Below are 72,089 nucleotides of genomic sequence, written 5' to 3'. Positions count from 1 at the left end.
TGCAGTAAAAAGGTGCTTAACACTGAGCTTCCGCGGGGCGGGAGCTTTCGCGAAATCTATTGATTTCCATTTAATGGCAATAAATTTCACTTAATGAGCCCATTTTCGCTGGAGAGAAACAATTAACCCGAAAGCGTCAGAGCTTAAAACTCTCCCTCCTCCTCGAAAAACGTGTATGCTTCACGCCTGGACCACCTCTCCCCTATACGTGAAATTTATATCTATCTATACACAAGTTTTATTTGCATGTTAAGCCGTGAGATTACCCAGAGGCCATCGTTAGCAATTTTCAATCATGCATCTGTGACATATTCATTATTTTTTAATGGCCCATTTCCCATTGGCAATATACAAATATAATGATCGGGCTTTTTTTCCACTGATAATTGCGCATATATGTAAATGTTTTGTATGTTTTGTTTGTGTTGAAAAATATTTTTTTTTATTTTAAATAGCTCTCGCTGAATTATGCAATGCTATACCAATGCATTGAGTTTGCTGAAATCCTCTGAATTATGTGTATCATCCCCTTCCAACCACAATAGCTCGCAATATTAATCTCACTGAAGCATAAAACATCTTTATATATATTTTTAATAATTGTTTTTATAAGCTTTGAGTGGAGATTTAATTTTAAATTATTTCTATTCATCATTTCTCGATAGTTTGATTTAAAAAAAACCTTATTTAGCTTTTCAAATATGTATTAAACCTACCCCTATTATTTCCCTTAAATCATAAATTTCTTGAATTATATCAACACATAAAATCTCAACTAATCACAAAATTTAATGTTTGTCAAATAAACGGAAATATCTGTTTAAATTTTAATTGAAATATCCTAAAATTAGCTTTAAATATAGGTCAACTATGTCAATTAATTCATAAAATTTAATTCCACCCCCTTACTAACCTCTGGCTACCCACTAAAGCTACGTATAATCATGAAAAAGTTAATATTTTTCCCACTAAATAATTTTTTTTTCATAAACATTTTGTAATTTTAGTAAAAAATTCAACTTTATGCGACACATTGAAAGCTTTCGCATGTGCATTTGAGCTTTAATTTAATCAGATTACATTCAAAGAGATTCCACACTAAGAAGCTCGAAGCTTCTCTGTCTCCGCACATTGAAAATTCATCCATGATTCTGGTGTGAATTTCACTTAAGCAATAGGAGCTTAGTTTAAGATTACACCAGCCACACTGAAAGATAAGATCCACTGTAATGCAATTTGAAGATGATTGAGTGAAAGCAAACCTTCTATTGTATAAACCAAACACCACTTAATCGTGCATGAGAGAGAAAAGAAATTAATTTATGCGATTTATACAAGAGAGCTTTTCTGAGCTTTCACAGAAGAAACATTTGATGCCAAGTTTTGAGGGAACCTCAAGACACAGGGATGTGAATAAGATAATGAAGATTTAGACAAACATTGAGATACTTTTAATTTATTTTTCAAACATTTGGGAATTTTATTTGGTCAGAAATTTGAGATCAAAAGTCATTTCAATTTTTAATGTGAAGTTGAAATGAAATCTCTTCAATGGGATTGTTTTGGTTTATATTTCTCAATTTATGCTACCTCTGTTGGCTACAAGAGAGCCAAGAGAGAGAGAAGAAGTTTCTAAAGGTGTAATTGGTGGTCCTTAACAGTTTCCTCTAGATGACGTATAAATGAGTGAAACTTCCTCTTTTGCACGTTGAAAGAACATACACCCACCCACACAGGGCTCAGACAGTGTAGATCATTTTAATGTAATTCAACCTTCAACACTCCTTCATACGGCATGAATATGGCTCCTTTACTTCAAATTTTCCATAAGTTCCACAAACAGCAAATACAAACTAATAAAATACATTGTATGTGTGGAATGAAGCTGTAACCATGGGAGATACCTTGTATAAGATAGATATGTAATACTCTCGTGAGGAAGTTACCAAATTAAATTATCAAGTTATTCGTCCCTCTTTGCCTATAGTTTATAACGAGGGTGTCTCGTATATGTGAGTATGCATTTATATAGCTGAAGCAAATAATATTAAATTTCTCCTCGACTGTCCTGAGGTGCTGACACCTCCCGCTCCTATCTGCCCTAAAGCTCAATACATGAGTGGGTGGGTTGTAGGAGTTGAGAGAGAGAGGAAAAAAAGCTCGAGACGTCTCACAAAGTCAATTATCGGGGTGCGAATAAAAAATTGTAGGAATTTTGTGGTAATTTGCAGACTTTGCAGCTCGGTCGGCTTCTAGCCAGCTTGGTTGGGGGGGTGTCCGGAAGATGAGGTAGGGTGTGGGTGGGTGGTTGGAGTTGGAAAGCTCTATTTATAGCACAAAGCTTTGCTGGTAATCCCTCCAGGAGCATTAGTAACCTCAATTTGCGGCATTTTACAGCCACGAATGCTTGATCAAAGGCTTCACACAAGGTAAGAGGAGTTAGCCCTCAATGGCGCGATTGTTTCTCCCTCAATCCTTTGTTCAATGCACGTCGAACACCTTCGGCACTCACCTAGCTCTACCATCCCCCCTTCACCCATAAAAGCACCACTGCCTCCCATTACCACCCCCCACAATGTTTCCGCATTATTATTCATGAGGGTATTTCATCGCCATTCGGCTCCAGATATCTAGTGGGTTGGGGCGGCAGAATAATTCCCCAATATACAAACCATCCTCTTTATGTTAGCATGGGAGGCAATACTAAGGATTTTGGGGAATTAATTTGTTTAAAATTTCAATACCCCATTAACCCTTTCGTCGGTGCTCTCGGAAGCGTAACGTACATTATTTTGTGTGTGGAAAGCAACGAAAAATCGATCATGATTTTTGCCACAAAAAATTTAATATAAGATGGTAAAGAATTCCATAAAAGCAGCATTTTGAGAATATTAAATTTTTTTAAAGACTTCCAATAATGTTGATGATGGGAACTGGGAATAATTCAAGGAAGAATTTTATTTTGTAGTTGATACTCTGTTCAATTTAATCTTGAAGCAAAACTGGACAAGGTTGTGACGTATAGAGGAGTTCCAGGTAGACAATAATCGAAAGCTCACTCAAATTATTCAACCAATCTGAGAGAGCTTTTCACAACATTAATTATTCTTGCTTTTAATTTATTTATTCTTTATTTACCTTTAATTATTCTTTATTCTTTATTTACTATACCGATCCGACGAAAAACCCAGATTAGTCTTTGAATTCACTTCGGTAGAAACAATAAACCATTTAAAAATTATTTTCTAGAAAAAATTGGGGTAAAGTTCTATCTAAAATACAAAGCTTAACAAAAAGAGAATTACAAAATGTGGCGCCCTGTATAGGGGGGGGGCGCCACAAGGGGGCTCTGGTCAACTCCCCCAGTAACCTCCACCCTCGCCTCACGTTAATCTAACAAAGCACTTTGATCTAACAGCCACCCGCGACCAAGGCTGAGCTCCGACTAACTCTACTCTTATCATCACTCTCTATTACTCTCCTATAATTACTCAATCAGTTCTCTCCTACATTCTCTTATGGATTCTCGTATTCTCTCTCGCCTAATTGAAGGTTTGTAACCTGGGGGCAGAAGACCGTCGCCAAGTGGTGGCCAGCCGTTACTGTTACCGCAAATCTAAGAGTACTCACTCTATGAGCAGGTTAATATTCGCTGGATAGTGAGTCGGGTGCTACAAAAAGGATAAAAAGAGAACAATTCTCAAGAAAAACCCAAAAGAAATTTCCATATTACATTGAGAAAACCGATCACAAAAGAAAGCTTTTCAAATTATGATTTTTTCAGAATTTTTCCAAATTAATTTAAATTTAATTAATTCAAATTTAAAATTAATTTCATAGAAAATTCACCGAAAAAACTTGTTGACTTCCGTTTTATTTCTCTCTCTCTCTCTTTCTATTTAGAAGCAATAATTCTTTTCTTAAACTATTTGCTTCCTCCGTGATCACCCCAGGTGTCGGTTTGGATGTGTTAAAATAGCCACATAGAAAGCTCTCAATGTATCCCACATGAATGATTAAATAATCATATGACCATTCGGAGTCTATACCCTTTTGGGGAGAACATCTGTAGGCCGTGTTCTCAAAGCTGCAACCTCCGGGGTTGGACATAGTGCCAATTCTGCTGGCTCGTTTCCCACCAACAGATGCTCCTGTGAAATCCACACACGACAAAGCTCTCAAAACAGGAAGAGACTGCCCATACATTTCGGCTTTTCGAAATGTATCCCAAGCAATGGCAGAGAGTGGAGTGGAATTGAGTGTATCGATGCCAGCCCTAATGTGATTATGTATTTTTGATAAAATCAATCATGGGATTGAAAGTGTAGTCCATACTAAAGGCATTCTACCCCTAATTACCACCCCCCCACCTCCCAAAATACAGCATCATGAAACAATTTGTAGCAGCAGCAACATCGAGATTGCCAGATGATTCTATGCTCTATGTATGATTTGGTGGGGAGTGAGGAGCTAGCAATTATTACCATTGTTGGATGCTCCATGCAGCAACTAATGGTGCTGGAATTGTGTTTATTTGGGGGATGTTTAAACTTCGGGGAGTCACTCTCTGGGTGATGCTTTCGCTCTTATCATTGTCTGACCTCATGCGCTTTCAAGAGCTTTTCCCGTATACATGTTGATGCGATTGAATGGGGATATGTGTGTGGGTGGGTTTTTCCAATGTTGAAACTACATATATGGTTGTTAGTTATTTTGATGGAGTACTTGGCTGGAGCGAACTTACCCACATCTGCCTCTCATGGAAACGCGGGGAGGAATTGTATGTGATTAGGGTCACGAATTCACGAAAGCAACGAGAAGACCTCAAGGGCTGTATGCGGGGGAGTTGGTGCATGTTTGAAGAGGCAAAGCATTCACTTAAACATCCATTTAAATTGATTCCCCATACAAAAATTATATATTTCAGTGTAGTACAAGGGGCGAATCGCTCATAAGTTCAATATTTACAAGCGATTGCATGAAAACTTATGGGCTAACTTGCTGAGCCATATGATGGCAGAAAAGGGGTTGGGGGTGGTACACAGAAAAAAAAAAGTAAATTTATATTCCACTTGGCTCCTCCACACCGCACGTTGTGTATCCACGATGTGGCCAAAATTCGCTGTGTGTGAGCCAAACAAAGATTTTTTTTGCACGATTCTCGCGCATTTCCCACTGCAATATTTTTTCCCATGGGTTCTTCTTCGCGTGCTGATGACAACAGAATGATAATAAAAATGCTAATAAGGGTGCGAGAGTATTTTTGATACACCCCAAATCATACCTTTTTCACTTTTGTGCTATGTGGTGGAGCCTATCTCCTTTTTCACTCTTTTCAAGCGCACTGTTTGCAGTCCTTCTGTAAGCCCCCCAGCTCATCGTAGACAATCCTTATGCCAGGAGCACCCTTCTCCTGCAAAAGCAAACGCTCTGTGAGAAGTATCCCACCCACCGGGCATCCGCCTCTGAAATACACCCCGCAAACATTAACGGGGCGTTTTATGGGAAAACTTCCCCGAATGCGACCACTCAACGCCACTTTTATGTGATTTGTGTGCCAAATTTGTATTGCATATTCGGTGTGTATGCAACCCCCTTCAACCCTCGCACCCTCTATTATTCCTCCTGTGTGAGAACCCTACATATAGGCAAGGAGGTGAAAATATGATGCCTGAATTTCTGAATAAATATCAACCATCCCAAAAGCATTGAGAATCTTCACATTCCTCCGTTGCCATTATTCTCTCTTCGCCCCAAAGAACGCCGCATTGTTTTCCCCCACAATGGGCGATTCGTGAAAAATATTCTTCCGTTGCATTTTCACATTATTTTTATTATTTGTACTTCAAGGGCTGTTCTCCAAGCCAAAGATAGGACAAAAACGCACTGCAGTATTTTTTTCTATTAAAATTTCCTCCCATTTTTCGAGTTCATATTCTCTCTTTTTTGCCATCGTGTGTTTTTTTTTGCTCAAGTGAGGGTAGGGGGTGGAAAGAGGCATCCCCCAATGTCAACACATTGTTTGCAGAATTTAAATCTACCGCCCTCGCCGGAATTAATTAGCAGAAATGCGAAGAAATTTATGTACACGTCCACTAATTATGAAGAAGAGATGGTGGCAATAAAATTAACCATTTCCGTAGCATTTACATTTTTGCCGGTACATTGATTAAAAAAAACACACCAAAATCCACCTGGGGCATAGGGAGAAGGACATTTTTTTTGGGTTGGTTGGTGACGCCTTAACCAGGAATGTGAATTATATTTTGGAGATTTTTTTGCGTGTGGAAATTTGGTGAAAAAGTGATTTTTTTGCATGGAAAATATCTTTTATCATAAAGTGGAAACAATTCTGTGAAAAGGAGGAGAATTTTAAAAAACCTTTCAATTTTTTTAATAATTTTTTGTTAACTTTTGAGTATGAACGAGAAATAATTGAACATTCGAATTTAATTGGAACTGTTCCGAAGTATTAAAAATTTGACATTTTTTCTTCAATTATTTCATTTTATTTAATTTTAAAACAATTTTAAGTCATAAATCATTATTTTAAATCAAAATTCCTGCAAAAATGTGACACGAAAAATTCATCAAAATATCAACAAAAAGCTTTCTAAATTCGCATGAGAGGAAAAAAGTTAAGAAAATATGAGATAAAATGAAAAAAAATTTAAATCATATAATTTGTCGCACCGGATGGTATTAAATTGCTAAATTTATTCTCTGTGCAGAAATGAATAAATCTTTCAGATGAATTTATGCCAAAATGTTGAGAAAAATCTTCTTTTATTAAGTTTTTTTAAAGCTAAAACTTTAAAGCTAACTCAAAACCGGATAAGATAATCGTCTTATCAGCTTTAGGAATTTTCTGCTTTAATTTTTAGCTTTAATTTACTACTATTCGGTGTAAATTTAGTCCTTTTTTAAGATTTTAATTAACCTTGTTTTCTTAAAATTTTTGTCCCTTAATCAGTACTGCTTTATGACTAAAAACAAAATATTTTTCAGTTTGAATTCAGTCTTTTTTTAGGGTAGAATTTACTACACTTTGATTCGAATTAAGAACTCTTCGGCATAAATTTACTATTTTTCGGCTTGATTTAAGTCTTTTTATGCCTGAATTAAACATTATTTAGGCTTAGACTAACATTTTTTTTCCTTAGAAAATCATCCGAATCCTTGGCGAATAATCCGAAAATTTTTATTCAGATAAACACCCCTTGTTGTTCATTAAAGTCTTAACAATAAAATTCAGGGTAATACTTAATTTTTCTTTTTTTTTCTCTTAAGGAAAAAAAAGATTTTCCGATAAGAGGATTTTTGGCATAGAGTTCTTCTAATCCTTTAAAAAGATAACCTTCAGGCAGATTCAAGGTGTGCTCTAAGCTGATAGCCATACTACGCTCTCTGAGAAAGGGGAGTTTCTGCTCGTTCCTGGCTTCTTCTCCATGAGTCCATAAAACAGAGATTTGGTTCTTTTAATATGCAAGCTCTTGCTCTGCTCTATATGGTATCAATTTATGCAAAGTGATGGCAATTCCCCGACAAAAGTCTTTTCAGTATTCCCCGCACAATTTGTGGGGTCATTTGTGCTGTGGAAACATACTGTGAAATGCGGAACATCGCATCTTCCCCCCAAAAGTGGTCAGTTTCCGTATATAGCAAAGGGATGCGGGGAGCCGCAGCAAGAAAAAAGAATAAATGGTGCTGAAGGAGAAACCATTGTGGTGTTTGTATAGTGCTATAGTGAGCGCAGAGAGATATAAATGTGACCAGGAAATGTCGTATATTAATTATTTATCTTTGGGTTTACCCTCGGATGACTCTCGTGAGACCACGAGATGATGGAGCTTTTCTGTATATGTGTGTGCAAACGACTTTTTCCTTAAATTCCAGATCTCATCAAATATTGACAAAACGCTTGAGGACACGGTTGAATAGAACTGATTTTCTTTTTATTGTTATTATTGGATTTTGGACTCAACTGTGTATATGCGAGAAAAGAGCTTCGTTGTTGGTCTCCCAAAAATGCTTGTGGGCTCCTCTTATCCATCTAACCATCTTCCTTGCGAAAATCTCTCTCTCATTCTGCTTTCCCTGGGAAATATATATTATTTTTTCCTTCCTTGCGGCAATCTATTATTATATATTTGCTTAATCGGGTTCCACCTATCTTCATTCACCCATCACCATCTTCGCGTGCACATTGACCAATTTTTCCTGCAATTGGTCACAATAAACACGATTCGGGGGATGGGGGCTCTCTCTTGCCCAGAGCTTAGAGGAAATAGGGAATGTTTTATTGGGGGGAAAGTGTGGGAGGATATAATACAAGGTGGCGATTTGCCGTAAATAAATAAACAGTGTGCAATAATCGGAAATTGCCTCTTTCGGCCGTATAGTCACGATTTTGGTATTTCTTCCGTTTATAACCCACTCTTGCCAATTTATTGATTCTCATTGACAGCGCCAAACTCTCAGCTCTGAAGCAGACGGGGGGGTGTGCAAAAAAATCTCATTTCCCCATGCTTAAGTTTCATGATAAAATTCAACCCACACTGTGAGTGAATGTGTGGAGGAAAAAAACCATTTCCGCATTTTTCTCTTCACTTTTTTTCCACCCACACACAAAATGCTATATTCAAATTTGACACTAATCCACATTCTACCACGGAGCTCAAGACTTGTTGCTCAAATTCGCTATGCTGGATGTTTATGTGATATTTCAAATAAATCTCCCTCAATTTCCTCGACGTGCATTCGAAAGTTTGCAGCAGGAGGTGTTTTTTTCTTTTAATTCTACATCAAAAGAACTACATATGTTTTGGAATATGTATTGCAAAATAGAAAAAGCTCAGCATACTAAATGTTTGAACTATACTAGAGATTTTTTTTTTCATTTAAACTCGCACATCACTCAATTCTCAAAAATTGGTGCTTTGAAGTGAGATTTTCTGCTAAATCGGACGATTTTTTTCGGTAGACTTGCTGATTTTATGGGGGACACTCTACTCTGGACCATCGACACGAGGGCGATTAGAGAAAAAATTTAGTTGGAAATCTCACACGCTCTAAAAGCTTTTCTAAACTTGTGAATAATTTTGTTGAATAGAAATGCAATTAGGGGTGATTTTTAAATGATTTAACATTATATATTTATTGGTAAATTGCTAAATATTCAACAGACAATCAATTAATTAAATTAATCAATTTTCTCAAAGAGCTTTTACTATTAAAGAAAATTGAAAGCATTGAAAATTAAAGATGTGAATTTGAAAGAAAATTGATTTTCGAATGATTTTTTTAATAAAATAATATTAAGGACAGAAAATCAATTAAAGAGGGTAGATGATACCTACAGAATTTCAAGCTTTTTTTTAGGATTAAAAGCTTCTTTCTACATTATTTGACACCGAGAACTTATTGTCTATTTCTTTCAAAGCTAAAAGGTTTCATGAGGTGCCTGTGAGGACCATTAAGGGATGCTCAAATAATTTTGTAAATTCGAAAACTCTTAAAAGTGGTTTTCAAGATAATTTTGAAATTTAAAGAATAATGATTTTTTTTTGCATTCTCGTTAAATGAGGGAATATTGAATAAAATTTAATATTTTCAGTTTTCAAAACAATTTTTTTTCTCAAAAAATTTATTTAAGAATTCCTTATTTTATCCTTGTGGTAAAGACAAATTCAAGCTGACAAGAACTGCAGGAAACAAGAAGTTGCTAGGAGGAGTTATAAGTGGTTTCAAAAAAAATCTCTATAATCTACCCTTTTGCTCATAACTTTTATGACAACACCCTCGAAACGTCGCAAGTAAAAATAAACTGAGAAAAAATAAATAAGGTTAAATTTCCGTTGTCCCATCCCAACGGCCAACAACTGGAAGCTGGATAAAACAAACCATTAAAAAAGTAATCTTTATTAGGGAATAGGTGGATATAAAATCATTCCTTCATAAGTCTTTGATTTAGGGAAAAACTTCTCATGAATCTGATTAAAATCCCTCCCCTTCTAATGGATAAAATATTTACAGACTTTCATTGGATTTTTTCATGTATTTTGTGTTAAAATCTTCTGAAACATTTTCCCTTCTGCAGCTTTTTTTTGGGTACGTTTGTGTGCCCTCTGGGGTGTGGTGACACTTGGAGAAAAATTTAATAAAATACCACATTAATTATTTATGTCATTTCAACCGAATTGGGTGAGAGAGCACAGAGAGAGTCTCGTGAATCATTAAGAGTGGATTTTTTTTCGGAACGTAACAAATTCCACTGAGCTTTCACTTCATATTTTCATGGTGGTGATTTCAATTCCAACGACGAATTCAGCATGTATGAATAATTTCATATCTCACCCTGAGAGTGGTTGGATATGTGTGGCTTTTCTGGTGGTGGAGCCTGGAGTGGTGGTTTTCTCTGCATAGAAGCTTGTCGCTTTTGTGAGCTATGTATACATGTATTAAGGGGGTAGGATGGCGAGGGGGGAGGCTAAGAGCGGTTTGAGGGCTTTATTGGAGAGTTTGCATTGTCCGCATCACACTTATCTTAATTATAGTCTCATTGAGACTGACGAGTGAGACAACATCTCCAAATCAAACATCTGATGACAGTTAATTGTGGTAATTCAGTTAATTTATTGTCTCTTGCGATGCCCTGTGATTAAACACACTCCACACTGCGGCGTCTTGAATCCCGTGGCTGGTGGATCTGGGTGTGCGAGGGTGGTCTGTTTGCAGAATCCAACATTGCTAAAGGGACATGACAAACTCAAATACAAAGCACTAATGGCGGATTCAGAGAGTTTGCGCCCCACCATTTAATTTTACCCCATGAGCACAGGGAGAGTGGAGCTTTCGCAGAAGAGAGAGCTTTTCCCCAGCATCCCTCTCTCGCATTTTAGCTTTTACCCCCAAAAATTCCCCTTCTGTGTACCCATTTATTGGAGAAGTTTTTAGTACAAGAGAATAATCAGTGGTGGTGGTGGGGAAGAAAATAAAGGTTCTTCTAGGTGGTGGGAGAGAGGATCACTCAACCCCTTCCCCCCTTAAAATATTGCAACGATATGGCACTAAAATTCAAGCAAAGGTACACTGAACTTTCAGTTCCAAATGCATTGAAATTACATACATACATAACACATTATGCTCAATGTATATCACCATTCACAATGAGAGCAACAGGAATTCCCATTTAATGGACATTCTGTGAATTTTCTCAAGCCTACACCCTTCTACTTCCCATAATGCAATATAACTGGGCTCTATGAGAGTAAAATGGATGCATCTTTCAATTTGCATACATCCCATGGACATCTTATGCAATAGTGATGCACTACGTTGAGTAATTAGCCATCACACTATTCATCATGAACACGAGACTATCGTTGTTATTTCAACTCTCACTCATAATCAAATTATATCAATTAACTTCACCATTTTCTCCAGCAATAATTCCCTGGATTATTTGCACTGAAATGTTCCATTATGAGGCAAAAAAATCTAAAAGCAAAACCTTTTTTATTTAGAGGGTTGACTCACAAACACTCTGTGCAAAGGAGCTTTCCCTAAACACACCTGCTGAATGTGCAAGCACAGATAGACACAAAAAACCCATTCACAAATTGACTCGTACATGTCTGACGATGAGTGTATGTATGAAAGTGATTTTGTACATTAGATAATTGCATAGCAGAGGGAATGATGAAAAATGGTTTTACCTATTAATTAATTGAGAAACCACCCCCGGAGTGCCACAGCAAATTCAGCTTTTTATCAATTTTATAGAATCATCACAGCACGTTCATTCACATGACCACCCGATGATAATGGGGAAGATGTTCAATTTTACTGCACTTCCTTCGCAACAGCACTGGACACAGAGGGGGCTGACAATTTATCCGTATTTTGTGATCTTTTTTTAGCATATCTATAGTACTTTTAGATTTTTTTTTTGTTAATTTAAAAGACGTTGAAAATGATTTAAGAGATAACTCTTCATTTCTTTTCTAACGTTCCAAACGATTGATGTTGCTTTCTTATATTTGATGTATTTTTTTTAATATTAGATAATTGTTTTAGTTAGTTTTCGACATGAAAATAATTTTATTTTGATCTATAAAGAAAAGTCGGCAATTAAATGATTATTTAGGGGATGCTTAGACAACCAATCTTCCTCCCAATCTAGGCCCTTGATATCTATTATGGATCTTTGTATAATCTTTTGCATAATTCTTGTAAAAATAAAACAGAAATAAAAGCTTTTTCAGAGCTTTATTGGATTTATTTTTCAAGTTTTTTTTTATTTTTTAGGAAATTATTATTATTTTATTTATTATTATTAATTTATTTCAACTGAATTCTTTTTTTACATTGAGTATAATCTATATAATAAAGAAAGGTCTCTTTAAAATTTCGTTCCTGTTCATCTATGCATTTCTACACCGTTGGTCCGATCGCGATGAAATTTGGTACAGAGACTCCTGATACCAGGCGGTTTTTACCAACGACATTCATTTTCCCCCCAGAGCCCCCCTTCTCATACCCCCCATATAAAAATTACGCTTTTTTGACTACTTTTTGAATTCGGCGCCATAAATGTTGTGTGAAATTCACTTTTTTTTTCCCTTTGAAATATTTGTTGGAGATTTTTTGTGTGGCCCATCTATATAATAAAGAAAGGTCTCTCTATAATTTCGTTCCTGTTCATCTATGCATTTCTACACCGTTGGTCCGATCGTGATGAAATTTGGTACAGAGACTCCTGATACCAGGCGGTTTTTACCAACGAATAAATCTTCCATTAAATATATTTCAATCATTTCAATTCATCACAATTCCTTTCTCCCTCTAAAATTTGCGCGAAGCGCAAAAATTCCCCGCGAAGCGGGGCGAGGTAAATTGGAGCGAAGCGACAATTTACCTCGTTAACAAAAAATAAACAATTTCAAAGAAATTCAGGATAAGATGACAGAGCCTATAGCAGCTATTAAGCCATCTGAGTCCAGCAATTACTCCTTCAGATCTATTGGGTCATATGCTGACCCAAAAGCTCAATTTTGAAAATGTTTTATTTTGTATAGTTATTTTTTGAATATTGAGTCAAAATTAGTAAAAGACTATGTTTTTACAATCCCTGATCATTTTATGACCACAAAAGGACATCCCCAAGGAATCACAAGATCAGGAAGGACGAAAAACTGAAAATTTTTGACTTGAGATATTTTGCTAAAAATGCCTTATTTGAGCCCAAAGGAACCCATAAAAATTATTTTTAGTTCAATCAGCTCGCTAGATTGATCTCGGACCTGAAGGGGTTAAGTAGCTAAATATTTATTTAAACAGATAAAGCGAAAATATCACAATCCTGTTCTAATTCTTAACCAATCATTCTTTCAGGTTTCTTAACTTATTTTCAAATTATTAAGTCTTCATGAAAAATCTCACTAAATGCCTTATTTTTCAAGCGAAAGCTCCGAAAGCTCCTTTCCAAGTATTTCTATTAAATAAATAAACAACTTTACTCCCTTAAAACTTCTCTTGAATATTTCCTGCAAAACTTGATTAACTTTATTGGTTGAGAAATTAAGTTAAAATATCATATTTCAAATATTTTAATTTTCACCCAGTAATTTTAGGCGAAAACATTCAAGCAAAACAGAGACTTTTAATTTCTACCAAAAATCACAATTTCATCGGACAAACATGATGTTTTTCCCTTTTTATGTGACTCTTGTGTGTACATAGCAACGTAGTTTTAGATTGAGGGCTATTTTGTGGAATTCAAAATAGAAATTTCCATAAATCTCACTGGGGGTGCTTTCAGATCACACGGAAAAATAACCCACAAAATTTCTCCCTTGCAACCCCTCTGCAAAATACTGCAAAATGGTGAGTTAAACGCCCCCCACTCAGTGTGACCCAGAATAACATCTCGTTGCAATATGTTTCCATTAAAGTGACTCCCCTTCCTGGACACTCAACCGATGCACTAAGCGAGAAAGGTGTGTGTGTGTGTGTATTAAAATTTATATAAATATTCTAGCCATTTATTGCTGCTGGCGGGGTTTTTTTGTGATATTCACACGAGTTCTCTTCCTCGTTTTTTTTTGTTCATCTGTATTTCCACTTCCGCCAAAAAAAACCACATTTTCCACCCCCTCACACCCTCTCAGTGATCCAAATAGAATTGAGGATACAGCGAGAATTTCATATTGTGTGTGAAAAATTTTATTTAATATAGAAAGGAGCATCGAGCTTTTTTTTGTATGGAAAAACAATTAGAATTAAATCACATTTTTTATGATGAGAATCACGCGCAATTTTTTGCAAATAAATATACAACAACATGTGAATTGCATATGGGTGGAAAATGGAGAAAAAATGTATTTTTCCCTATTTGTTAGGCTTTACTATTATTATGAACATATTCACGAAAACTTACTGCATCGCAACAAGAGAAAAAAAAATTGTGTAAAACTATTTATATTTTTTGTGACTGTTTCACTGTGTGAAAGAAAATTAACGGAAATTGTTGAATTTATTTATTTTATAAAAATTTTTCCCACCCACTGGACACGATGGTATTATATTGTTTTCCATTTTCATTCATGTTGCGAGAGAACAAAAAAAACCCTTTTATATTGCTTTGCGAAAAAAAGGAAGAATGAACGATAATTCCTCCTCAAGTTCCCATTGATATCATCTCTCAAGTGGCTCAATGTTTTGAGCGTGTGCAGCACAATGTTCTCTCTGGCTGCTGGTGGATGAATCGATTCTTCTCGGGCAATAATCACAAGCAAAGTGTCTGTTAACAAGACGAGAAAAATAAAAACAAATGTTCCATTGCAAATAAGGGAAGCATAAAAGTGAATTTCCTGATAAATTCAACTCCTGTACAAACAATTGCTCCTCCTGTAACATTTCTGCAGCAGTACGTTCCATTCATACAGCCAATTTACATGATTTTTCATATTTAATCTTCATTGCAATAATTTTGAAGGGGATACCCGGGCGAATAAGGTGAGATAGAACGTTGGAAAAAGTTCAAAAGCTTCATTTTTCCCGTTTTTCCCCAACGAAATTGACCAGAAAGGGTTAAGAAAAGAATTTTCTGTCATTTAGAACCTTTTCTCATGCCTCTCTCCTCTATCAGCTCTATCTCGTTGAGAAATATGGAGCTTTTGAGCTTTTCCAAGCCCCTATTTGACTATAAGACTAATTTTTAGCACCTTTCTCTAACTTTTTTGAAACCCTTCTTGGCTGATCTCAAGCCTCAAGACTCTTTTAACTATTTTTTAAAGAAAATTTTCTTGAACAAAGATTCATTTTGATTATTTTCCAAAAGCCTAATGAAGAGATTAAAAAGCCCGGAAAATTCCTTGAAAGAATTCTTCTTGAAATCTTAGAACAAAAAGTATTTTTCCAATAAAAATTCCCCCTTTGATAAAAATATTCCCCCAAAAAAATCTTAATTGGTTTTCAAATGGAACACACTGTTATATTTTAATATGGCGAGACGATACATTGGACTATCTCGGTATGTTTTTATTGCATTCCTCCTCTGTTGAGTCTGTTCCCGAGATAAGGGCGCGATGCGGGTGGTGAGATGATGTTAAAAAAAAATCCCGCGCAGGATGGGGGGGGGGAGGAATAAATAAGGAAAATGAAGCGCGAAGAAAGAATTCCAGAAGAAATTTAAAAGAACAACAACTCATTCACTTCATATTTCCCCACACCCCCGTCGTGCTATGTGCAATAAAATATAGGACGAGAGAGAAAGTAGCGGTGGAAAACAAGAGGGTGAGAGAGAGGTGAAAGAGGTGTGAGGATGAGAAAATTACTTTCTTCGTTTTTTTGTGTGTGGTATGTGTGGTGGCATGAGGAAATCCATGTAAGTCACACGAACCCCTCGCAATGACAATGAATATTTTGCCCTTCATTCAGTAGTCATTCCCTGTGAGCAATTTTTTATTAATAATTGTTTGTCACTCCATGTGTCCCCCCATTCGCATTTTTTTCGGTATTGTGTGCAAAACACGACTTGACTTCCTTATGCGGGAGTGAAAGACGCCGAAGAAGGGAAAAAAGAACTCAAAGGGCGTGAACTACTTGTGAAAAGAGTCTCTATGTTGCCATGAAGCGTGGGAGAAAGTCAACATCGCTCGGAGCTTTTCTCCCATTGGAAGTACACAGAAAAGGAGAGAGATGGGAAAAAATGGTTTATTGGGGACGACTTTATTAAATCACCCCTATCGATATACCACCCCCACCCGCCTTGTCCTTGGAAATGCTATAACCTATACCCATTGAAAATTTCCCTTTTGAAATGCATGATCAAAGAGCGGTTTCGTCTTTCTTTCTCGGCACAAAAGCAACCCCAGAGAGACGTTTCACGAAATACACCCAAGAACCCGATACATACCATTAGCAATTTCAATACACCTCCTTAATTGGAGTTCTGCGGGAAGAGCAAAAGGAAAAGTTAACAATTGGTTTAATTCGAAACAGAAGTTAAGTACAGAGAAGACAACTCGCTCTCCCATCACTCCACACAGTGCGCCTCTTTTGAATATGGTGCTAATTAGCAATGGGAAATATTTAATTTTATCGATTCATCCCACCCAATGAATCCCATTTTGGGATATAAACTCCAAAAGTTACAGAACGTGCTAAAAAAATGCTAATCAAATTGAAGAAGTTTCCCTTTGGGGAGCTTTTTTATTCTTGCTACGAAATTAATCCGTCTTGTAAATTTTAAAACTTTAAACTTTTCTCATTAATCTATTTCTACATAACTGACTATGTACAAAAATTTCTCTAGAAGGAAAAAAGGATTTTAAAGTTTTATAATATTCAAACTATTAGCTAAAATGGCTAAAACATTCCAAGGATTAATTTTTCTTGGTTATTTGTGTTGAAAATAGTAAGTACTTAATTGGATTTAAATTGTTGTGTTTTGAATTTAATCGAAAAAATTTATTGAATTGTGATCAAATTAGATCTTTAAGTGAATTTTTATTCAATTCTTAACAAAAAGAATATGAATGAGAATCTTCGATTGGAACAAAAATTGTCTTGATGAAGGAATCTGGGTTTCTTGTAGAGGGTAAAAAAATGTTTTTAAGAGGACAACATCTGTACTCGAACCTAAGCTTTTCCGAATACGAAACAAGAACACTATCCACTGCACCACAACTTTCCTTTACAGCTCGTACAGAGTTCTTAAATTTAGTTAACCATTCTAATTTTTTATCCATAAATTATTATTTTTACTAAATTATGGACAATTTGAAATAAAAAAAATCTTATGTCTTACCCTCCGATGCAACACATAAATCCTTTCAAAGTTTTTTTTTTCACCAAATAAAATATCACAATCCGGCACATCATAAAACTCATAGTTTAGTAGCAATTTTTTATGTGGGTATGAAAGGTACTTTTCTTGTAAAAGTTTCTGCAATGAAAGTATTTTTTATTAGCCCATTTGCGACACAATTGCCACATGAGTCAGTGTTCAAAGGTGTTTTTATGTGAATTTATGGTGCTGAAGAGTAACTTCCGTGGCAATTTGCAGTCTCATCAATGTTTCACGGAGCTACTGAAGGTGTTGCAGCTTTTGTGGGTAAAATGCCGGACATTCTGCACACATTTCCGAAGCATTGAGAATACTGTAGCCAATGAATTCGATATAATTCAATAACAAACTCAATCGAATCTCACATGTTATGGGTAGAGACACAATGACCTCTGCAGATGTAATTAAATAGATATTCGCATAAGATGGAAGGATGCAGGGAGCATACAATATGGATATAAATTTGTCTTCAGATTCATTTGATCATAAAATTTTAATGAAATTTTAAAGTTACTTTATTGTTCTTGAAGGGAGATTTGTGGCATGAAGCCAAGGAAATATGTTAACAAAAGATTTAATTAATTAATTAACTTATTACACCATATTTTTGAATAAATATTAAATGAATAAAAAAATGTTCTTTTCTTATTTTCAGAACTGTTTCGTATCACTGCTAATTTTATGTTCAACTTTAATTAATTTAAACTCATTTTTGTATTAATGCCAATATATATTTTTAATGGATGTCATACATGATGATTTTCCAATTTAAATAATTTTTCAATTCATTTTTAATTAATTTTAAATTAATTTCCACAAATCTACTGCTTTCACCAACTAATTTTTAGCATTATATTTGTGTTTTCATTTATTGGGAAAATTATATTAAAATTAATTTTCCGACACGAAGTTTAATTTACTAAATTATTCTTTTTTTTCATTAACATTTATCTCTTTTTTTATATAACTTTTTGGAGAAATACTGAAAATATATTGAAAAAAAATCTGCTCTCATCGTGATTTGAACCGAAGTTTCTTTGAATGTTAAGAGGTCTCTGTAACAATTGTACCAATTAATACAAAGAAAAGGGATTTGCTATAAAGAAATTTCGAATTTTTTAATCTTTTCACTATGGAAATAAAACAGGAGAAATTGAGAAATTTTCTTTATTACCATAAATACCATAAAAAGGAGTTTCCTCGTTTCTGTATGAGCTAAGCACCCTATTATTTGCCTAAAAATTTAAAGAAATTACGTGACTATTTCTTAAATGAAAAACCTTCATTTTCTTTTTAGAAAAGAGGCTAAGTCCTTTTGACGCTTCCTTATTCTTTTCTTTTCTTTTCTTTTCTTTTCTTTTCTGACGTTAAGGATTTGTTTTTCAAGGCTTCTGGTGTTCGTCAGAGGAAATTCCCGCTCACCCAAGGAAAAGCAGCAATAAAAAGCAAAGCTTTCGACTCTAATAGCGAGTCTTCTTCAGTGTCTGAAAGAACACATTCATTCAAATATTTAACATAGGTTTTTTTTTACTTAAATTTACGTGATTTTTAACAAATTGTAGAACAACAATAAATCTTTAAACAAGTCCTCCTCACTCACCCTTGCTTGTTGTTTCTTGAGGATTGTCCTCCTCTCTCAATGTTTCACACACTCATTAGGGTTTTCCACAGAATTTTCCTTTAAATTTTTGATTTTCTGTTTTCCACTCTTTGTTTGTACTTATTCTTTTCTTTTCCTCTCCAAACGATTATCCTGATTGGTTACTCAAATAAAGATTCATGCCATCTTGTCACAAAAGTGTTAAGGGTTAAAATTTACGCAGATTAATTTCATCATGTGTACGCGTATTCTTTTGCCAACGAGTATAATAGGCAATAAATCTTTAACGCATGTTAATAAATTCAATTATTGCCACCATTTCTCTTCTGACACATGCAGCAATCTTCATTTATTCCGCACCTTCTGTACACAACGCGAGGTAAAGCCCTTGGGTACGATTTTAAGTATGTACACAGTTGGTTTTGATCACGACAGATAGTTTGATGTGCCACCCCGCGCTCATGTTGAGCTGAATTGAATGCTTAAAGCAGCCACCAGGCAATGTGCTGAGGAAGATCTACACACAGAAAAAAAATGACAAGAAGTGGCAGTCAAATCGTCAATTTTTGCGAGTGGGCCACTCGCATAGACAAAATACGAATATTTCACTCGCACTCATTCGCACTATTTCTCGAAAATTTTCACATTTATTGGACCGAAATTGAACATTGAATTCTATAAATACTGATTTGCTCAATCACTTACACCAATTTAAAAGCAATATTTCTTCCATAAATAGCATTATTTGCCCAAAATAGATAAATAAAAATACAATATTAATTGATAAAATTGACGAGAAGAAAGCAAATGTTATAGCAGAAAAAACATTTAAAAGGTTTCTTTCACAAACACTAGCGCCGCGCGGAAATTGGGCGGAATCACCAATTTTACACATGATTTTTATTTTGTTAATTTTTCATCTGGAAAAACTATTAAAACACCAAAAATCATTATCTGATCTCATGTAAAGGCCCACAAAAATAAAATTTCTTCTCGAAAACATAAATTTTCGCATATTTTTTAAAGGATGTCACAACGCGTCACAACCATAGAAAAAATAATTTCTGCAACAGAATTTCATGACGATATGTCGTAGGATAATCCATACTTTTTTCGTCATTAAATAATTTCAGTTTGAATTATTTTTTATAATTAAAAAAAAAACAAAAGTTAATTAATAGACCCTTAAATAAGGCTGTGTTACAAAATCTTACGTCGCAGGGTTACTTTAAGATAACTTGAACTACTTTAGAAAGGATATTTAAAAAATATCGTCAAAAACTAATTTAACTTGATAATGTTTCATAAGACATTAATTTAACTTTATAAAATAAAATTTAAGTCAATCGGACGAACAATCCTGAACCGTAATGTCCGATCATAAATATTAAAGCTTATTATAAGCTTAATGGTAAAATATGAAAGTATATTAATATGGTTACGTTGATCAATTTTAGATAAAAAATTTTAAGCAATTCAAAAATGGCCGCCATTTTATCCTAACTTTTTTCCAACAAATGTAATGTAAAATAAATATTTTATTTTACAACCACGCTTTTTGGATGATGTTTCTCACATTTCCCATAACCATAAAATTGTTTTTCACGCGAATATTATTTTTTTTTATTTTAATTACATATTAGTGATCCGAGTTTTCTGCCGTTTTCTCGGTGAGGTTGGTAATGAAGTCGTCGGCAGACGCAGAAAATGGAAAAAGAAATAAAAAATTATCTTATCTATCTATCTTATCTTATCTTATTAATTTATTTGTTTTAATTTAGGAAAATATAGATCTTATGAAACGTTATAAAGCCCTATTTTGTAGAATCAAGGATAGTTTGGTATGCAAGATGGCGGTCAAAAGAATTTGAGGGCGAAATCCCGACTGAAAATCCTTTCTAAAGTAGCTCGTGTTATTTTAGAGTAGCACTTTGCGACATAAGATTTCGTAAAACAGCTTAATTTAATTTTCTATAAATAATTTTTGGGTTTTTTTGTAATTATAAAAAAAAATATTTGCAAAATTTTGTAAATGATTGGATATATTAAGAATTTATTCAATGACGAAAAGAGAAAAGGTATGGATTATCCTATGACATGTCGTCACGAAATCTTTTTGCAGAAGTTAATCTTTCAATGGTGTAACATCTTTTATAAAATGACCCAAAATCATACGTGTATGATGAAAATGCTTTTTTGTTGCAGGAAAACCAGAAAAAAACGTGTAAAAACGTTTTCTGGACTGAATATCTCATATACCACGTCTCCAGAAAATCGTGTCAGTGTTCTTTAGATGAGGCATTGCGGTAACGGGAAAATTGAAAATAAACAAGGAGCTTGTCAAAAAAAACCTGTCAAATGTTAGTGAGAAAGAAACTATCTACCATAGACTCGTAATAGTAATGTGCGAGTCTACCTGAGGCTCGCACATTGAAACTGCGAACCATTTCACTCGCATTCACAAAATGCGAAAAATTTTTCTGTGTGTATCGCGGCACCCCCGGGGGGCGGCGATGATAACGATATGCCGAAAAGTGGAAGAGATGAGTTGTGATGTGTGCGGAGGTGGATTGAGGGTGGGTGCCTTTCTGGAATATAAATGCTGTGGTGCTGAAGTAATTGCGTCTCATCATTTCACACCCATGTGCGATTTTAATGTGAGGTGTATGTGTGTGTAGAGCGATTCTTTGAATGGGGCGTTGAGTATTAACTCTCTGTTGGCATTCTGATTTATGAGCTTATTTGGTGGTTCGTCTTCGTCATCAATGCTGACGATGGGTGAGCCCCTTCATGTGCTCTGAGCTGGTGGAAATTCTCATTTGGCTCCTCATTCACGTCCTCTTCTCCTGGGGGGCGCACAACCCCAAATGGCAAAATGCGAAGAGAATTCCTCAATCTCACACTTTGTGTGCCTTTTTAATGGAGTCTCTCCTCCAGCCACCTTATTTGCCAAAAGGGGGGTTGAGAAAGTAGCGCAAGAGTTCACCCCCATATATAGCACAGCCTTTGCGCGTTCTCTTGGCATCACATTCGCACATAATTCCTCATTCCCGCGTGCCGCATCCTTGCTGAGGATGAGAATTTTTCTTTTTCTCTTATAAATTCTAAACAGGTTTTATTTTTCCATGAGCTGAAAAGAAGAAGAGGAAAAAAAACGTTCTCAGTGCCACGGAGTCGAAAGCGTGGAAAATTTTATTCCACGCAGCGGAATGGAATTTTAAAAATCCCCAATGGTATGGCAAAGCTCTCTCTCTCTCTCTCTGAAGGAAATGCAGTTGAATTTTCCGACCTCCCCCCGCTCCCGGAGTGCGGTTGAAATATTTAATTTTACTGCCTCACATTATTCTCATCAAATACCAAACAAGGCACGCAAAACTCCAGCTCCAAACCCACACACACTGTTTTGCCCTTCCATCTCTCACTTTGGCTTTTGCAACAATCCCAGAAATGGGAGAATGAAAAATATTTCTCCGTCTCACAAGATGATCATCCTTTTGGGTGTGAGAAATTTGTATGGGGAAAGTTCCACTGCGGCTAAAAGGAATGCTACATTTTCGTGGTCTCGAAGGACTTATGTAGAGAACATCGCACATCCTCAGCCGCGCCATAGTATGTTGGAATTAATTTTGAATGGACCGCATTTCGAATCAAATTTACAATAAGTAGATTTCTCCATGCCTCTATTATCCTCATATGAATTCCTCCACACAACCACCTCTTCATTTTATACATTCATACATAACTCTAATTTAAAGGGAAATAGATTGGAGTTCAAAATTTATTTTTAGAAAAAATGTCTAGAAGAAGATTTTTCCCATTTTTTTTTTTCAAGAATAAATATTGAGCGACAAAGTGAAAATGATCTCATGTTAATAATTCAACATTTTGCAAAGGAACAATACGTTCTACCAATTCATTCTCATCTTTAAACTGATAAAGTAAAATGGAACATTGGTTGAAGTGCACGATGAATTTTATTGCTCATACCGCTGAAAGTTACAGAATATTGCAATAAATTTCAATTCACCTGAAGAGAACAATCCCATTGCCTGGGGGGAAGCAAGCCCGCAGCAATTGGTGGTGCAGGAAGGAAGGAAAACTTGCATTCTACGAAAGAATATTTTTAACCCTCCACCGGAGAATTGATGCATGTTACATATCTCACTGCACACAGAGAGCAAATAGCATTCCACCATATACACTACTCTAAGGTATTTTTAATGTGCTCACTAAACCACCATACTTTCTCCCCTTCTGCATCACAACCCCCCCTAAATCTACCACAAATTCTTTCACCAAGCCATTTTCAAACACTTTCTGTTGTGCTCAAGTACAAAATGAAAGTATCTCCTCTTCTACTAGAGTGTTGGGAAAATTTCGACATTTTTCCATCTCTTTTTGTCATTTATTGTAAATTTTTTTTTATTTTCTAAATAATCTCAAAAAATCACGAATATTCCTTGAAATATTAAAAAAAATTTCTAGAAAGGAAATTGTCTAAAATGTCTTTCAAGTAAGTCATAAAATAAAAGCTAGTCATAAAGCTCTGTCCAATTAGGACTCAAGTAATATATAATTGAGACTCAAATGTCTTATTAGGACTCCGTTTTTAGGTATTACGTATTATTTATTTATCCGTTTTTACCTAATGTGGATGACAGAATAATTAATGCTGCTAGGTACTAACTACACTTTAAGAGCCTGTAAAATAATAAAAAATAGATTAATCTATAAAAGAAAGTTTGTCTGTTTGTTTGTTTGTACTAATGTTAGAATAATTGTTCTTCAAACGATCCTAGAACCCAGTTCTAAAAATAATTTGCTAATATAATAAATGTAAAATGTTTTTTTTTATTTTTCTAATTTTATATTTTTTATCCCTTTTATCCAAATATATTACCTTCAGTTTGAGCAAACTTACCGACAATATGACCAAACTTACCTACACTTTTGCTTTTACTACCTACACTTTTGCCAAAATTACCGACACTTTTGCCAAAACTACCGACAAAAAGAATTATTCCAAATTCATTAGTCTACATTAGTTTTACCTGTAAAGAATAATCTAAAATTTTAAAAATTTCTAAAGAAATATAATTCTAGATTTTTTAGAATAAGAAAATTTGTTCAACTTTTACAAAAAATAAAAATTTCAAATGATTTTTATTTCGAAAATTCGTAATAAAGGAACCCCTAATGTGGTGAAAAAAAAGAACTAAAACGTAAATATCCATCCCTTGTATTCACCCCGAATTCTCTGCTGAAAATGGATGCCCCACACACACCCCCAGAAACCTAGTCCCAAGTGACGGAAACAAGTTGTTCCATTAACTGAAACAGACGGACCAGGTAAAATAGTTTAGTTCAATTTCGATGGGAACTTTTCCTACATCCCTCGTACCGCATCCCTCCCACAGTCTCCCACTCACAGGCAGAAGACACAAAACTCGCAAGAAGAAGAGGTATAAGAGAAGAAATTTTCGGTGAAGAGAAAGGTCGGTGTGTGTGCTGACAAGGAATTGCTGCCTCTGCAAGCCTTTCAATTCCATTCCTTGGAGAATGTTTGAATTACGAAAAGAAACTTGCTCAAATCCCCATTACATTCTCCTCTAACCTACCCTTCCATCGTCCTCACCCACCTTACTCCGGTATATATCGAAGTTATTTCAGGGCACACAAGCCCACATTTTATGTCAATCGCAATGGGTTAGTCTTTGACAAAACTTCAACCCTATATATTGAATTCCAATGCAATCACTAATGATTTTTATTGGGGTCACCTCCTTCTACCACAAATGGGCTATTTGAGGGAAAAAGTTTTTGCACGAAAAAAATTGTAAGAGAAACCGCATGTCACTTATAAATGTTACCTACTACCTCTACCGCACATAGTTTCCATTCAACTAAACTATGGCAAAACAAATGGAGTTTCTAAGATTTGTTGCCTTATTGTAGTACGGAGAATTGAAGAATTTTTGAGAATGGATTTTGTTGACTTGGATAAATTCTTTATTTATCTGTGTTACCGGGTAGTTCATGAAATCCCTCAGAAATTGTTCAATTTATTGTAAATAAAATTTATTTTATCTCTTTAAGAAAAATTCTGTATTGAATTGCTGAAAGAATTGTTGTAAAATGCAAAGATTTATAAGTTTTAGTGAAGACCAGGCGTCTCCACCGCAATGGCGACATATAGTTGGGAACTCATGAAGCTTATTCAATAAATTAATAATAGATATAGCAAAGGAAAAAGCTCTGAAAGCTCTCAATTCAACATATTTCACACTACCTTTTTACCATTTAAATAAAATACCTCTTAATTATTAATCAGAGTGTGAAAATGAATTTTCTCATAATAAAATTGCCAAAAACAAAGCTCTTTATTGCAAAATATTGCCTCATATATAGCTAACACATACATATTTTGCAATATATTGAAATATTCTCATTAATTAGTCAACAAATTGATACGGCAAACTAATTAAAAGCGTTGCAGCAGTCAAGTAGTAGTTTTCCGGAGGAAATTTTCACGAAAAGTGGGAGTGAAAGTGTGTGTATGAGGTGGAAATAATGAAATTTCACCTCCTGGTATTGTGTGTGTGTCTACAAGAAATATTCTTCGCATCGTATTATGTACAAGTTATATACACTATATATGCTATTGAAATTCCCACCACGTTGCCAAAGTATATTTCCACACACAAAATACGTACGGATGAGGGGGTGTGGGTGGAGCAACAAATTAACAACCAGCCACTCGATGGAGACCTAAATGTTGGTACACAATCGACAATGTACAGCTCTTGTCAAGTCGACGATCGTAACCACATTTTGTCTCACTGGAAATCGATTTTCATATTTATTTGGCAATGCGGGGGTGGGGAAGAAAAAAAAAGAGGTTGAAACCCCCTGAGTCACGGTTTCGATTTTCTCAGCCGATTTAGCGCGAGAAAATTGCCAAAGTGTCTCTTAAATTTCCTACACGTGCTCTCTTTGTGTCTCCACACTGGCCACACTCATTGTGTCTTCTGCACGAGAAGATTTACAAGCATTTTCCACAGAGTTTGGCACAATTTTCGCTTTATAGAAACGAATTTGTGGCATAGAGAAGGCGAAAGCTCGTGTATTTAATTCGCTGAATCGGAAAGGAAAACACAAAATCCCATTTTCAATGTATCAATGCGAGGGAGTGTGTGTGAATTGAATCGACCTCTTTGGAATTTTAATCACCTCTCTCGCGATTCTATATATTTGTCCGGAACTTCCCAAAAAGTGCTGACAACGAGCTGCACCACCGCGCACCAAACTGAATACTAAAATGAAAGAAAATGTTTTTTAACTATTTGACTTGGAAATTATTTGTCAAAGATATGCGGTAAAATGCAAAATTATCTCAGTCACTACTTTTTCTATGAATTTGACAAATAGATAGTGCACGAAAAGCTTCGAAAAAAGCTCTAAACTAAATGTTTTAACAACACATCACACTATGTTTTAATAGTAGCAATATATAGTAGCAAGAGAGAGAGAGAGAGCGAAAACTTTGTACGTGTGTACATACTATATAATTTTGGGAAAATCGCTGTGAAATTCCCAAATTCAGCAAATTGGCAATTTATTAGTCTCTCGCGAGAGCTACAGAGAATATTGGATCACTTTGAGAGATGCCAAACGATTAGACTTTACATTAGCATCGACATTAAATTAGCACATCTCACTAATGTTTTCCCATTAAACGATAAAATTGATTGGAAATTCCTTTCACTCAGCGTGTGATATAAAGTACGGCATTTTCCACCCCCCGAGGGAGCCATTAAATATTTTTCCTCCTCCTGTCGACTTTTTGTTTTTTTGTGAAAGAACAAAAAAAACTTTCCTCATCCCATCAATTTGTATGTGGGTGTGTGCCTCTTTGTCCAAAATCTCCCGGGTGGAATGGGAAAATGAGCCACCCGGGAAGAGTTTCCGGGTTCTCTCTTCCTGGAAAAGTGACAAAACTTTGCCACTCGTCAATATTCAAATCATGTAAAGAGGTGTGGGTGGTAGAGGGGGTGTATGTGGGTTTTGAGCTCAACTTGTCTCACGGAGATCAAGTGAATAATTAGTTGGCATGCTTGGAGAAGAAAAGGGCACATCGACCCCCTGGAGAGCTTTCAAATTGTAGGGGAGAATGACCTTATTTCAACCTCTTATTAAATTATTTTATTATTTTCTTCTTTGTAGTTTAAAAATATATCTTCATTTTGAAGAGAATATGAAGATTTCTAAAAGATTAAGAAGAAAAAGAGAGAGAAAGAAATTATAATTGAAGAGAGGACGGAAAAAATTCTCGTATTTTCTGTAAAAGCTCACAATTGAGCCATCCACCCCTAAAAGTGAGAACTTTCAAGGAAGCAGATGCCATGCGGTTTTTATCATTTTGAAAGTATATATAATAACGCATTTACCTTCTTTCATTTTAATACTCACACAATATAATTATATGACCACTGCAGCTTCAACATAGAACTCATCACACCCAAAGAGAGAGCTTTTCAGCTGACGTTCCTTTTTTATCCTCGACAAACCCACCCCCTCCCGCATACGCTCACGGCAAGTTATGGCTGACACAGAAAGCAAAAAGTTCTCTTGGCAAGTGAAAGGTGTGTGCTCGCTGGTGAAATGGCGTTAAGAGGTGCAAGTGAACCGGCAGAGATTGTGCCATTGTGATGCAAAAAAGGGAGCAAAATTGAACAGAACAACCCCCTTAGGCTTTTGTTGTGCTTGCACAAGGAGAATTTACAATCCATCTCCTAGAACCACCATCGCGCCCCATCCCTTTAAACTCGCCATACACCCGCAAATGTTGGAATTTTTGGGTGGAAAATTGGCAGAGGATCTCACGAAGTAAAAGAAGGTGTATGGTAATACAAAAGGTAAAAGAGGAATGGAGGGAAATTCAGCGCGAAAACATAAATATTCACCTTCCGATATTCCACAGAGGAAAATTCACAAACTCACTTGTAGGCACGGGGTTGTTTGGGAAATTCTGAACTTTCCCAAGAAAATCTTTGATTATTTTTCAAGAAAAATATTTTATTTTGTGATAAACTTACTTAAGGATAATTAAGGAAATTTTTATGATTTTTCTCTATTTCTTTGAGCGATGTTGTATTGATAAATCGGTCTGATATCATACAGATTTCAACCAGAAAAATTACATTATAATATTTAGAAACTTTTCTAGTTTTGTAAATTGTTTCCCAAATTTTGAAAATTCAGAAATTAAAAGAATGAAGAGAGAAAAAACATTCCCAATGAATTTTCCAAGAGCTTTCCCAGTGACCATACATATAAATTTGATTCAGAAGCTTTTTGACTTGTGCTGAATTGACTATGCTACTTTTTGACTGGCAGTATAGCCAGTGCTTTACATTCTTTCCCAACATTTCTCTCATAGTTTAAATTGATTTTTCCTCCAGGGAAGTTTATAGCATTTTCAAAATGAAATAAATGTATTGCAGAGGAACTTTCCCCGGAACTCCCCCACCCCCAACATTCACGCCAAATATGTTCTCTTCCCTCCTCCGTTTTGTATTCTATGCACTTTTGCATTATTTACATGAAGAAGGGAGATACATATTATGTTCAATGTGTGGCACGAAAAAAAGACGAAAAACCATTTTCCACAAGCAAATTTCCACTTATAGCATTGTGTAGGGCGGAAAAGTGTTTTGTTCAGATGAGGTAATAAATACAAAAAAGAAGGGAGTTTCAAATGAAATAATTTCCCTTCATTTTCTTTAACAAAAAAAATGTGGGGAAAACAACAAGTACAAGAAACTTTGAGAAAAGGGATCAGAATGAAAGTTACAAAACTATTACCACCACAGAGCGCCTGAATTAATCATATAGTATTGAGTTGTTCAATGATAATTTATAGATTTTGTGTATATCATGGAGAAATTGTGTAGTAAATGATCCGAACATAATTTGTGCCAATTTGGCAATTTGAGAGCATCAACGAGTTTTGGAGGGATAAAATTTCAATGTGACATCATTTATCATGGAAATTATCGATGTGCTTTTGCATCAACGCTATGGAGGAAATGTTATTTTGTATTTATCGAATGTTACGAGGTAAACAATTAAATGAAAATGATTTGAAATGTTTATTTCCTAAATGAATTTAATTTAACGGATTTAGCGCGGAACATATTGTAACACGTTGTTGAATAGATTTTAAAGGTTAAAGGTGAATTATGTACTTAAGTATATCGTCACTAGTAGGTGAATTGGGTCAATGGTATTGATGAGTAAACTAATGAGAGATATCATCTTTATATGCTCATCCAACCACGACTAAAATTTTCCAAGAAAACCAAAATTAATCGTCTTTTCATGCTTACCTTTAAGGAATTATTTTCGTCACATTAATTGATGATTTTTCTTCTTCTCCAAAAAACATTTTCTCTCAACTTCTCCTTTGTATGTTATGCAGCTTTCACCAGCAGTGATGATAGCTTTGACATACCTACAAAAAAGCTCGACCTAAATTCTTCGACAGGTGATTCCTGGAGAGCTTTTAGACTTTTGTGTGTGTAAAAAAAGGAGATTTAATCATTTTATTCTCATCACGATCCATTGTATTGTGTGTGTGTGCCGTAGGACAAATCCTTCTATTTAATTGCTTTACACCATGTGTGGGTGCGGGATGGGGGTGTATTTCAATGAATGCAATTCAGCGGAAAGATTCTCTGTGTTTCCTAATCCCTCTACTCCACATACAAAGTACATATATAGGAGGATCTCTTTCACATCTGGTGACGCACTCTGGAGACATCTCACCGTTTTCCCACACGGATTCCTAAATCTCTTTCCGCATGGTGACAATTCAATAAGCTCATTGTCTGGGTGCAAAACATGTCGCTTTGCTGAGCCAGTGAAGCATGTACCTCCTAAAGGAATCTCATGGACAATGCAATGGATGGGGGTGTTCTCCCATAACTTGATGAGGAAGTGAAGAAAGGCTTCCTATGGGCGCACAGGGGTGGCTGTCAATGTGAGCATCCCGCCAGAATGATGTGTAGATGAAAGCTTCACGTGTGATGGGGGGTATCTTTGTATGTGCATAGTGGGAGTAATTAGAAATTGCATAAGATGGGGAGAAAGAAGAAAAGCAGCAATGTGTGCATGCGGTGAGATAGGTATCCTGTGGGGAATGATTCTGTCATCCTGTGGTGAGGAGCTGCAGGAAATCTCTTGGTGGCGCGTGAGACAGCGAAATACTTTCTGTGCTGAGTGACAAATTGCATTTTCGAGTAAAGTCCTCTATCCTGGGTCTCGCAGCCATCACCCTCTCCACCCATAAATTACCCCCAATATTTCTGTATTACCACCCTCCTGGGGAAAATTTTAGGTCGACGCGAAGGGGTGGTGTGGACTCCATGCTGAGTATTAAATCGCCTCAAGGAGAATTTTGTGCCTTTCTACTTCGTTGGAGATTGCTGCTGCTGCTTAAAGAGTAGCGTGGGTGGCCTTCTTCAGGGTGGGTCTCCCAATCAATTTAGTATCGATTGCTAGCGACATATAATGCACACTATATACATACATATGTATATGCCTGTGTAATGTAGTACATTATACACGGGAAGGCAATCACCCCAAAAGTACCCCCAAGCACTATGAATTTAATACCTGGCAAAGACAAAATCAACTCATGTATGCACAAATAGGGAGAATATTCAATTTGAAACTGTTGCTGAAACTCCATTCTCTCTCAGACAAGACTCCTCCATTTGTAAATATTACAAAGGATGATGAGGAGGGAGTTTAAGGAGACAGAGAACTTAATCGCTATGTCGACCGGAAAGTCAACACTTCCGAGAATCAGTTTGAAGCTAAAAGTTCTTGTCTTAGCTTGTGAGGAATAATGTACGATTGATCAGATGACATCTTGCGAGATACATTTAATGCACAAAGATTAAAGATAAGTCAGTCCTTGTAGCGAAAGGAAAATTCTCCTTCAAATGAAATATTTCAGGGCAAAATTGAATTTCAAAGAAGAAATGAAAAACGTTAAAAAAGGAAACGTCACGCGTTATAAAAAAAATATCAAAAGTCAAGAAAAAAGTAACGTTAGAATTTCACAATCAAATTCGTTAAAAGCAAAGGGTGTTTATATGAGAGAAAATATTCCGATCTTCGGAAATATTTGAATGATTCGCCAAAAAGAATCAAAATAATCGGCAGATAAACATAATTTTTTTAGTCATAAATGACACAGATTAAGAAGCAAAAGCTTTCAAAGAATTAATTCAAGCTTAAAAAGAATACTGAATTAAAGCCGAAAAAAGTTATCCACATTTTAGTCCTAAAGAAGCTGAAATTTAGGAGAATAGGGTATTGGAAAGGTTCTTAATTTAAGTCTAGAAAGCAATAAATTCAAACCGAAAAAAGTTTTTGAGTCCTTGAAGAGGTTCAGATTGAGAAAAAAAGCTTTGAAAACGTTTTCTTTTTTCAAGATTGAATTTTTGATTGAAGATGAAAATTTTATATTGGTTCTACTAATACTCAAAAAAAAAAGATTCAGATTTAAGACAAAAAGCTTTAAAAGTTCTTCATAGAAGCCTAAGCAGTACCAAATTCAATCCTAGAAAATAATAATTTAAGACCTGAAATACATAGGTATATTAAATTAAAATCTTAAAGTGCTAAATTCAATCCGAAATGAAGTTTTCCAGAATTTTAGTTCTAAAAAATTTGAATATAAAAAAAAAACCTTAAAAGCTAAAATTCAAAACTAAAAAAAACAAATTAAGGGGTTTTTAGATTAAGGAAATATTTGGATTTATCAATCTTCGGATCGCCAAATAAAATCAAAATATTCGGAAGATAAACACCCCTTGCTTAAAAGTTTAAAAGCTTCAACCGTTTTAACCTATATGGCTTCTAATTTAAAGTTTTTTATTAAAATCTTATTTTAAACTTCTAAGAATTTAGTCCCTAAATCAATACAAAAATAAACTCAATTTTTCAATAAAAAAAACCAACCCTTAATGCCTGAATTAAAAAATATATTCCCTTCTCCCATTTCTTGTTTAAAAAAAATCCCAAGAGTGCAAAAAGTTTCTTCATCAACCCTGAGTGTTGGGTTTGACATAATAATGATCATGCTGTGTGTGAAAAAAATCCCAATAAAATATTCACAAACAACTGTGAGCAACAAAGAGGCTTCGTTGTAGCACCATGGGATTCCTTCATGAATAAAATCCTTCTGTTTTTAAGAGAAAGAGAGAGAGGCATCAAAAGAAACTCCTCCACGCCAATGTCTGGCTTACAATATGCTTTTTGTCTTTTACATTTGAAAATCCCATTGAAGATTGCAATCAGCAAGTGCTCAATCCTGCGAGGAAAATATTGTGTTTTAATTGCAATGGGTGGGAATGGAAATCAAGTACAATCTCCGTGGCACGCACCAAAGAGCATAAAAAGTTTCCTCTGCAAAAAGAGATTTAACTTTGAGGAAAACTTTCTCCTTCTTCGTTATAATATTTGCTTCCTTGGCGATGGAAACAAACATTGTGCGGGAAAAAAAGAAACGAAAGCTGATAAAGATTATCTCTCAGCAGTTGTTAGTTTTTAAATGTTTTCTTTTTTTTTGCCTTAACTTAAAGTTTCCTTCCAAATGGGGCAAGAACACTGAGAAAGTCCTGCTGTGTGGAAATTGTATCCAAAAAGAAGTTTATTTTTAATACTTCAAACTCCTTTTCCTTTTGAATTGCCAATTGTCTCGTGATCTTTTAAAGTATTAGAAAGAGAAAAAAAATCTTGAGTGAATTGGTTGGGTTTTGCCCTTAAAGTTTTCCTCCAAATGGGAAATTTACAAGAAAAAAATGTTTTTCTTCTCTCTCTTTTAACGCATCGCACTTTTTTTTCTTTCAAATAAAGGAAACTTTTCAAAGCGAATCAGCGTCACACCAATCATTTATATACTTGCTGGTGCTACACATAGCAGACCAATTGGCAGAGCACAATCTAATAATTGAAGAGCAATATTGTGAAAGTTTTCACACGCTCAACTTTTCGTGTGAATGTCAGTCAGGGGAAAAACTTTTTCCCCGGGAGTTCATACTGCATATAGCACTCAAAAGGCCAGGGAATATATTCTTCTCCCATATTGCTAGCCACTTTACGTGTCACTTACCTCCGCAAATATGTGGAAGAATTTAATGAAAATTTCCCTTCAGGCTGCCAACTCATACCTCTCTCGTGCACCCCTGGGAAAATCCCCCACGGAGATTTATCCGTAAACTTTTTTTTTGTTTTTTTTGGTTCCAACGAGTGTGGCAGCATTAAAGCAATTGGCTCCACATTTGATGGTCACTCTCGCCTAAAAATGCTGGCAGCTTTTCGCAGTAAAACAGTGTGTGGAGATGCAATTGAATCGAGCTATAGCGTGTGAGTGTAGGTGGCAAAAAAGGGCATTCATCAGTGTCCCCGCGGGGTGCGCTTTTTCCACACCCCCACCCCCGCCGAGGGTTTTTCCTAGCCCGCTGCGAAAGGAATGAGGAGCCCAGACGAGTTGGGGAGAAAAAAAAGTTGTGCGAAAAGCTAAAAGTGTTTTCGCGCCAACATGAGAAATTTCTGCACACGGAGGTGACGATAACGAGCTGTGATGGATGGAGAGTGTCCCTGCGTGGAGCACCTCGCGCATAGAATGTGACTGTCGATGGCAAAAGTGTGGAAGGGCGAGTGAGGAAATGTGGAGCGTGTTGACGAAATTTTCTCAGGGTAGTAAATTATAGCCTCAATGGGTATTCCCCAACACACATCCATCATCCACACCGTGGGTGGAACTCCTTCATAAATCCCTCCTGAAAGTACTACACAGACACACACACATACATACTTATAGGTAGTACATACTACACTCACTGCCATGAATATTGATACTTTGGGGAGTCATCACTTTTTTTCCTTTAGCATCATTAGGGAAATATCTTTGGAAAATTGTTCAATTTTCATTCATTGTTTAACTTATACTAAAAAGAAGGAACGCAAAAATGTTGAAAAAATAACTAATATTCTCATGAATTTCATCAAGGATGAGAATATTGAATAATTTTGGATTATTTAGAAGTATTTGGGGAATTTTATAAAGTTCATTTTGTGTCTTATTGGCTGAAGTTTCTTGTTCTTTTTTTTTTAATTTCCTCTGAAAGTTTTCCATTAATTAATAAATTTTTTATTTATTTTTGAGAACAACATTTTATCTACTAGAGGGAACTTAAAAAAAAAAGCTTTTTTAAAACTAAAAAAAATCATTATTTTAATCGTCTTGAAATTCTTCTCTAAGTTTCATTTAGGGGAGACCGGGGCTAATAAAGTCACTTAAGGGTTTAGAAAAGCCTAAAATATAATATTTTCAGCTAGATAAGAACAAAATGATCTGAGAAAGAGTTGTAGAGCAGTAAATTTCCTAAAGAAATGAGCTATACATTTCGTTTAAAACCTATTTCTGTATTATTGACGAATGGTTCATTCTTGATATTTTCGTGGACTTCTTCCACCCACCATCCCCCAACAATGTTAATCTGTGCCTCTTTTTAATTCAATTTTTATAATTTTTCCAAATAACTCACTGAAGATGATGCAGATTCAGATTTGTTTGGGGTGGCCGCGACTGAGATCGCTTCCAATCCACTGCAGCTAATGCAAGCTTATTGTGGGTAAGATGATGCAGAGCGCATCGAAAGCTTTGAGGCTAATCTTGGGATTTTCTTTATAAAAAAATCTCTCTTTTCTGGCGCTCACCGGACGGAGAAAACTCCCTTTTTTACCTTCTAAACTTTACGCCAGACGCTCTAATTCTTCACATTAATTTCAACTCAAAAATTAATTTTCTTGTTTTTCCAAATTTTTTTTGCAACAACATTTCCCTCATTGAATTTTTTTTTGCCTTTAATTTGTTTTTTTTTAAATTTGTATAAATTTTTAGCATCAAAATTCTCTTATTTTTAAGTATTAGTTCTCTTTGAAAGTTCCCATGGTTCAAGATTTTTTTTTTCAAATTTAACTGAAATTTCCTTTGAAAATTCTTTCAGTTTTTCCTGCTTAAAACTTTTTTAGTATCTCTCCACAAAACGTTGAAAATCAGTCTAAAAATTTTCTCGCGCGTTAATACGCTTTAATACCTTAAAGAAAAGAAATAAATTCATCAATTTCCTACTTTTCCTAATCTTGAAAATCGAAGAAACAACTCCATTTAGTTAGAACAAAACTCCAATTAAAGTTCCTTAAACGAAAAAGCTCTCTGTGTAAAGAGATAAAGTGTAAGAATAAGGAAAAGGCATGAAAAACTACTTATTTTCCTTCGAGAAGTTTATTTGCATTCTTGGACTCAAAATTGGCTAAAAGTTAACTGACAAACTTTCATACCACCGCACCCCGAGGAAATAGTTTGTTGTCGCAATTCTCTTGTTGGGCATAGTAAAACATGGAAAACTAGAGTGAAGACTTGGTGTTATTTTTAACTTTCACTGAGGAATTTTAATGAAAAAAAGCTTTCAATTTTTTTCTGCAATCGCGAATGAACCCAAAATAACCAACTCTTCAATCACTCAACCAAAAAAAAAGTATTTTCTCCCACCCACCCATCAGAGGTCAAATATATAAAATTCCTTTTGAGCAACAATTTAGGCTTTTGAGCTGAACAAAAAAAAGCGCAGCTATAAATATTAGAATTCTATAGCGAATGGCAGGTTGGTGTGTCGATTTTCCTGTCTCAATGGGAAATTTTTCACAAAAGCCACAATCGAAATTACAAATTCTCGTAATTTATTCGCTCTCCCGCGTGTTCGTTTTTTTTTCATTCTCTCTCCTCTACATATTTCACCAGTCTAAAAATTTTCTCATCCCCCTCGCCCTCCATGGAAAACTCAATTGCACATAGTAGCTGGAAAATTTCCTCTCTATCGTATGTATAAATATAATAAAATCGATTTTGTATTACAAGCAGAATAAATGTGCAACGAATTGTGGAGCTTTAATCTTTGGGGAAATTTCATATTCTCCCCGAACGCAATGTAGGACGAATCGTTGGGGGGTGCGGGCTTGGGCGCGGAAGATAATTCCGGGGTTTGGGATGGTGGGTGAGGAGATGAAGAAGAGATATGGCAAAAGGGGTGGGAGAAGGCTGGGTCGCCACTATGGGATGGTAGGAGGATGCGATGATGGAAAATAGGGCACCACTCCAATGCTCCTGCAGAGAGCGAGAGAGTCAACTTGCACAATAAATGTTAATCTAAAGCCGGGAGTTTTGTGGGATTCAACATTATATACATACATACTATATAGCGGCGAACTGTAAGAGAAAATTGCAAATTAATTTCCACCAAGCTTAATGGTTAATTTCTGTGTTAATTGATAAATATTGCTCCCTGTTTCATCTTCCTCCACCAGCTTTTTTTCACGTGTGTTGTGTTCAACCCCGTCCTAGTAGATTATGAATACACATAATGTCATATATTGCTACACCACCGCGTGCACATTTTGCATTTTGCAATCTCCGCACATGATTTCCTGGAAAATTCATCTCATTTTCATTCTCGCTTATAGAACTATTTAATTAAAATGCAATGAAATAAACTCAAACCTGGCAATACATGCTGGGTAGATGTATACATGAGCGAGTAAATACAATATTTCGCATAGTAATATAAATTCATGGAAAATTACTAATAAATTGGCAATTCTAGAGGGAAATTTCAATAGAGTTCATGACCTTGTGTTCAAATGAAAATTGCATTATTATATTATCTCTCTATATGATTTACAAGCTATAAATAATGCTCTTTTTTTATCACACAATCAAATAAAAGCTCATTTTTAATAAAATTCTCATTAAATTAAATAGAATTTTGTGGTGATTTAACTTTAATACTTTATAAAATAATTTTTGAGACAAATTTAAATATTGAAATATTCCATAAAATTGAATTTTCAACCATTTTAAAATTTCCCAATGCTTGAGCTTTTAGCAGTTCAATTGAGGGAGCTTTAGAACTTTGAATTGTGATGAATTTTAAATTTTAAATATGCAACGTATATATTCCTTGCTGCTTAAATCATTACAGAATTTATTAAAAAGACATTTTAAAAGAAATATTTCTCAAACTCTTTTCTACTACATACTTTAACCCTTTCGCGTCCAACGTGAAACATAAAAAACATTGAAATAAGCGCTATTTTATCCCGATATTTATTCTATAAACGATCTGAGAAGACATTTTTCAGGCAAAACGTCTTCTTCGACTTCTTCTGTGTAAATTTCATGTATTTGTAACTAGGAAAAACAATCAAATTCATAAAATAAAATTAGGAAAATAATAATTGGATTTTGAATAAATGTGTCCTTTCAGCCACTGAAGAAGAGCCACTATTAGGTTCGAAAGCTTTGGCTTAAATTGCTGCTTTTCCTTGAGTGAGCGGGAATTTTCCTCTGACGAACACCGGAAGCCTTTAACAACAAGTCCATAGGTCAGAAAAGAAAATGAAATAAGTAAAAAATGAAATGTTTCATGTTTGGATCTGCATATGACCCATAAATTATGAAAGGGTTAACGTGTAAATTGCCCCGAAACTCCCCTAAATATTATTTCCACGAAGGTACGCAGAAAATTCTTTATTTTCGTAAGTTTGTGAGAAAGTTGAGCCTTGCGCGAGCAATTGATGTTAGATCATATATTGCAGCAATAAAGCAATGAAAATTTATTCTCTCTGACGAGCACTTCATATCAGATTTCTCAGGCAAAAATTTTATTATATATGTGCGGTGCATCGATATGTAGAGCAATATTTCACCTTATCGATTTCATTCAAACCCACTCCCCGCCATCGAGGAACATCTCCTAGGGGAGGGATGCATCGCATGGGGATGATGGGTGCTGCACATTCCATATATAGCTTTTGGGGTTGTCTGTGCAATAATTCCGTATAAAGTCGGTACGAAGCATTCCTGTGGCACACAAGTTGAACCGAAGGGATGGAGATCTTCGTGCTGCGGGAGCTTGAAAGCTCTCCAAAAGCACAATAGATGGGAGCTCCTCGACAATGAATTGAAAATTGCTCCGTTTTGTTGGTCCACACACACACAGATTTCGTGAGAACGATGAGAAATTTTCAGGCATAAACTCAAGGGATCCTCTACATACATACAAATATGCTAAAAGGGAACATCGAGAAGCGAGGAATGTTCTCTTTTTTTGCCCTCAAACATTGTCCTTTTTGTGCGTTATCTCGCTGTGAAAAGCTGAAATATGGTTAATTCAGGATTTTATAAAAATATGGTGAATTGACTAACATATATTGAATTGGATCCTCTTCAAATAATTGATAAAAAAGAGCATAAAAATGAATTGAATCCATCCTTCGTGAATCAATATTTGAGGAAATTTTGATTGAAAAGCATGAATATTTTGAAATAAAAGAGCGAATATTTTTTTTGTATCTCAAAAGCTTTTCTTTCAACCCTAAAAGTCGACCTATTTTTTAAATTTACTTTCAATGCGTAGTAAATTCTTCTGTCTTTGAAGGAATTCTTCAAGAGAAAGAAGGATGTCTTGCAATATAGAGGGAATGTGGAGCTTTAAGCACCCTTCCCATGAATATATAGCAAAAGGTGTGTGTATGTGAGGGATACATTGAGAGCTACCTCGGGAGAAGTGTCCTATTAATTTCCATTAAGTATTCATGAAAGTGCTTGTGAGTTATTGCGTTGAGGACGAGAAGACGTTGGATGTGTAAGATGGGATTCAAGTGCAAAGTAACCATATCAGCCACGACGATCGGATTACTCCCGCATAAGGAGCTTCCATCCAAAGACAAATAACCACACCGATGATCTTATGCTATTCACAGGAGGAAGCTTCTGTATCACACACACACACTTCAATCCTAATCCTCACCACAGGGATTATATTAATTTGTTCTCTTCCACATGGCCAAAGGCTTCAACTGCTTTCTTGGAATGGGAAAAAGACTTGCTACTAGGAAGGGAACAATTTGTATATAATATTGCTATTATTGTCACATTATAAGGATAAATATTTGCATGTGAAATTGTAAGAAAAGAATTGAAAATTTAGACTTTTTCACACGAGACACTCCGTGGAAATGTTGAGGGTCAGTCTTTGGGTAGGGCGCTGTCACTCTTCCCGCGACTATACACCCGTGTACCGCCCAGCATACGATCCAGGAGACTCTGTTTGCTCTTCCGTCGTGCCGCAAGGACTTCCCGGCATAAATCGTGGAACGTATCCGCCACCTGACCCACGTGCTCAGCCGCAGACACCTCGGAAAATTTACACTCGAAATCCTTGGCCAGAATTTCCCCTTCTTCCGTACTAATTTGCCGTCCATGGATCATGTCAACTTTATTGCCAACAAGCACAACGGGTGGGCTGTCTGTCTGCAAATTGGCCCTCGTGCGGCGGATGTAGTTGAATGATCGTCGATCTGTAATTGAGTAAACCAGCAGAAGCCCATCGGCCCATTGGACAGCTTCCGTTTGGTTGGTCACCTGCTCTTCATCCTCATCTGCCTGCAAAGACACAAAAACACATCAGAGAGTGAGGAGAAGGTGAGCCGGAGGTATATGAAATTGCCTTTAATTGATTAAAGAGGGAGTGTGACAACTACAGACGGGGGCTGAGGGTGGCTGTGAAACCCCAATGGGGGGTATGTGTTAGACATGGGATTTTGGTCTTGAACCTTGTTCGCCACCAAGTGAATTATTTCCCCCCACACAACCCTGTGGTGTGATTCACAAACAAAATCTATTTAATTCAGTGACCATGCCTGTGTGTGAGAAAATGGGGGGCAACAGAGACACATCCTGGCATCCCCTGGAGGAGTATGACGTGAGGGAGAGGGTTTGAGAAGGGTGGTGCCCTTTCTCTATGAGCCAGAGAGAGCATAGAGTGTGTGGGGGCAATATATATACAAACAACATAGCGATTTATTCAGCCTCATCGGCTGTGTTTTGTGCTCAATGAATGGAAAAGTGGGGCACATTTCGGGGGGAAATCTCAATTCCCATCGGCATTATCTCAATTACATGCCAATGAAGGTGCACCAATTGCGGGGAATGGGGTGAAAGGGATTAAGAGGGGAGAATAGCGGAGGCAAATATGTTGCAATGAAGCATAAAATTCCAAAGCAAAATATTCTCCAATGAATATTTTATAAATTTTGAGAATATCTGACAGGAAATCCTTTTGAATATTTTGATCAATATTCAAATAAAGGAGTTTATTCGTTTCCATACAGAAAAATACTTTATTTTAGAAAAAAATCACAAAACGTGTAATATTCTACAGAGGAGCATAAAAAGAATGAGGCATAGCTGAAAAGGCTTTCTATTTTTCACTACAGGATAAGGGAGTTATCACACTTAAGCTCCAAGCGCTTGATGCTTAAGATTTTACATGTGACAGAACGAGAAAAAATACCGTTGTTGTCTCTCTCGTACTCACATAGAGGTTATGATGCTCAAGCACTTGGAGCTTAAGTGTGATAACCCCGTAAGAGTTAGAAAAAGTCGACAAAGAATTGCTCAAAATGCATAAAATGACGTCATTTTTGTGTTTTTTTTGTTCCGAAGAAGTGATTTCCCGACGTGTAGCGCCAATAATAATTTTCCGGGTTTTTCGTTGGTTAAATGGGGGTTTCTCACCCAGAAAAACTAACGTTTTCCAGAGCTTTCGGTTCCGTTTGGAGCCTTCTTCAGTGACTACAGAGAGAAGGATTTTATTTACAAACATTTTCCACAAAAATAGAGAAGGCATCTATAAACTAACAAAAAACATGCTTTTAATGTTAGGAAATTCTAGTTTTTGTTAATTTAAAGATGCCTTCTGCTTAAGTGAGTAGAAAATTGTCTTGTTTTTGTAGAAAATGTTTGTAAACAAAATCCTTCTTTCTGTAGCCACTGAAGAAGGCTTCGAACGGAGCCGAAAGCTCTGGAAAACGTGAGTTTTTAACCGACGAATAATCCGGAAAATCATTTTTTTTATCACTCTTATACCATTATTAAGCATTAAATATCTTGTCAAAAATTATCAATAAAGCATTAATATGAATTAACGACTTTTTATTCTCATCTAATTCTTTCTATTTTTTCACGATCCATACAAAAACGAATAAAGTCCTTCAAGATTCACATTCAACATCGATTTTCAAATAAGTGTAAAAAATTTTTATCCTAAAATCATCATTAAAAATACTTCAGTGAAAAGGAATAAATGATCCCAATCAAATCAATTTGAAATAATTTATTTAAATTTTTTTATTAATTACAATCAATTAGTTACAATCAAACAAAAGTACCTACATTTTAATGAATGAAGAAAATTGAAATAATTGCATTATTTAAAAGAAAAACTGCAAGAGTTGAGAAAATGCTATAAGAATGCTATATTGGCAATTTTGCAGAAAATTAACAAGTTTTAATTAATTCAAAATTACCCGCCAATTAAATCTCTTTGGCACTCACATAAATTACCCCCCGGGTGAAAATTAAAGTTTTACCTTCCCCTTGGCATTGCAGGGATGGGGGTGGGTGCACGGTGGGGGTATAGAGAAGGTAATATCGCGATGAATTATTAAATTTCATCACCATCTTCGCATATTGATTGAGTGTTATGTGCAAGGAGATGGGGGTGGATGAAATTGAATTGGGCTCTGTGGTGAAAATTCAAATACTGCCATGTGTCAATCATTCACTCACCACGGATACTAATTGCTCGTACTTCGTCAAAGCAGTGGGAGCTTAGGGGGTGGGGGGAGGGAGCTCTAAATAATTGATCTTGTGATTTCCTTATGAGAACCATCCCCCTGCAGCCCTAAACTCCATGCTCCACCGAAGCATTCTGTCATCGAGAGATTACCTAATCGGGTGCTTGAATAATATTTAATTAGTATTGCGTGGTGGATGATTTGCAAATTGGAACGTCTGCCACCAAATGCTATACACGCGCGAATGATTTTGGGATTTGCGAAATTTGCATTTTGGCACTGCCATTTGATGGAACAAAATGAATGTACTGTACACACATACATATATTTACCTTGGCGTCGATGAACAAATTTTAGAAAATCAACATATCGCAATACACAAAAGGCAAACCAATTATAAATGTTGTATTTGCTCTATAATCAGAAATTTCATACCAATAATATTCTTGAATTTAACACGCTTGTGATTATCTATCATTTGATAGAGCTTTGGAATTATCAAAGATATTTGAAGATTTAATACATTACTGAGTGATATAATACTCCAGAAATTATTTTTAACCCTCCGTATACTGTGAGGGATAGACGACCGACCCGAGTTCTTAGACATTTAGAACCAAACTTCTGGAAATAAGTTCCTCGGTTATCTGAGAAGATTGTGTAAAAATTTAAGGTCAATCCGACCACCAGAAAAAAAAGTTATTAACACTTGGAGGATCGAGGTTTCTAACCTCAAAAGTTTGACCTTCATTTTCTCTTTAAAAAAATGTTTTTCTAAGTTTTCTTTCGACGATTTCGAATTAATGAAACTTCCCTACACACCGATGTAGAAATTATCACAATATTTTTAAGAGATTTTATTCTGTGACGATCTAAAAAATGTCGAATTGGCCACTTTGGCCAGCAAAACCCTCCAAGGGTTAATAAAAATGTAAGAAAAGGGAATTCAAAAACTTATGTAACAGTCAAATTTATTTCTTTTTCTCTTCGCATTTGTCACTCTTTGTCTCTTTCTAGACGATTCTAACCTTTAAAAAAATCATTGCAAAAATCATCAAAAAGCCATTTAAAATTTATTTTTGTGTTCTAAAATGGACAAAAGACTTCTTAGGGAGTACCAAAGAACCTATTAAAGCTCATTTGACCGAAAGAATTTTTTTTGTGAAAAATTCTATGGGGTCGGTCAAGTACCTCATAGTAATGCGCGTAAGTGTTTTGGTCACAGAATACAGAGGGTTAATACACAACGTGTATAGAAAGGCTTCATAAATATTTACTCGACTGAACCATAATGTCCTGGAGCTTTTTATTTTACAATACATAATACCAGATTGTAGAAAATTATCTATTTTATTCCTTTTTTAAGCACCCTTTAAAAGACCTAGAAGCTTTTTTTATTTTAGTAGGTACCCCAAACATTAGTATTATGTGTGAGATTTTGCTTTCATTTCGCTTGAGAGAAAGAAAAAAAAATTCCATTATTAATTCAAAATGAAAAGCTGGAAAAATGATGATGCGGTAAATGGATTTTCACACACAAAATGCGCAACAATTTTTCATCGCACCACATCAATTATTAATCCCACTCGCGTGATATTTATTTTGGTTTTGCCAAAGATGTAAAAAAAAGAGCATAAGAACACCATGGGAGAAAGAGAGAGAGGAAAATATTGAGTAAGAGAAGGTGGTGAGGTGGAAGGAAAAGTCCTCGATCTTTCAGTATTAACGTAAAAAAAATCGACAAGAGCACATGTTATATTTTGTAAACGGAAAATACTCACAGACCTTGGGGCAGGTGTCCAAAATCTCAAATAGCACAGGTTCATTGTCAACCACAGCTTCGTGTCGGTAGCGATTTTCTGCGAAAGAAATGTGGAAAATTGTCAAGAAGCATCGTTAAATTCAATTGGCACCCGCATGTTGCAATGTACTCAATATGCTGCAGCATAGTATGTTTACGAAAGGCATCGCGCGGACTGACAAACACAACATAAACTTGTAGTGCGAAGGGAGGTGACTTTTGCGAAGGAAATTGGGTGAATGGCAGTGAAAGAGAAGAGACCGAATGGTGAATCACTTTGATAAATTAATAATTCTGTCATATGCACACACAAGTGAGACATAAATTACTAATGAGAAATTCCTCACACAGCAAACCCCACGGATGGGTACAATAGAAAATTTAAATTTCCATTTCAAATTTTGTGTGCATATAAACGTGCCTTACGGAGAGAGCAAGAGGAGAGCATCTTGCAAAATGTAAACTTTCCACAAAGTCTATGATACACTATGACTGAGGCTTCCTTGTTTGCATTGCACGGCATATGGAGCACAAATGTTTAGTTATAAAAATTATTTCTTCTTCACAAAAAACGTTGAAAAAAAGTAATTCAACTTGTGCTCAATGTTGGATTCGAACCCAAGATATTAAGCTTGAGAATTTTAAACGTTAACCACTTTACCAAAAAATTCTCCTCTCTCTTCTCATGGGAAATCAAATAAGAAAATCTCTCAAACAATTAAACTTTCAAATCAATTTGCAAAATTCCTTTAAAAAATTAAAATTAAATCAAACAGCTTAACTAAAGCCACCAGAAAGAATATGAAAAGTAAATAGCTGTAACCCCTCAAGTTTGCAAAAAAATATCCACATCACACTTTTTCCGGGGGAAATTCATCAAAGTTTAGAGATGTGCTTATGATTTTCATTCGTAGAGGAGCTAAGAGAGATAGGGAGAGAAAAAAACCCTGCTGGGGATCTTTTATTCAATCTCTATATGCAAATTAATTCCATCCACTGGCAAAAAGCGTACCAATATAGAATTCTTCAGCGTGCTCATGGTTGCTTCATCAAGAGGCGAACCACATAAATTGCAACCATAGCACGTGTTTGTATTTCCACCAAAGGAAAAATAAATTCACGTAAATTTTCCAGCATTTGCGGCGATGACCGTGCGAGGTGAGGGCGACATGGGTGGAAATTAATTGAAACATTGCAAATTCAGCCTTTCAATTTCACTGGCTTTTTACGTTACAAAACCTATACAAACATATGAAATATAGGTATGTACAATATGTATATTTTATGTGTGGAAAAATAAACTTTTTCCTAATACTTTATTAGATATAAGCACCGTGCGTTGGTTTATTGAACTTAATTATTTACATTTTTGAGAAATTTAGAGACGATTTTCTAATATTAGAATTTAATTATACAATTTTAAAATTAAATATGTTTACGTTCTACGAATGAATCTATTTTTATCCATCCTCCCCCCCCCTCCCACTGAGGTATTACATATTTTCCGCTGTCCCCGAAAAAAAATCAATTTATTTTCTTTTCACCGATTTAGCTCATTTGAGCCAATTAATTATGTAATTTTATTATAGATCTCTCTCTCTCGAATTTTCCGAATTTTCTCTGACAAAAAATCTAAAAGTAAGAACATTTAATCGTTAATCTCATGTGAAATTCATTCAAAACTCATAAATAAGTACTCAACATAAAATTCTCCGCATAAGAACCGTGCAAAAGGAGAGCAAGAGATCCCTGTAAGCTTTCTGTGTGATTAAACAAAGGGAATCCTCAGGAGTGCAGTGGATGAGATGAATTAACAGCTAAACCCCTTGGGTCTTCATGTCTTACTAAACTCGCAGTATGTGCGTTTCATTTGATAATTTATGGTGCAAATAATCGAAGGCTATAAATTAAGTGTAACGAACTGATACGTTGTCTATATATTTCTATATTTTCCCACACCAATCTTCCGTCATATTTCACCGTCTTTCTGTGAGCATGGAAGGGTGAGAAGAGAAGTGGAGAGAACACGGTCCCGGGTGTGTAACAATTACATGTGAAAGAGGATAATCGCGTATTTGACTCGGTGAAACTTTCATGTATCATCATCAGAGTTGAATTTGCATCATTTTATCTAGATAAAAAATTTTAATTTTACTTTAATTTTGCTATTTTTTTTTAGCATTAACTCATGGATCTAGACTCTAGGTCTTTTGATGTTTTTTTTATTCCATCCTGAATGATCAAAAAGATCTATAAGGTAAGGATATACTAATTTTAAATTTTATTTGAATCAGTGATTCTCAATATATTAAGCTTCCGGAAAAAAGAATAATTTTTGTTTTCTGATGGATTTCTTGGAAAAGATTTCTATTAACTTCATACATACTTCTAGGCTTGAAATTATGAAAAATACGACTATTGAATATTAAAAAAAAATATAAGTTTAAATAATTTTACTCCCGAAAGTTTCCGGAACACAAAATCATCAAAAAAAACCTGGAAAATGAATCCTTTAGCGGATATTCTAGAGGAAATTCTACAACTTTTTTCCCATAAATTTAATGCAAAATTAATTTAATTTAGTTTCTGATAAAATAACTTCCGGAATTGGTTCTTCTTGAATTTTAAATAAATTAAATTTTACTCCCGGAAGTTTCCGGAATACAAAATCATCAAAAAAATCTGAAAAGTTAATCATTTAGCGGATATTCTAAAGGGTAATTCTACCACTTTTTTCAACTTTTTCTCATAAATTTAATGCAAAATTAATTTAATTTATTTTCTGATAAAATAACTTCCGGAATTGATTCTTCTTGAATTTTACTCCCGGAAGTTTCAGGAACACAAAATCATCAAAAAAAAAAAAACTGGAAAATGCATCCTTTAGCGGGTATTAGGAAATTCTACCATTTTTCACATAAAATTAATGCAAAATTAATTTAATTTAGTTTCTGATAAAATAATTTCCGGAATTGATTCTTCAAATTCCCGGAATAAGAAATCACTTTATCTTAATGAGATAAAAATTGAAAATCTTACAAAATATTTTCTATTTTAATACTCAAGGGGATGAAACAAAATTTTAAAAAAAATGAAAAACCATGAAGATTTTATCCAAAATCGTTAATCTACATTCATGACAACTCTATTGGAGCAACTCTTTGGTTTTGCTGGCATACTGGGGAAGCGGGATCGTGTGTGAGACAAATGAGGCGGGAAGTGGGTGAGAGATTTTGCATATAAATCCTGGGGACCATGCGCCCAGTATCTATGTACGTATAAATGTTATCCAGAAATTTATGATTTTCACTTACCAGAATGATGATCATATTCACCGATGTATCGTTTTGTTAAAAATCGCACCGTCAAGGCTGTAAATTTTCCACATCCAAAAAAAAATCCGAGAAGCAGATGGTGGTTTATGCCGGAAAATAAAAGATGAGAAAAAAAGTCAGATGGGGGTCAAAATTGAGAGATTGCACAAAAGATGGGGGCATCATACAACACAACACTCCACCACACTCACAGGACATGGAGGAATTAATGAGGTTTTAACAGCACCATTGAGCTGGGAAAAGGGCGAGAAAATAAAAGAAGTATACGAAGGACAATATTTGGAGGAGGATGAAAAAAAAAGAGGAATTCAGCACCGTGTTTATTGTCGCGTTTTCAAGGGGGGCGGAAGAAGTTCTTCACACTGCGCTGAAAATTGCTGACGCTCTGTGAAAGATGGACGAGACTGTGTCAACAATTTAATGGTCGCCCCATTCTGTGAAGAATCTCATTCGAATAACATCGCACTGTGAGAGGCGGTGTCAATGAAAATTATTCCACTGCTTGCCTATAAAATTTCACAGGAAATTTTCATTCTAACGAGTTTGGGTGAAAAGCTCTACTAAAGTCCCATACGTGGAATATTTTTTTTTGTTAGAACTTGAATAATTTTTCTTATGTGACTTATGTTGTATTTTCGTTGTGAAAGAGATTTGTTTGTTTGGAGGGAAATTTGTGATTTTCCGCTGGAAAAATGGGTTAAAATAAATCAATGAAAAGTCTACTCTGGATCCTTGAAAGTCAAATTTGTTACCTTTGAGCACCTAAAAGTGGCATAAAATGTGTCTATTCTTAAAATAAGTTAAATAGATTCACTTAAAAGAAGATTTTGAGAATTTTTAGCAAAAAGAAATCAAGAATATCAGTTTTGAAGCTTTACAAAAATTAAAAGAAAATTCCCGAGAAAATCTGAGTTAATTTTGGTTATCAAACCATTGCTTTCAAGCACACCTTCAGGGCTGTGATTGTTTGCTGCTTATCAACAAACAATTCGCGATGCATACGTGGGCTTTATGCTATCAAATACAGCCGTAATTCATGAATAAAATTACGGATCTTTGCCAAAAAGTCATCAACCGAAAAATCAATCTCACATAGAGACTTTCCAAAAGAACAAACTTTGCAGAAAGATTTTCTTCTTTGGCATAAAAATACAAAGAAAGAATATTTTTGTGATCTCTTCAAACATATTAGGTACAATATGCTATTTTCAATACAAATTCACATGAACAAGTGAGGATAAATCCTCTCTTTTCAATACGCATCCACTCCCAGTTATATAATGTTGCAACAATGTCATATATGTACATTTTGCGACATTTCAAATAAATTTATACATCATATATATTTTATGCCAGATATGTTTGTATATAACTACGTACATACATTTGTTGTATATGTTATCAAAAGATACGAAAAGCCTGCATATTTATTTATAGAATATATATTGAGAAAATATTGACAAAAAGAAGCTGAAGAGGAATTTTCTGTAGACAAAAAAGGGTTATGCGTATTAATCTCTAGAAGAAAAAGCTCATAGAACTTTTGTCAAGTTTAAAGTTTGGACTGGTTATTTTTACATTATCCCATTCAAAAGGATATTGTGAAGTAAGATGGACAAACGGGAAAACGTCTTGAGAAAAGTGGGTTGTTCTGTTGTTTTCAGGGTAGATTTTCCACCCAAGAGAAGTAGAATAAAAAATTCAACAAGTCAACAATCAGGGACATTCGATTTATTCTAAAAACAGCAATAATATTCATTGCTTAAAATTAAACTTCTGTGAATAAAATAAAGCGCTTAAAAAAGGCTTGAAAAAGAATTTTTAATGAAAAATTAATTAAAAGAGCTTTCCAATTAGAATCTTTTTTTAATTTTCATTTTTATTCATTTCTATAAGAAGATAATAAAATTGCTTTCCTTTAAAATTGATTCAATTGAATTTAGTATAGAGGTATAGAGTTTCACGTTGGATTAATAAATTCAATTATTGGATTAAGAAATATTTTAACGGTACGAATTCACAATGATTGAAGTTTTTTTTTCCACGCTGCATGGAGTTAGATGAGTAGGTAAATATAAATCCATAAAAAGCTTTTAGTAAAATATGAATATTAAAAGTCGAAATGGTTGCAATTTAAAGGGATTGGCTACCCTCTGAATTATTCATTCATGCAGAATTTGTACAAGAATGCATAACACTGAATTATCCCATCACAAAGGGAGAGGATGATCAAAAATTTTCTCCTTCAATTTCCCTCTTAAATTTCCCATATCTGAACCGTGTAGTGGTAGAACTATTAGGGCAAACAATGAATGAAAATTAGAAGAGGAAAATCTGACGATGCATGTTTTCTGTGGAAATTATCGAGCTGTTTTTTTTTTGCAAAGGGCAATTTTTTGGGGCAAAATGTCGCGCAGAGGAAAAATTTGATGGGACTTTCCACACAATTGTGTCTCCTTTCAGCACCGAGGCGAGTCATGTGGAAGATCACACACATAGAGCGAGGAGGAAATTGAGATAAAATTGGAAAATAAATAGAGGAGCATATCATGACCCCGGGGGCACATTGTTGGGGGTGGAGGTTTGTAAAATTTTCGGGATGTATATAGAAAACTTTTCCTTCTGTGTCTTCATCTCTCGTTCTCTCCTCTCTATGGTGTGCCCCATATCTCTAAGCAGAGGCGAAATTTTTCCTTTATACCGCTAAATACATTTTGGGTGGGGTGTAACGAGGGGGGGGAGGGATGCTGCAGATAGAGGCGAAGGGGGGGCAGGGATGAGGTGTGTTGTGAAATTGAATTAACAAAGTTGCACAAATTCTGCATATCCCCCAAACTCCCGAGAAAACTTCCATCATACGGCGACGAGGCGGAAACTCCGGAGGAAAATGCGAATTAATCCCAAGTGTATGCAACACAATACCTGCAGAGGTAATATTTCCTGGCAATCTCCAAACCATTTTCGCCATATCTTCCTTTCTTTGTGTATTTGAACCCCTTTTGCACACGCGGCTCGATGCCACCGCCTGATTTCTACAACGAAGGCCTGGGTTTTTGGCAAAAATCACAATACGATACATCCGGTGTGTGCAACGATATGGTGCAATGGGAAAATTTCCTCGCGTACGCGCCTGCAGAATTTGCATATTTTCACTGAATTATTCCTCCGTATATTGCCATCATCATGGCTTTCGTAGGTAGGTGTACTACCTACATATGTATGTATATAGCAATGAGAGACCCCAAAGTAACACAGATGCAAGTATTTTCGACTAATCTCCCCACAAGTCGTCGTAGTGCAATTGATGATTCTGTCGCACCTTTAACCCGCACCCACACACACACACATGCAGCATACTTTATGCTCTCAATGGAAAAGAATCAAGATATCCCAGACAGAGTTTATTTACAAAACCAGGGGCTGTATTATCTAAGAGTGAAAAATTCTCGTGATAAACTCCCGAAGGCTTTTATAGCAAAGAAAAAGTGAAGAAAACTTCTCGTGAGCATGATCCTCTAAGAAAAATAATGCATTGGTGATAAACTCCCGTAAGATTTTCCCGGTTTTCACGTTTCTTTTAAAGCGCTAAAGCCTTCAGGAGTTTATCACGGGAGTTTTTCACTATTAGATAATTCATTTCCAGGAAGAAATATTTTATAAAATAAAAATATCCTCCTGAGGTCATTTCCCGCACAAACTGACATCCCCTTTCTCACCAATTTGCCACATTGACAACATAATGTGCACTCATCCAATATTTTTATTAACTTAACAATACCGTATTGAGTGTCATTAAGCTATGAGATTAATTGCGGAATTAATTGTCTGTCAGCAAACATTAAACAATTGATTTAGCAAGTGGTTGCAAATGCTCTCGAATCACTCTTGCGAAAAATTATCCATTTAATTCATTGACCACCACGCAATTTTGCATCAATTGCACTTGAATTCCTCTTTTAATTTGTCCCTAGAGAGAGGACATACACCGTCCACGCGGGATTGAAATAAATTGGTTGCACTTGAAGTTCATAGAGGCATAAATGTACCTATATAGTGCCTACAGCGAACTTTATAGAGCGGATGTATATAGCAAGGGTGGTACATATATTGATGAAATTTTCATGAAAATAGAAGAACTTTTGCTGTTTGAATTTTAAGTAAACCACAAAATGTAAAAAAAAGCTTATAAGAGTAATTTTGTCAAAAAAATCTTCTTCGAATTCTTATGAATTTTAATTAAGCTTTTAAGTTCACTAGAAAAGTTCCAATTTGATTTGTTTTCCATACATATTTTAATAAACACTCGTATTTATTATTGGAAAGGGTGCTTTTGAACGCTCCAAACACCCCCGCTGAGTTGGCTCCTATCCATCTCCAAAGCTTTTTCTTCTCTTAAAAGCTTCGTCCTCCCTTCAAAGCTCTATGAAAATTATTTCCACAGAAAAACTTCTATTTCTAAGTTTATATTGAAAAATAAGTTTATATTGAAAAAAAATGATGAATTTTCAATTATAAAAAGGATAAAAAGAATAGAAAAAGCAATTTAATGAAATTCCTCCTCCTGGAGAATGATGAACAAATTAATGAGTATATAGCAAAGTAGTTTTTTTCTCCTTATAATTCATCACCAACCCCTACTGAGTGAGCTACACCCCCATCATTTTGCTTTGCAAAGATATTCGCAGTTCGAAGGATTCCAAGCCGATGCTGCACAAAATTATTTCTTTTGAATAAAATAGAGCTTTTGATAAGAAGGAGAAAAAATCTAATAAATGCTGTGCGAGTATTCTTTGATGAAGTATCGCCTGGAGAACATCAATTTCGTTTGAGTTATATATTTTCAACGTGAATCTCACTCCACCACCATTCTCCCACAAAAATCATTCAACTGAACTGAATTGCAACTAACATTGAAGACTCTCTGTGTCCCTGAAGAGTGTGGATTTCTTTTGAAATGAGCTCCACGGAAGAAAGAGGAAAATAAGATGAAGAAAAAAAGCTTTCGAGTGTCCTCAAAGGCGAAGGGAGGCATCTTCCGGACAAGCGCACATTTTCAGCAGAAAATCCGTAAATCTGGAGAGAAAGTGCGGGTTAAGTGTTTAACTATTGTGATACAAGAAGTTGAAGCACACACCCATATAGGAGGAAAGGCACGACGGGCACGAGAAGCTTAAGAACCCTCGACAGATATCCTCAAGGAGAAATGGTGATCCACAGGGTGATTTGTGTTGTCTCAAAATTCATTTATAATCCCCTTTAACGTCTTGTGCACTTAATCCTTCAGATTAATTAATTTGCACGCCGCAGTGACTCTTCCACGCGGATTCCTGCATTTTGTCCTTCAACCTTTTTCCCCCCACCCCCGTCTGTGTAAGACTTTTCTTCTCTTTCCAAAGAATTCTTCATCCCCAAACACATCTCTTCATCCCAAAGAGCTTTTGTCTTCTTCCTCAAACACTTTTGTATCTCTCTCCACGAGGGGCTGATTAGAAAGTAATTAACATTTATGCGTTGAGTGAGTTTTTCATTCTCAAGCATCATGTCATCAGTGCCTCGTCAGTCATTGTCGGCAGGTTCTTTGATGGATCTCTTCGTGATATACATATTTGTGAGGCTTTAAAACAGAAAAGCTATATACTCAACTCATACCATCAGACATTGAGCCAATTCCGTTGAAATCCACTTATATTACAAGCCTTGGGGGGAATTTATGAGATATATATTTGAATGCTCTGCTACAGCTTATTATTTCATAAACTTATATGTGGAATAGTTCAGGAATATTAAATTCCATAGAATTTTCTTTAATTTAAATTAAATTCAGAATGTAGATTATTATTTAAATTTTTTTTCTATATTTTGAAGAAGGAAAACATGTTTATTTCAATGAAGAAAATCATTGAAAAAGTTTTTTTTATTTTAATCTGAAATTAAAAAAAAAATTTTGCAGAAGAGCTAAATTATGAGATCAGAAGGAGTTTATTCATTGCAGTATGGATCTTTGATCTCATTCAAAGCAACAATAACAACACTCTTGATCAGAGAGTGAAAAAATAATTAGAAATCATAAAGGAGATTTTCCCATTTTCCACTGCTGAATCAGCTGCGAAAAGCTAGCGAAATTTTTTATGAAAATGTAAACAATGACGTCACACTTGTTTTATTTGCCTCTTTTATAGTTTAAAAAAGATTCCTTTTTTTACGTTTTCTCGGAGAATTGTTCTATTAACTGAAAGAAACGGAAACCACAATCGTGACGTCATTGTTTGTATTTTCGAGCAAATTTTTAACCGCTCTTCCTAGCTCATTCTACTACAGTTAAAAATTAAGACATCTTCTTGGCAATTTCTAATTCATTTTTGATTTTCTACAAAATTTGGCGGGTCCCAATAGTTTTCACAAATGAGAAGCTTCCCTATATAAAACCGAATAAACTCCTTTATAGAAAAGAGAGGAGTTTAAAGGTATCCCTCAAGAAATCTATATAAGTTAATATAAGACGATGTTTAAAGAAAAATCAACAATATTCTCCACAACTTTACAAACATCGTGCCTGTGTGAAGCCATTGGAACGTTAATGGTTGTGATTTCCTCGATAAATACCCCATCCCAATGCGACCTCGTGCAACAACTATGTGTACATACATAAATACGGGGAGCCGAAGCAACGACTTCTCTTGTACATTTTAATATGACTTGTTCGATGTATGTACATAGAGACAAATTGGAAATGATTGATTTTGATGAGGCCAGCACGAGTGGGGGCAATTCGTTTTTCGAGAAATTCTCAATATCTTCTCATAAGACGATGGTACGCGCGCACAGAGCCTTCGCGGTGTAAACAAGAGAACCAGGCTCCAATTATAGATTTTGTGCCTCCTTCACCCGCGACAGGCGCCTCTTGTGGGGGAAATTGTGTGTTCAGCATGGGTTGAGAGTGGAAGAAAAATCATACTAAAACAAGAGAGATTTTTTCCACCATTTGCTCCCACATTGCTGCTATATATACACCAATGAGCTTGATGGGGGTGTTTGATGAGGGAGGAAAAAGTGCGGAGGGCTCCTAATGATGAAATAGGGCAGTCAATGTAGTGAGAAAGCCGAGCAATTAATTATCCACGAAACTTCCATCGAACCACATGTAATTAATTGTGCAATCCACCGTAAAGTCATAATAAATTCCACCGCGTGTGTTTAAATATAATCCCCGACACATCCAAATAAATACGCCGTACCCCACCCCCCTCGCAGCATACCCAAAATCTGCACTCTATGGGGGGAATCATGGCGAAGAGAGCGCGCAATTGCTTTTTGTGTGTCAATTTCGGGTGTGTGCTAGATTGGCGTGAATGGAGATGTGCGTGAGAATATTCGTGAAAACATTGCCCACGATTGGTGTTTACATACAAATGACTCTATTGCCACTGCAAATATCCCACAATTTGCCACCCACACCCATTCTCCATCCACATATACGCCATCATCATCCACCCCTCTTTCCCCCCAAACCACCAATACCACCCGCGAGAATAGGCAAAATTCAATAGAAATCTCTCATATATGTAGTCTAGACCTCACAAACGTGCCCCATTTTACCGTGAACGAACTCTGGGGTTGGGGGGAATCAAAATTCAAATCAATCCCCATACTTTGAGCAATATATACTTCCGCGCCATCCACCCACAGTCAACATTCCCACAGGACCAAACCATTCGCGCAAAAAAAATCATACAAAAATCCACCATTCGCAAGAGCTTTCAATGGGCACATACACAATATATAGCATTGAGCTTTTTGATCATCCCCCGTGCACACACATATCTTTTTGTATCACCATGTGAATCACCATGAGGTGGTGGCAAAAAGAATTCCTTTTGTGCAACCCCCAAAAAGCGGATTGCATGCGGTAACAGCTGCCAAGAGTATCGAATTTATATTTATACAATTTTTCGTGGAAAATCCCCACGAGAAACTGATATTCATACGAGTTGGGTTTGTATGTTTAAAATGAGACTAATAATGTATTAATTATCACTGGTTTCCATGAATTTTATGCAAGCAACATAATCAGTTTGATATTTAATTTTTTGGGGGGAAAATTAAAGCAAATTATTTTAATTGGATGCGTAGGAGTGGGAAAAGCTCAACAAAAAAATTAATTTTTATTACAATAAATAATTTTCTTTTCATTAAAAATAAATAATTTTGTAATGAAAAGATGAAGAGACAAGATTTTTGTTAAGATAATTTTTTCTAAATAAAAATTAGTCATATATCCTGCCTTGTTCTACAAGAGCTACAGAAAGGAGTTCATGCAAAAGTCATGCAAAAACTTCCTCTATCGTAGAACAATTTTGACCCATTTCATCTTCTAAAAGATCAAAAAACATTGAAGAATCGCGAAAGAAACTTCCCAAAATCCACTGGGATCACATAGAAAAAGGCAGCAAAATATTTCCAGAATAATGCAAAACATTATGTCGCCATTTGCAGTTTTTTTTTTCACTCCAAGAAATGTTTCAAAACTTTTTTGTAGATTTTTTTTCTTGTTTCTGACGTTTTTTGTTATTGTAAGAGGCTTCCGGTGTTCGTCAGAGGAAAATTCCCGCTCACCCAAGGAAAAGCAGCAATTTATGCCAAAGCTTTCGAGCCCAATTGTGGCTCTTCTTCAGTGGCTGAAAGGACACATTTATTTCAATACATTGAACATAAGTTTTTTACATACTTTTTTGTAGACTTGTCGCGCATTGTCCGCGGAGGTTTGTTTTCTTTTTTCAAATTTTGAGACTTTTTTTTAAGAGGACAAAAATTGCAAATAGCGACATAACGTTTCGCATTTTTGACAATCTTTATTTGCATTTTTTCTCTGTGATCCCAATTAATATTGAGAAGTTTCCCTCGCAATTTTTCTATTTTATTTTTATTCCCTACAAGATGAAATTGGTTAAAATTGTTCTGCGATAGAGGAAATTTTTACATGAACCATGCATGAACTCCTTTCTTGCATAATTTTTTTTTGTTTGTCATTTTTTAATGTTTTACGTTTTTTTATATCATTTGAAAGTTCACTTTAAACATTTTTTAATGTAATTTTTTAAGTGAAAACAGTTTGTTTTGACCTCTAAAGAATAGCTTTAACTTTTTGAATTTTTTAGGGGTGTTTTGCCACCCAAACATCTTCAATAAAAACCATTTTTTAGATTTTTAGAATCTCAATGAATGATCCAACAAAAGCTAAAGTTTTCAACAAAAGCATTAATTTGAGTTCAATTTGAATCAAATATGTGAGATTAAACTTGAACTTTAAAGCCAAAGCTGTAAGAACTTTAACAGTCCAAGAAATCTTTAAGTCGCTCTAACCCCTAAACATCTTTAGGAGGAATTTCATTAAAAAAAAAACAATAAACAAAAAAATTCTTTCATCTAGAAGAAACTAGAAGAAAAATAATCCATTGAGAAGATCTCAATTTGTCTAAATTTATTTTTTTGTCTGTAGGAAAATCACTTCCTCATTAATTCCTCGTGTGCTGATCTCTGGCTGGTGCCCTCGGCAATTAAAAAATCGTAAATCTCCCCGGAGTAGAAAGGAAGAAATTCTTTCGGTGTGGTCCCTGAGAGTCGCGCGTCAGAAGGCCAACATCACTGAAGACGCAACGCGCACAGTCTCACTGAGAAAATCACAGCACGTTTCACATGCTCGGGGAAATTTTTTTGGAGGGAATTTCTTTTTTAAGGGAGGTAGATGGAGTGGTGTACCCCCCCTCCCCTCATATACTTACCGCTCTTTCCCACCCCCGGAGCACCGATAACAGCGATTTTCACCTCGGAAAGTGATGATTTCTTTCGCCTTATTCCACGCGACGTCATCTCCTTCACAAAAAAAAATGAATATCACAGTGTCGTCGTCGTCGTCACACACACCCACACCTTATTTCACCCCTATTTTGGGTAAGGGTGAAAGTTCTCGACACCACAGAGGCAAATTGTACTCTCAACACTCTCAAGTTCACGATAAGAATGGATGAAAAGGAACACACTGCATCACATGGCACACAGGAAGGAGCTTTTTTGAAGAATGTAGGTGGAATAGAAAAAAAAAAGCTCTATCGATGAAGACCTATATGGGTAGACCTCGCGCAACACTGCGTGTTTTCCAACTAATTAATCCTATCCCTCGTTAGACAACGCGGTGATTGGTGAGAGCAAAAAACGAGAAAATCTCTCTGCCACTTCGTATGCCCGCCAAATGGACTCTGACGGAGGAAACACGCGGGTAATTTTAGAAATACCCGAAAAATTTTCCCAAAACACTTTTCACAATATTTATTTAAATACACGACCACATGGTCGGTGCGATGCGCTTGTGTGCTTCATGCCTCTTGTGCCTCTTTTTATGCGTTTCACAGCGGGCGGGTGGGCGTGCGTGCGGGGGTGGAATGTACTGTGTCATTAAACACCTTCAATTTGCATCCTCATTAATCATTGCGGAAATTTACCCACCGCGCGAAGATGATTTCCACCCCCCCTTCACACCGAAATCATTCAAGACACATCTTCCTGCAATTTCGTGTCTCTCTCACAAATTAATTGTGAATTGAGCAGAACATTGTTTACGAATTCCATGCAGAGAACTTCCCTCAAATTCCCCAGAAACCGTTGAAAATTTACAAAATATGAAATTCAGAGAAGATCGAAATTCGTGTGAAAATTCAGCAAAGACACATCAAAATTAATCTTATGTTAGTCGCATGCAACTTACAATGCAACATGTGTAACTGAAGTTTTAAGCTTTGTCTGCTGAAGCAATCATGTTGAGGCTTAAAATCAATAAGAAAGAAAACTTAAAAGATTTTATTTACAATTAAGTGATTAGTCCAATACTTTACTATTCCGTAAAGATTGAAATAAATTTATTTTATTGGAAGAATCAAGAAAGGAATTAAATTAAAAGAATTCTTTTTGAAGAAAATATAACATCTTTATTGAGATTCAAAATGAATAAACTTCTTTTAATCTTTCCAGCTCATCTACAATGTTTTTTTAACCCTTTCACTTTTGATAATAAAAAAAATTTAATAAAATCGATAGGCAGTGAGATATTTTAAGAAAGTTAATGGAAAACATCCGTTAAAATTAAGCGTTTAAATAATGTTTTACCGACATTTCATGCTTAAAAGTTCACATAAAATAATCAAATCGCATAAATAACGATTTTTTCACAGCATTAAATTAATTGAATTAATAAAATATAATTATCAAAAATCCAGTCATGTAAATTTTGCGATATTTTATAGAATTTCGTGAACAAGAAAGAACTGGAAATTCTAAATTATGGCCACATAAATTATCATAAACACGTCGTATGTCGCTTCTGTGGAGATTGAGAATTATACCTATATTCAAAGCTCAAAACTCCTTCTATCCCCACAGTTAGAGTTCAATTTTTCATGAAATATTTTGTTTTTGAAATGATAAAGGAAAGAGAAGAAAAATTAATTAATTTACCTACGTTAAACATTAAATGGGGTCCGGAGACTTTCATCTTCTGTGCACTGCGGCCCATGTGGGCCTATTGTGCATCGTTAATTTACCTAAATAATTAGTAGAATTTCGAATGTGTAAAATTTCAATGAAAAGCTTCTTATGCTTTCAATTAAATGAGCAATAATTTTTTTTAACAAATATGTTTCTTTAATAAAAAGAATAAAACTCAAAAAAGATTTTTAAATTAAAATCAAATAAATTATTTTAATCATTAGGGGAGATTGGGGTAAAAAAAAACTCAATTTGCATAAATCCTTACCTACAGGATTCCACAATGGCAAGAAAATTTCCTCGATAGGTCATTTTCATAGGAAATTTCCTGGCCTACAACTTTGTCTCAGACCACTTTTCACAATCTCCACGGGAAATATGAGTTTCCGAGCTTTTCCTGAACCCTTCTGCTTCTGATTTTTTTTTAAACTCGGCGGGTATATATAGTCAGCAGTGGGGTAAATAAAGTCGCTGGAATTTTCCCACATTTCCAAGGATTTTCCACCTGAGAGTTTGATAGTAGTTGATAGCTAAACTTCTCACCTTTTGATCTGCTACAAGGAATTTCACTTTTATACCCACTAAAACAAAGAATTTTGCGATTTTCTCAATCACACCATTATGCGACAAATGGTTAGAAAATATGACGAAAGTTTCGAAGTCCCATATGATTTACAATTTACATTGGTTGACTATATTTACCCCAAGGGGCATGTTTTATTTCGAATAATTGTTAAGAAAAATCATTAAAATTTAGTGAAAAATACACCTTGGCAACGTTTTCTGAATCAACCCCGCTAGTGAGAAAAATTATCAGATTAGAAATTTGCTAAAGGAAAAAAGTATCAAAAAACGAGTTTTTATCAATTCGCATTTTTTCGATTTATAAGTTGGGAGAAATTGGCATTTGAAAATTTTCCACTGACTTTTTTACCCCGATCTCCCCTAACCTCCAATTAAGGGAAATTTAATTAGAAAACATTGTGAAAATTTCATGAAAGTTTCGCAATTTTCAAAGTTCTAACCGCCAATCGTGCCAATAAATTGCGGGAGATTCCAAAATGCCCAAAATGCAAATCTCATGAAATTTTGCATAAATTATGACCCATTGAGTTTAATTCGGTATTATTCATGCGCCACGTGACTAATTTTTCATTCTTTTCTATTAATTAATTTTCAAGGAAAAATCGTTTTCAGGATTATTTTTAATTATTAGAATTTTGAGAAGACTTTCCTTGGAATTCTGTAAAGTTTTTATCAAAAAAAAAGAAACAATAAAAATTCTTTCATTTATGATTTCTTTATTTATACAGAGTACTATCATTTACACTCATTTAAATCTATATGTACATTATATCATAAATTTCTCTTTACTTTGTCACTCTGATCCAACATTTATAATTTATAATAATATATAGTGATTTATTCAACAATACTTTTCACGGGAATCAAAATGTTTTTTTTCTCTTTCACAGGAATCGAATAAATTTCTGTTTTTTTTTTCTTTCATTTTTTAAGCAATACTCTATTTTTTTAATATATAAATTTGCCTTTTAAAAACACTTATAGAACTTGGGGGAGGGGGTCGAGAAACTTGATCTAAATCGAAAGCTCAATTTTTAAGCATATAAGCTATATAATTTTCTCATTTTTTTTCTTGCAATTTTTTTCGATACTTTTTCTAGAATATTTATGCTTATATTTTAACACAGATATATAGAGAGAGATTTTTCTTTTATATACACAGGCTTATAGAAAAGAAATATATTTTTTATATTTAGCGCATCTCTCTTGCTTTTTCTTGAGATGAGGTGTAATGTGCAGAAATTCGTAAATTATGTGGGATTCTCCACGTGCGGGAACAACTTTTTTCTCCTCTTCTCTGGGATTCTTCTCTGAATGTCAATTTGAAAAAAAAATTCAGAGAACTCACTTCCGGGAGAGATCACACGTGGAGAGTATTTGCAGGTGCACAGAGATTAATATAAAAAAAATCATGTTGCTCAATGGTGCATCTAACGAGACCTACAGACAATGTAAATCCTACGTATAACTAAACGCTAAACACAGAGATTTGCTCGAAAAATGTATGATAAAATTCACTCTGACACGGTTGACTTTATGACCTCTTGGGGTTTAACTTTTTCCTCCTTCTTCATCTTCTTTAATCATAATTTGGGGTTTATCTTTTTTCTCATTCTTTCTTAGGAACTCAGCCTAAAGAATATTTTTGGTCCAAAACGAAATATTAAGGGAGTAGGGCGCGAAATGTTGGTTCGTGAAATAAATTAAGGATTTTTTTTAGCGAGATTTTCATCCTCACTTCCCACCAGCCAATCCTGTGTCCGATTTCTTTCCCGAGGATTCGGGGATGGTGGTGTAGCTGATAGAGAGAGAGAGAGTTCACAGTGGGCAATATGGGTGGGTGGGGCAGGGGCCGGATGACTGAGGTGGTGTCCTCTTTAGCAGAAAGGCTTCCCCAGCTTATCAATAGCATTGGTGAGGTGGAGGATCTCTGTTTTCATCTGTGCCACAAGTGTTTGGAGCTTATCCACGGAATCCAGAACTTCGACGCGTTCTGTGTGTGGATTGAAGCGCACCTCAAATGGTCGGGACATGGCTGATACCCAGCGCCTGAATTTATCCTTGGCATCCTCAAAGCTCTCCGCCACGTAGTAGATTGGCTGATAGTCCTGATCTTGGTACTTCTGTACAGCCGTTGTGGCTGGTTCAAAGGGACGATGCTCGGGTTTATCACTCAAAGCGTGCAACAGCTCACCGTAGGCAGATAGCAAACCAGCTCCGTATGCCTTAACCTGTCCCTGTTCCTTGCACAGCCCAAACTCCACGGTGAACCAATAGACCTTAAGAGGAAAATAGAAGAAGAATTTATTTTTTAAGGTCAAGAAAAATCCTTTTTAGGAAATCTTTTAGAAGAAAAAAAATCTGCTCAAAGCGTGATTCGAACCGAAGGAATTTATCTTGAAAGTCCATTACTTTAGCTACTAAGCTAAAAAAATCTCTCCTATAATCTCTTAACGTAATTTTGTAAATGCTCCATTTGTGACTCAGAAAGAGACTAATGGTGACTCAATTTCCTTATCACGACTCAGAGTTTGCCTTATTTAGACTCAATCTTTACTTTATGTAGATTCAATTTTTAAACTTATCTTTACTACAAAATACCTAATCTAGCCGCGAGTGTTATCTTAACCCTTTCGTGTTTTTTGGGTCATACGCTGACCCAAACGTGAAACATTTTATTTCTCCAATTATTTATGAATTTAATTGTTTTTCTAAGTTACAAATGCATCAAATTCACCCAAAAGAGGCCAAAGAAGACGTTCTGACTGATAAAAGGCCTCTGAAAACATCCACAGAATATCCTAATAAAAGAGCGCATGTTTCAATGTTTTTATGTTTCACGTTGAACGCGAAAGGGTTAAGGAAACGTTAAAAAAATGTAAGACAGCGAATGTTTTGAATGAACAGAATCCTTTTAGTGGAATATTAATCCATCAAAGAAGGTCTTTTTGTTTGTTTGTGACTCACGGCTACATTAAGTATTTTGTACTACAGATAAGGTAAAAAATAGGTAAAAACTGAGTCTATATAAGACAAAAGCTGAGTAAAAATAAGAGAAAATTTAAGTCGAGAAAAGGGAATTGAGTCACCATTAGTCTTTTTCTGCGTCACAATTAGGTAAATTTGCGTTAACATTAGTTTTAATCATTTTGTAAAAAAATAAATTGAAAATTACTGCTGAAGCTCCATTCGCGCGGACTCATTTTCTTTGCCTTTGACCTCGTATTAAAAAAAGCAAAAGAATTGAATGGCCAATGTGTGATTTTTTACAGAGAGTGAGTGAGAGACAGACATCCGGTGGCCGTAAAGTTAATTTGATTTACGAATTATTGCACAATTACAATACAAACTTCTTTGCATTACATTGGCTGAGGTGCAAGAACACCCACCCAGGTAGAAAATGCACACATGAAGAAAAAAAAAAACGAAAAAAAAAGAACTATCAGCTATTCATCATCACATCTAATTAGTGCCATTCCATGTATATGGTCACTCCACTCTCCGAAAGAGGCCTTGATTAATAAACATTCAACATACATTGCAGAGTTTTTTTTTCTCTTAAGAAGAAGAAAAAAAAAGAAGAGAAATAATTAAGATTTGCAGAACTTACCGTGGCGAGTTTCTCAATTTCTTCATCGGAAGCACCGAGCGATGCCAAACCAATTTCCTGGGAGAACTGTGCAAAACTGGGATCTCCAAGAAGTGGTTGATGACCAATAATTTCATGAATTGCATCGCTAGAAAAAAGACAAAAAAAAACGAACATAAGAATATTGAAACATTGCCCCATGCAATAGGCTGAATAAATTCAATTTTTCCCGCAGCTTCACACAGCTTTTGACGTAATAATAAAAGTAAATTTGCCACACATAAATGACCTATTTTTTCATAAGAAAACCTACTTTCTTTTCCACTAATTGTGAGGAAGAAATAAATTATCATTTTTTAGCCATTTCCATTTATTTCTATTGAACTAATATAGGCCAACAATGTCTTCCTATAAGGCCAACAATACCCCCTCTTCCCCTCCCACCCGCCACATTGGCAGTCAGGTAAAATGTTTTCATAGAAATTGCCCATGAAAAGATGTTGCAATACAAATTGCAAATATAAATAAATAAAGTGGAACAATTATAAATTCCAAAAACCACATTTTACACCACACATGACCTTTGCCCATTCCCACAAATTCCCTATCCAAGATCAAAATACTTTGTTTTTTTTTCTCGATTGAAAAGTCTTTCCTTATATTGCAAAAAAAAAAATTCTCTCTCTCATGATGCATCTCCGATAAAATTGTTTATTTTGCAATGAAAGAAAAAATATAAATAAAGACTGACGGGCTACAAAATAATTCGTGTGAGAAGAAAAAAAATAAACAAACAACTAAGCATGAAGTGGAAAAATTAATGAAGCCCATTTGCAATTTCTGGTTCAATATCAATCATGGGAAAAAAGAGATGTTTATTCCCACAATTTGGACGTGTTATGCAATAGGTAATGAAAATAGAAAGATTTTCGTCGTGTGTGCTAGAAAATTTTCCAGAATTTTCACAGAATGACGTTTAATCAGAGAAGAAAAATGCATGAAATTAAAAATTCTTTAGATTCTTTACATTCTCTGAATATTTTTCCAGATTCTTTCTTTGAATTTTGAAGAAAACTCAAAGCAAAAAAAATATTTTGAGACTGTTTTACACCCTTTACACCTAATTTAAGTTTTTTTAAGTCTTCTAATCCGGAAGTGAATTGACCAGGAAAATCTTTAAATTATTCAAAAGAATGTATTCTGAATAAGTAAGAAGTTAAAACATCTAAGAAACTTTTTGTGTAAAAGATTTGCAATTAGAAAGAACTCAAATTTAAAGAAAATCTTCCTTAAACATTAAAAAGCTCAAAAAGCTTCAGTTTGAATTCAAAGAAAAATACCAAACTCGAAATAAATTGAATAAGGGATGAATTTTTCACCCTGTTGCTACATTGTTAATTACCGGAAATTCTTTTATTTTCCATCCTCCTCCTCGAACAGTAAATAGTCTCGTAAATAGGCAAGTAAATAGCCCTTCAGTAAAATCAATATTTAGGGCATATGTAGGTATGCGACACAACCCCTTCCGACAAGTGCTCATTGAGATGACAAGCACAAGCACTCAATGAAAAGCCAATTTACCTCCGATATCATACACTTTTTTCTATCTCACAATTTTCATCACCACCCCCACCTCCAATCCCGGCAACAATAGACGAAGGGGAGGAAAGCAGCCCATCCCCAGAAGCACCCCTAAACAGATTGGTCCGGATGGAATTTATAATGTGATTAAAGTGAGATCAATTAGGGGAACAACATAGAGAGAGTAGCTGGCGAAAAAGAGCGCCGTTCTGTGGGAGCAACAGTTTGCCCACACCCCCTCAATGGAGATGCCATTAGGGGTGAAAATAGTTGCAAAGTTGGCAGCTTTATCGAATTATTACAAAAGGGAAGAGACAATTTGTTCTTTGACTGGCAGTGGGAATTGGGAAGCAGCAGGAAGTGGTGCTGCTGCGGGAAAAGATCAAAGGCAACGGAAAGTGGTTGGTACTTACGGTTCTGGTGTGTGGTAGGGTGTGTTGACGTGTCGCACGTACTGGGTGCTCTGGAAAATACGGAATGCCAATGAGGCAAGGAAGTCACGAGCAGTTAGGAGGCCAGCAGCTGGTCGGAGGGTGAACCCGGTATTGCGACGCAGGAATGAGCTCATTTCCTCCAATTGTGGCAGACCATCCTCCCGGAAGATACCCTCATCGATTAGCTTCTCAAACACACGTCTGTACTCAATGCATGCATGCTTCGGAATGAGATCCTTGACGGTGTTGAAGACAGCACGCCATGTCTTATTCTCATCTTCGGTGTATTCAATGTGTGGAATGGGATCTCCGTATTTGTACGCAAAGGCAATTTCGGCAATCTCCTTGCGACGTGCCCGGTATGTCTTGTCTGCAAACCCTGGGTGATTCATATCAAGATCTGGCTCGTACTTCGTCATGAGGTGATTGCAGTTGTCCAATTCGGAGGCATGCTTGGGGAACCACGGGGTCTTAACGGCCGTACTGTCATCTGTGAGAATGTTGACGCTACCGAAGGAGTTTGTCTGGCGCAATGCGCGAATGAGCTGAAGGAGATTGGCACGGGACATGTCAACCTTGGCCAGCACATCAAATTGCACACCCTCGGCACGCGATGGGCGCGACTCAAGATGAATTACAGCCCCATGGAAGGTCTCAATTGCCTTAAGAATGCGCCCCAGGGAACCCATACCCTCACGAAGACGCACCACAAGGGCAGCGCGCTGGATCTTCTTCTCCGCTTCAGGGGACTCTGAAGCTGCGTTAGCCAGGAGGACTTCATCTTCTGTCAGTCCACAATCTACCACAGAGAAATGCAAACAATTAGCCATGAGCTACGTTTTTTTTTAACTTTAATTTGTGAGCTTGATTTTTATAGCTTGATGTCTGAATTTAATCTGAAAGCTCCATCTGTGAGCTTTAATTGTGAGCTTCTTGATTTTTGAGTCTAAATTCTGAGCTTTTTAAGGCTTCCTTTTAAACTGAATCTTTCTTCTTGATCTCATCTCAGAGCTTTTATTCTAATAGCTTAAGCTCTCTGAACTTAATCTCGACATTTAATATGAAAGCTAAATGTCTGAGAATATTAACCCAATAATTAAGCTTTTAGCTTAATTTTTTAATCTAATTTTATATGTCTTTCTGGTTAAAAACTTCCGTTCTAAGAAAGCTTTCCATACTGTATATATATAATAATTTAATTATTTAATTGCTCTAAAGTCCTATTATGATTAAAGAAATTGATCCTTTTGTTGTTTGAAATTGTTCCTTTTGAACTTAATTTTTCTACTTGATCACATCTCAGAGCTTTTATTATAATAAAGCTTTCTGAACTTAATCTCGACATTGAAAGCTAAACGTTTGAGATTTTTAACTTAATAATTAAGCTTTAATTTTTAAGCTTAATTTTTTAATCTAATTTAATGTCTTTCTCGTTAAAAACTTCCGCTCTTCAAAGCTTTCCATACTATATATAATAATCTATTTATTAAATTGCTGTAGTCTTATTTTGATTAAAAAAAATTGATCAGAAGCCCTTGAATTTTCTGCTTTAATATCTTTAATTTAAACTTTATTTCTTTGCTTATTGAAAAGCTCATAAATCATTGGATTTTATTGTAACTTAGAGCTTTCTTTTCTATATATAAATCTCATGGTTTTTTATGTAATAAACGCGACAGTAATGTAACAAAAACTGAATAGAAACTTTAAACAACAAAACCCTTGAATTTTCTTCTTCATTAAAGCTTTAAATGTGCCCATTAAAAAGCTCATAAAACCCTAAATATTTTTTAACTATTGGCTCAAACCACAAACTTTCTATTCCATATTAAATACTCAAAGAATAAAAGAAAAACATGAAAAGCTAAAGCTCAAATTTTAAAACACTCAATACATAAAATTTCAGAGAAGCTCTTGAATTTAGTTTTTTTTCTACCTCAATTAAAGCCTCACGCCTAATTTACTTTCATTTATACACTGAACTTGATCTTCCCTCAAGATCATGCCATTGGAGTTTAGGCACGCAGGTAAAACGCTTTTCGACATTGAAATTGAATTTATCGAATTGAACAACAACAAAAAGTTTCAATAAAAAAGTGGTACGCGCCTAAAGCTCCCCCATAGAGGCAAAAAGCTTCTCAATTGCAATTCATCTCGCAATGTGATTTCCAGCCATGTAGCGACAATGAAATTTTCACCCTCCATTAGGCACTGAGAGCGTACACTTGCTACAGAGTGGTTGGGGAGGGAGATGGGAAAATTATGACGGGGGTGGCTCAAATCTCTTGACTTCTTTGTACATTGAGCAATGAATTGTTGCGACGAGAGGGAAGGACAAGAAAAGCGGATAAAGAGCTCACACAAATCTATATTCCACTTTAGACATCTTTCTTCGCATTGCATCCACATTTTTTTCTCTCTGCAAAATAACTTAAGGAGCGGTGGATTCTTGCGGGGGCGATGAAAATGGATGGGAAAGTATGATGGAGCTCTTGTGTGGTGGCAACCAAGCGAAATTGCCTTAAGTGCCATGGAGAATTTTTACAGCTTTACGGGGGAACTTACCATTTTCGTAAGGTGTCTCATTCTTTTCCAGAGAAATTTCATCATCATCTGATTTGTCAAATACATCTTCAACTGAAGGGAAAATCAAAAAAAAATGCGAAAATAAAAAAATCATGCAAAATCATAAGAAAAAAAAATGAAGAAGAAAAATTCGCAAAGAAATGGAAACTTACCCATAATACTTTCACCATTCAACTGATCGTCAGCAGTTGAGATGTGAATTTGAACTTTATCATCTGCGGGAAATTTGCAAGGAAGCAACAAGGACCGGAAATGTTGATGGGGGAAACACGAGAAATAAATAAATAAATAAAATATAAATAAATAAAGAAAATGAAACCAATTCAGAGAAGAAAAAGAAAAAAAAAACCGCAAAATCCTCACCTTGAGATACATTTTGGAGTTCATGGACCTCATTTGGAAGGTGACAGTCATCGAGTGTATCTATAAACCATCACATAACACACATACAACATTTATTAATAAAAAAAATGGAAAAGCAACCAAAAAAGAAATAAATTCAAGTCTTGCGAAAAAAAAGTGAAATAAAAATGTTAAATAAGCAATGCGGGGACTTCAGGGTCAAACCACAACTTACCATTAGCTCGCTGGCGAGCCTCCTCCAGGACAGATTGTTTGGTCTGCTTCACGACAAGAGTCTCGAAGCGGGCATCATCCACAAGAGAACGACGACGAGATGGATAACCATTCTGAAAGAACAAAGATTGATTGTAAGAATGTGAGATTTTTGGCTCTTGCTAAAATCGCACATAAGAAATCCATCCCCATGGAAAGAAAAATCCCACAAGAGGTGACCCCAGAAAGGAAACTACGACGGAATGTGGGTTAAAAGTCTTTCCGTTCATTCATAAGAAGTTTTACGGAGGGAATTGTCTGTGGCGAATGTCCCCGGAAATGAGTTCAATTCAAGTCTGTCTCTTCCACTTCTTCATTCGAAATGACGATTTCCTCATAAAAGGAGACGCTTTTCATCTCTATACTAAAGACATTTTCACTTTGACCTCTTATGGGAAAATTATCATCATTCTTGGATGGTCAGAAGAGAGCAGAGAGTCGCGTGGCGATGTAGAGAAAATTCTTTGATTCTCCATTGATGACATGAGTCAAAAATATTGATTACATTTTCCTTGTAATTTTCGTAATTTTTCTCTACTTTGAAAAGAAGATTTTCCGCCAATTTTCTTCCTTCATCAGCTTAACAGAACTTTATTCTTGCTGCTAATTTTCTCTTTTATCTTGCATTTAAACATTTATTTGAATTTCATTGAAAGAAAATATCAAAAACAACAATTTCGTAATTTTTTTTCTTACATATGTATGAAATATAAATATTAATGCATATTTCCGAAATTTTAGGAAGTCTAGTCTGCAAAATTAGGTCAAACAGGTGTATAGGTTTTGTTACCTTCCGGAACAAGTTAAACATCTTCAAGGGAAAATTGTGGGTTAAGATATTTTCGAAGGGCGCATTTTAAATCCAAATAAATGCATTTTTAAATTTATTTTCATGGATTTGCCAATCAGTTATATAAACTTCCGGGATATTAATTAAATAAAGGTAAATTTTTAAATAAAAAGATTTACGAAAATTGTTTAAAATAAAAAAAAGGAATTTTTTAATAAATAAATTAAGTCAAAACGTCGATAGATTGTAACTTTAATGTGCTTTATAAGCTTTGGAAGCTTTCAAAACTTCCTGACCTATTTTCCTGATAATTTAAACAAACATTTCCGTTATTTTTCATATTTATTTCCGACTAAAGAACATTAATTACTCTAAAATGTCAACAATGCGTAAAAGTAAAATCCCATCACTGCTGAATGCGAATTTTCATTCTAACAGAGATTTATGTGGAAAATTCTCAATCACACAGCATTGAAAATTGAGAAAATTGAAAAGTGGGAAATATCCAATATGAGAATCACCTTTAAACAAGAAACATTTGTAGGGCAAAGGTGGGGGCAAATGGAGCTCTAGTTGAATGTGAGAAGTTAGCAACGAAGTAAAGAAAAAAATGTTGTAGTAACTAAAAACAATATATCGCGTGCCTGAGGATGGGTTTTTGAGAATTTGTGGATGACATTGAATTTTTCATTCAAGAAAATGTGTTGGAAATCAAATTGGAAACATTTAGCTCCAGCATGGTCTCAATTAGACCAAGGAAAGACAACTTTGTCGCACACATAAAAAAGGTGATCGTGCAAATCATTTTGATCCACATTGTGGGATTTTAATATTTCGGGTTTTTGCACCACGAACTTGTTGGATTTTCTCGAGGAATTCCTTTGTGTGTTTTGAGTCTTTCTGTGTGCGAGAAGATCGCGCGAAATTCTCAAAGATCGCACCGTGATCGCGCATACAGAAAAGGAGAACTCGTGGGATTCTTTTGGGCGACGATTGATGTGTTGCATGAAAAGTGATTTAATGCATTTTGCTGATGGCCTTGCACCACAATCAATTTACTTGGACACCTCTTTTCTGTTGCACATTGCCCCCCATCAACCAGGTGATCTTACGTGATCTTGTCCCTGTATCTTTGCAAACATACCTGCAAAATGTATGAGAAAAAGTCAGCAGCAGCAATTTGTTTAAAGTAAATTGAAAGCTCGCACAGGCAGAGCGATTTATTTGCACAAGAGACGTTTAGGCTTGTGAGAATGGATGAGTACGCGATCGTTTTTTTTTTTTTTTTTGAGTGATCTTCCGCGCGCAACTTTCCATCAATATTTGTCCCACCCAGAGAGGATTTCCTCGCGATCGCGCGTACGCAAAAAAAAGCCAAAAGATCAACAAAATTGAGAGTGAATCTTCAGTGAAATTCCACATTTCACCAACTCGAGCAATTTCCGTTCTTCTTTTTCACTCTCGATCATTTTTTTTTCTTTTATTTCTTCTTCTTCGCTTCTTTCGGTGGAACGATCAGCAATTTGAGGCATATATTTTTTTCGGAGCGACATGCCAGCTTCAATATAATTTACTCTGAGTCCCTTATTAACCAGTTCAACTGGTGCATTCGAGAGTTTCAAGGTGATTCTTTGTACGGTTTAAATTTTGTTACTCGCCTTTTTTCAATTTTCAATTTTTTTTCATAGCTCTGCGGAATTGTTTTCTCATACTATTCTCTCTTTTTTCAACGCTTTTTTTTTCAAACAATATAATTTTATTTTAATTACTGTTTGCTGATACCAAAAATTTGCAGGAAAAAAAATTTAATCATGAAGCTCTGTGTGGCTTCTTTCCCAGCGGATATTGCAAAAGAAATCATTAAAGTTTTCCATTTTTTTAATGAGCTTTTGATTGTCGCGATCGCGATCTTAGAATTTGCATTTGATCGTTGAGATCAGATAGAATGTGTTGATTGGAAAATTTTCATTGAATTTTATTGAAAACTTGTTGAATTCAATGATCATCAATTGCAGAGATCTCTCAAAGATCACATAATGCTTGAAGATCACTAAAAAATCAACAGATTATATAGTTTACAAAGCAATTAAGAGAATTTACATGATAATTAAATGATTCTCATGTCGTTAAATTCGCATTTTTTCAATAACTTTCAATACATTATCACAGTGAGAGAAAAATTTTATTATCTCCCAAAAATAATGAGCTTTAATGTTTTATTTATTATTTCCTCAATTTCAACACACAACATTCTTATTCTAAACTTCCTCAATTCTCCAGCAGCATTTTAACTCTTTAAACTTTATTACTCAGCAATTAATTTAATCACATCACAGGGAATTGCAGCATTTTTGTCACATTGCAAATATAGAGAAAATCCACAAGAGATCAGTGGGAAAAAAATTACGTGGTTTAACGGAAGAAAAAGTTGAGCAATTTTAAATTTAATGCCACGGGCAAGGTTCATCAAGTTCACTGAAAGTACCGATTGGAAGTTTAAAAATTTTTTCAGGCAAGATCTCTTAACACTTCACCATTTTTGCAAGAAAATAAGAAAAAAATCACAGTTAAAGATTATATTTTGCTCACCTCAATGCTGTAGGATTTTTTGATGGCAAACATTTCGCGATTTTTCTGTGCAGCTGCAACGGCCATTGTGCTTTCGAACAAATCAAGGGTTAAACACACAAAAATTCACAAGATTTTTTTTAAATCTGTTTTTCAAACAGTTTAAGAGTTCCTCGCAAACGCCTAAACACTTTTTCTTGAATTTACTGGGATTAGGAAATTCTGGTTGTTTCACTGCGTACGTGGATGAGGAGAAAAAATCCTTTGGTCTACTTGATGCAGGAGATCCTTCCTCGATAAAATTGTGTCTAAGTCCGCTTTTCCTCCGTTCCGGAGTTCGTTAAATTCAGGAGCACACTTCCTTTTTTTTTTAAATAAATTCAAATTAAATCCTCAAAGTCACACTTTTCGGGGGGAGCTCTCTTAACTGGTTGGGGGCTCTTCCAAGTTATTTGAAAATGGTGATAAAGGAAAAAAAGCGGTTAATTACAACAATTCTATCGACTGTGGACGCGTTAGGCGAATGCAAGCAAACCAATGCATATCTCATGGGCTCTGCCTCACTTTAAATACAGCCCGACTGGATGGCAAGTGGGTCTAACTCGGATGGGTGCCCCCCCTCTACCACCACCCAAAGCACTTCCAAGCTCCTTTCATTGTTGCGACACGAGGTGAGTATGATGTCACGCGTGCGTCATAAAAGCCAACGATGCCATTGGCCAGTCGGTAGGGGGTCACCCCTCACCACCTGACTTGACCACATTCGTGTGGGGCCCGCCGTGAGCGAGCCTCGTCGGACAATAAGCGATCAGTCGTCAGCCGAAGCTTTTTGAGCTTTGGCGCGCAAACATACATAATTCTCCTCAACACAAATGCTCTTTTCCCCTATTTCTGCTTCATTTGCACCTTCTCAATGTTCCCTGATTATTTGATTTAATATT

At 35.4% G+C, this 72,089-nt stretch overlaps 2 protein-coding genes across 3 annotated transcripts; both read right to left on the bottom strand.

Moving 5' to 3' along the window:
* Positions 1-38,978: 38,978 nt before the first annotated feature.
* On the bottom strand, positions 38,979-57,120 carry LOC129791975 (ras-related and estrogen-regulated growth inhibitor). 2 transcript variants are annotated; one of them, XM_055830672.1, is made up of 4 exons: positions 56,645-57,120; positions 46,845-46,901; positions 43,515-43,588; positions 38,979-39,534 (listed from the first exon to the last, which is right to left on the bottom strand). In XM_055830672.1, the coding sequence occupies exons 1-4, from the start codon at positions 56,730-56,732 to the stop codon at positions 39,118-39,120; spliced, it is 636 nt and encodes a 211-aa protein (XP_055686647.1). In that variant the 5' UTR covers positions 56,733-57,120; the 3' UTR covers positions 38,979-39,117. The 2 variants fall into 2 exon arrangements, with proteins under 2 accessions (XP_055686647.1, XP_055686648.1); XM_055830673.1 differs by having other exon boundaries at positions 43,511-43,588; positions 56,645-56,758.
* Positions 57,121-59,681: 2,561 nt separating this feature from the next.
* Positions 59,682-71,769, bottom strand: LOC129791863 (tyrosine 3-monooxygenase). Its single transcript, XM_055830458.1, has 8 exons — positions 71,170-71,769; positions 67,753-67,864; positions 67,539-67,598; positions 67,328-67,390; positions 67,155-67,226; positions 64,569-65,388; positions 62,596-62,722; positions 59,682-61,264 (listed from the first exon to the last, which is right to left on the bottom strand). The coding sequence occupies exons 1-8, from the start codon at positions 71,233-71,235 to the stop codon at positions 60,863-60,865; spliced, it is 1,722 nt and encodes a 573-aa protein (XP_055686433.1). The 5' UTR covers positions 71,236-71,769; the 3' UTR covers positions 59,682-60,862.
* Positions 71,770-72,089: the final 320 nt, after the last annotated feature.

This window comes from Lutzomyia longipalpis, chromosome 3 (assembly GCF_024334085.1).
Source record: "Lutzomyia longipalpis isolate SR_M1_2022 chromosome 3, ASM2433408v1".
NCBI lineage: Eukaryota > Metazoa > Arthropoda > Insecta > Diptera > Psychodidae > Lutzomyia > Lutzomyia longipalpis.
Note: the sequence above shows the minus strand (reverse complement) of the source record. Positions and strands in the feature narration are given on the sequence as shown.

Coding starts and splice junctions, on each gene's coding strand:
- LOC129791975 (XM_055830672.1), bottom strand. CDS start 56,732: ATGACGTCGCGTGGAATAAGGCGAAAGAAATCATCACTTTCCGAGGTG. Junction 46,902..56,644: donor TCCGGGGGTGGGAAAGAGCG/GTAAGTATATGA, acceptor GAAAATTTACAG/CCTTGACGGTGCGATTTTTA. Junction 43,589..46,844: donor TGAATATGATCATCATTCTG/GTAAGTGAAAAT, acceptor TTTCTTTCGCAG/AAAATCGCTACCGACACGAA.
- LOC129791863 (XM_055830458.1), bottom strand. CDS start 71,235: ATGGCCGTTGCAGCTGCACAGAAAAATCGCGAAATGTTTGCCATCAAA. Junction 67,391..67,538: donor ACTCCAAAATGTATCTCAAG/GTGAGGATTTTG, acceptor AATTTCCCGCAG/ATGATAAAGTTCAAATTCAC. Junction 65,389..67,154: donor TGAGACACCTTACGAAAATG/GTAAGTTCCCCC, acceptor TCTCTGTGGTAG/ATTGTGGACTGACAGAAGAT.